The sequence below is a fragment of the Amblyraja radiata genome, chromosome 9, assembly GCF_010909765.2.
Source record: "Amblyraja radiata isolate CabotCenter1 chromosome 9, sAmbRad1.1.pri, whole genome shotgun sequence".
Classification (NCBI taxonomy): Eukaryota; Metazoa; Chordata; class Chondrichthyes; order Rajiformes; family Rajidae; genus Amblyraja; species Amblyraja radiata.
The window spans coordinates 50,682,642-50,754,730 of NC_045964.1; positions in this window are offsets into that span (position 1 = coordinate 50,682,642).

The following is a 72,089-nucleotide window of genomic DNA, read 5'->3' on the forward strand; positions in this document are numbered from 1 at the left end:
CTAGCTTAGGGCAAGACCAAAACATATGACTATGGTTGGCAGGGGATTGATTGCATCTGTTGCAGGTGTCTTTAACAGCGGGGTATATTCTAGATAATCTTGCGTTTGTGTAGTGGACTTTGTGAAGGACTTTGCATTGGATTAGGCCATGACGGGCACATATGGAGGAAGAATGGATCAAATCCAAGGCAGAGTCCCATTGCTGGTCTGTTAGTTTCGTATTCAGCTCGCCCTCCCACGCAGCTTTTAATGAGGTATAAGGTTTCAATATAACCGACCCTAACAAGTTGTACAAAAAAGAGATGCATTTCTTCCGGTTGGGATCTAGAGCTAGGATGGAATCGGTCAGGGTTTCAGGGGGACGATTTGGGAAATGGGGGAATATCTTCTTCACAAAATTCCTAATCTGGAAAAAACAAAAAAGGTGGGAGTTTGGGAGGCTATAGTTGTACGAAAGCTCCGCAAAAGACGAAAAAATGCCATCCTTGTATAGGTTTTTGATACTACTGATGCCATTACTATGCCAGGTTTTGAATGCGGAGTCTGTACTTGAAGGTTTAAAGATGTGATTTTTAAGCAGTGGGGTCAAGATGGAAGGGCCTTGTAAACCGAAGTTTTTCCTAAATTGACTCCATATCTTGAGCGAGAGGGATGCAATTGGGCCTGCACCCACAGATGTTATAGGAAGGGGGAGTTGAGAGCATAGGACAGACCGCAACGGGAGATGTGAACTCGCCTTTTCCATGTGTACCCAGGTCGGTAGGTGGTCGCAATCATCATTCATCCAGTACAGGATTTTTTGCAAGTTAGCAGCCCAGTAGTATCGCCTAAAGTCAGGAAGTGCCAAACCGCCGTCACTCTTAGGAGACTGTAGTAGCGTCTTTCGAATTCTGGCCGGTTTGCTACCCCATAAAAATTTAGATATTCTCCTTTCTAATTTATCAAAAAAAGATTTTGTGATAAATATAGGAACATGCTGGAAAAGGTACAGGAATTTGGGTAGGACGACCATCTTGACCAGATTTATCCGGGCCGCGAGGGATAACGGTAAGACTGACCGGCGGTCAAAGTTTCTTTCAGCTTTCTCAACCAGAGGCAGGAAGTTTGTGTGGAACATATCAAATATAGGTATTGTGATAAAAACGCCGAGGTAGCGAAATCCGTCCTCCGCCCATTTGAATGAGGTTAAAGAGCGAGGGAGCTGCTTAGCCGATGAGTTAATCGGTAATAGTTCACTTTTTTGGTAGTTAAGTTTATAACCAGAGTACACCCCAAACCGTTCTAAAATATTCATAATCAATGGGAGAGAGCTGACTGGATTCGAGATGTACAGGAGCAGGTCATCCGCATACAATGAGACTTTATGAATTGTGTCAAACCGTGTGATACCTTTAAAGCCCTTCTCTGAGCGTAACCAAACCGCCAAGGGTTCTATCGCGACAGCAAACAGAAGTGGTGATAACGGGCAACCCTGCCTGGTACCTCTCCGAAGGGGGAAGTGGGGCGACAGTGTGTCGTTTGTTTGTACTGAGGCCACCGGGGACGAGTATAATAGACTGACCCAATAAATGAAACTATTGCCGAGGCCAAACCTGTCCATCGCCTCGTATAGGTACTTCCACTCGACCCTGTCGAAAGCTTTTTCGGCGTCGAGGGAGACCACTATCTCCGGGGTCTCACTACTTGGTGAATGGATGATGTTAAGGAGACGCCTAGTATTGTGGGAGGACTGTCGGCCTGGCATAAACCCTGTTTGATCTAATGAGATAATAAAGGGCATCACTTGTTGAAGACGGAGCGCAAGAACTTTAGAGAGGATTTTGAGGTCCACATTCAAGAGTGAAATTGGTCTATAGCTACTACAAAGCAGAGGATCTTTCTCCTTTTTAAGAATTAGGGAGATAGTAGCCAACGACAAGGTGGGCGGTAGGCGACGATGTAAAAAAGCCTCATTGTACATATCTCTCAGGACTGGTGCGAGGAGAGCAGAGAAAGCTTTGTAATATTCTACAGTGAAGCCGTCAGGGCCGGGCGACTTTCCGCTTTGCAGCGATGTGATGGCTGCTTGGACCTCAGTGACAGTTATGGGACCACCCAAGACTCTCGTGGCTTCATCGTCAATTCGGGGAAACGTCATACTACGGAACATGTCATCTGCAGTGGGAGGACAATCGGAAGCGTATAGCTCAGCGTAAAATTTAGCAAATGCTTCATTAATTCTAAGAGGATCGGTATGAATCTCCCCTAAGCTGGATCTAATGGCTGGAATTAGCCGTGAAGTCGCCTCGGTTCTGGCCTGATGGGCCAAAAGCTTCCCAGCTTTATCCCCAGATTCAAAAAAGTGTTGCCTAGATTTAAGCAGTCGTAACTTGGCTTTATTGGTAGACATGAGGTCAAAGTCTATTTGTAACCTAAGGCGTTCTTTATAAAAATTAGGGTCTGGGTCAGTTGTGTATTTATCATCAATGTCCTTTATTTTTCGTAACAGGTCTGCCATTTGGGACGTCTCGACTCTTTTCAGGTTGGAGACAAAAGAGATAAGTTGGCCCCTAATATAAGTTTTTGAAGCTTCCCAGAGTATACCTCTTGCGAGTCATTCAGCTCAAAATATAAAATGATTTGAGAGTGCAGGAATTGCTTGTAGTGAGCCTCTGCTAGTAATGAGGAGTTGAACCTCCACTGTTTAAAGGGGTTAGTTCGTTTACGAAAGTGAAGATCGAGGGAAGTCGCAGCGTGATCTGATATCACGATACTATGATACTCGCTGGATTTAATTTTGGAGAGCAGTCTGTTATCTAAGAGGAAGAAGTCTATACGGGTATAGGTATGGTGCACGTGGGAAAAAAATGAAAATAATTTCGTCGTGGGAAATGTATGTCTCCATGGGTCAGTGAGCCCAAGTTGTTTGGTAAAAGCATGCAAAGTCCTACCTGATTTAGTTAAAGTGGAGGCTTTGTTCGAAGATCTGTCCAGTATAGAGTCTTGGACCAGATTAAAATCTCCACCCACAATGATGTGGTAATTTTCAATGTTTGGGAGAGATGTAAAAAATTTGGTTACAAATGAGCTGTCATCCCAGTTGGGACCGTAAATACTGGCCAATATGACAGGTGTGTCTTGCAGTTTGCCAGAGACCATGACAAAGCGGCCAGCAGGGTCTTCCACCGTTTTCTGTGGTTCGAACATAACGTTTTTACGAATCAGGATAGCAGTACCCCTAGCCCTATAATTAAATTTTGAATGAAATAAGTGGCTAATCCAGCCTCTCTTAAGCCGTGTTACCTCTCTGTTGCGAAGGTGTGTCTCTTGAATAAAAAATATATCACCCTTAAGGTATTGCAAGTGGGCCAAGATCTTATCAGTCTTAGTAGGACCCCCCACTCCCCTCACGTTCCACGAGACAAATCTAAGAGTGTCGTTTGTGTTGGCCATATTTAGCTATATCCAAACGAGTGGGCAGAGCGCTGTAATACTGCAGATTGAAATGGAAGAGCGCATCGAAGCCAGCTGCTGAGAGTGGGGGTGTGGGTGGTAAAAGGGGAAAAGAAAAAGAAAAAAACCCAAAAAAACCATACATACGTATACACACAACAAACGGTCGTGACACATATCACTTAACCATCTTTCAAACCTGAGTCCCCGGACCTGAAGTCCCCAATGTCCCAACCGAACCTTGAGTGCCCATTGCACCAAGGTACGTTGTCCTCGCATCCGCATGGAGTAGTCCGATCTTAACTCCCAATATTTCCACATCCCAAAGCAGCAAAGTCGCTCAATATCATTAAAGTAACATAAAATGAAATAACTATAATAATGATAACAATGATAATAATAATTTGAGAAATAGACAATAGAAAATAGAAATAGAAACAGAAATAAAGTGAAGTAAACCTAAATGAATAGATACAAAGTTAAAATAATAGCCTTGGTAGTTGTACTACCAATCACATTGCTAACACTAATGGTAATAATAGTAGTGATGATAGTAATAATACAACAAGACAAATTAACAAAATTAACAAAATAGTGATACTAAATAAGTAAGCCAACGTATAAGTGAAACAGGAATAGCTTCCTTTGGTATAACATAGTATAATTTAAAGTTGGTAAGGTATAAAGAAAGAGTTAGCATTAGAGAGATTAACAAGTGGCAAACTGGATTCTTGGATTAAGGCGCAGGGCAGAAGAACATCAATTAAGTTTTGTTAAACAAAAACGTTGTAAGAGCTAATTGGTGTAACGCAGCCTTGACTATAATGAGTTCTTATCAGCCCCAGACAGTCCGCTATTAAGACTAGTGTAAACAAACCATTCAAATGCTGGCCAGCTGCTAAAAGCAAGAAGGCAGAGATCAAATCACGAACCACAATGTGGGTCCCTTGAGCCCTATTTTATAGCATGTACAGGGGAAGAGCCTTTCAAGTATGATTACACATAAACATTAAAAGGAAAAGTTGGTAAGACATAGTCATGAACGTGGTGATTTCTTACCGGCCTCATACGTTTCAAGACAGGGGTCTGTTATAACAGCAAGGCCGAGCGCTAGCAGTGGCTAATTGCTAAGGGCAGCCAAGCTAAAGTTAGCCCATAATGTAACCCATAATGTAACCGTAGATTAACTGGATCCCTGTGCCATTCGGATGTAAACGTACCGAGCAGAGTCAGTCATCTGTGGGTCCCGGTCTGCTTCGACGATAAGATGAAATGAAATCCTGAGCGTCCTCGGGAGATGTTAACCGTCGCCTCTTTCCCTCCCCGGCCATGATGAACAGCTTGGCTGGATAATGAAGGGAAGGTTTGAGACCCAGGTTGTACAGCTCCTTCATGACGTCTCGATATGCCGAACGTTGTTCAACTATCTCGGGACAGTAATCTTCAAAAATGTGAATCGGGATATCTTTGTACTTCAGCTTACCCCTCTGCCTCCGAGCCTCATGCACCACCAACTCGCGGATCTGGAATCTATGGAAGCAAACCACAACATAGAAACATAGACATAGAAATTAGGTGCAGGAGTAGGCCATTCGGCCCTTCGAGCCTGCACCGCCATTCAATATGATCATGGCTGATCATCCAACTCAGTATCCCGTACCTGCCTTCTCTCCATACCCTCTGATCCCCTTAGCCACAAGGGCCACATCTAACTCCCTCTTAAATATAGCCAATGAACTGGCCTCGACTACCCTCTGTGGCAGAGAGTTCCAGAGATTCACCACTCTCTGTGTGAAAAAAGTTCTTCTCATCTCGGTTTTAAAGGATTTCCCCCCTATCCTTAAGCTGTGACCCCTTGTCCTGGACTTCCCCAACATCGGGAGCAATCTTCCTGCATCTAGCCTGTCCAACCCCTTAAGAATTTTATAAGTTTCTATAAGATCCCCTCTCAATCTCCTAAATTCTAGAGAGTATAAACCAAGTCTATCCAGTCTTTCTTCATAAGACAGTCCTGACATCCCAGGAATCAGTCTGGTGAACCTTCTCTGCACTCCCTCTATGGCAATAATGTCCTTCCTCAGATTTGGAGACCAAAACTGTACGCAATACTCCAGGTGTGGTCTCACCAAGACCCTGTACAACTGCAGTAGAACCTCCCTGCTCCTATACTCAAATCCTTTTGCTATGAAAGCTAACATACCATTCACTTTCTTCACTGCCTGCTGCACCTGCATGCCTACTTTCAATGACTGGTGTACCATGACACCCAGGTCTCGCTGCATCTCCCCTTTTCCTAGTCGGCCACCATTTAGATAATAGTCAGCTTTCCTGTTTTTGCCACCAAAATGGATAACCTCACATTTATCCACATTATACTGCATCTGCCAAACATTTGCCCACTCACCCAGCCTATCCAAGTCACCTTGCAGTCTCCTAGCATCCTCCTCACAGCTAACACTGCCCCCCAGCTTAGTGTCATCCGCAAACTTGGAGATATTGCCTTTAATTCCCTCATCCAGATCATTAATATATATTGTAAATAGCTGGGGTCCCAGCACTGAGCCTTGCGGTACCCCACTAGTCACTGCCTGCCATTGTGAAAAGGACCCGTTTACTCCTATTCTTTGCTTCCTGTTTGCCAGCCAGTTCTCTATCCACATCAATACTGAACCCCCAATGCCGTGTGCTTTAAGTTTGTATACTAACCTCTTATGTGGGACCTTGTCGAAAGCCTTCTGGAAGTCCAGATACACCACATCCACTGGTTCTCCCCTATCCACGCTACTAGTTACATCCTCGAAAAATTCTATAAGATTCGTCAGACATGATTTACCTTTTGTAAATCCATGCTGACTTTGTCCAATGATTTCACCACTTTCCAAATGTGCTGCTATCCCATCTTTAATAACTGACTCTAGCAGTTTCCCCACTACCGATGTTAGACTAACTGGTCTGTAATTCCCCGTTTTCTCTCTCCCTCCCTTCTTAAAAAGTGGGGTGACGTTTGCTACCCGCCAATCCTCAGGAACTACTCCAGAATCTAAAGAGTTTTGAAAGATTATTACTAATGCATCCACTATTTCTGGAGCTACTTCCTTAAGTACTCTGGGATGCAGCCTATCTGGCCCTGGGGATTTATCGGCCTTTAATCCATTCAATTTACCCAACACCACTTCCCGCTAACCTGGATTTCACTCAATTCCTCCAACTCCTTTGACCCGCGGTCCCCTGCTATTTCCGACAGATTATTTATGTCTTCCTTAGTGAAGACGGAACCAAAGTAGTTATTCAATTGGTCCGCCATATCCTTGTTCCCCATGATCAACTCACCTGTTTCTGACTGCAAGGGACCTACATTTGTTTTAACTAATCTCTTTCTTTTCACATATCTATAAAAACGTTTGCAGTCAGTTTTCATGTTCCCTGCCAGTTTCTTTCATAATCTATTTTTCCTTTCCTAATTAAGCCCTTTGTCCTCCTCTGCTGGTCTCTGAATTTCTCCCAGTCCTCCGGTATGCTGGTTTTTCTGGCTAATTTGTACGCATCATCCTTCGCTTTGATACTATCCCTGATTTCCCTTGTTATCCACGGATGCACTACCTTCCCTGATTTATTCTTTTGCCAAACTGGGATGAACAATTTTTGTAGTTCATCCATGCAGTCATTAAATGTCTTCCATTGCATATCCACCGTCAACCCTTTTAGAATTAATTGCCAGTCAATCTTGGCCAATTCACGTCTCATACCCTCAAAGTTACCTTTCTTTAAGTTCAGAACCATTGTTTCTGAATTAACAATGTCACTCTCCATCCTAATGAAGAACTCAACCATATTATGGTCACTCTTGCCCAACGGGGCACGTACAACAAGACTGCTAACTAACCCTTCCTCATTACTCAATACCCAGTCTAAAATAGCCTGCTCTCTCGTTGGTTCCTCTACATGTTGATTTAGATAACTATCCCGCATACATTCCAAGAAATCCTCTTCCTCAGCATCCCTGCCAATTTGATTCACCCAATCTATATGTAGATTGAAGTCACCCATTATAACGGTTTTGCCTTTGTCGCACGCATTTCTAATTTCCTGTTTGATACCATCTCCAACTTCACTACTACTGTTAGGTGGCCTGTACACAACACCCACCAGCGTTTTCTGCCCCTTAGTGTTTTGCAGCTCTACCCATACCGATTCCACATCCTCCAAACTAATGTCCTTCCTTTCCATTGCGTTAATCTCCTCTCTAATCAGCAACGCTACCCCACCTCCTTTTCCTTTCTCTCTATCCCTCCTGAATATTGAATATCCCTGGATGTTCAGCTCCCAGCCTTGGTCACCCTGGAGCCATGTCTCCGTGATCCCAACTATATCATAGTCATTAATAGCTATCTGCACATTCAACTCATCCACCTTATTACGAATGCTCCTTGCAACTGCTCTGGGTTTCCCACCAGGGCTTGGTTTGGCTGCTAGCGTGCGATGGGCTCGGTCTAGCTCCGGGGCTGATTCCAGTATGCGTTCGCCAAGTGTCTTGAGCAGGAGTTGAGAGAAAAAAGCTGTTGTTTGGGGGCCTTCGATGTTCTCGGGGAGGCCGACTATCCTTACGTTATTTCAGCGACTCCTGCCTTCCAGGTCGATAAGCTTAGACTTAAACTTGGCGTTCTCTTCGATGACCGTAGTTAGCATTGTCTCCATAGCTCGCATGTCTTGGCTGGTGGTATCGGCAAATGTCTCTAATGACGAAAGACGCTGTTGTTGATCTAGAATAGTGGTCTGGATATTGTCCAGCTTCGTTTCCAGCTTGGTGAACGCTGCGTTAAATTCTGCCAGTAGCGATGCCTTGTGCTCTGTTAACAAGACTGCTAGCGTAGCCATGATGGTGCTGGTCGTCGAGTCTTCAATATTTTGCTCCTCTTTCTTTCTTCTGCCTGCCATCTTTACGATGTGGAGGAGTGCTGTCGATGGTGTTAAATATTTATGGTAGTTTTAAAACTTAGGCTGAGCTGTAATAACAGTTAAAGGTTAACAGATTGGGAGCTTGGAAAAAGTGCGACTACTCCAGCTTGTTGCTCCGCCTCCTCCCTGCCTAGATTAATGTTTGATGGAATATTATTGAAAAAAAACTTTCATAAAGTACATTTTAAGAAACAAATGTGAATGCAGAAAAACACTGAAAATGGTATTCAGTAGAGCAAAATATGACACATAGTCACAATGCCGTTTTTTATACTTAAGTAAAGAAAATTCATGAATCAAATGTGCCAATTCAGATGGAAGGCTGATACAGAGAAAGTTCATGTGCACTTTTCTCAAATGTTGTGGTACCCACCAAACGGTAGGGCCGGATTTACGTATAAGCTTCATAGGCTTAAGCTTTGGAGCTCGAGATCTAGGGGGGGCCTCGGCAGGGCCGGATTTACCTATAGGCTTCATAGGCTGAGGCCTAGGGCGTCAAATCTAGGGGGCCTCCGGCCAAGGTGTTTTTTTCCCCAGAGTAAAAACAAATCCAGAGGAAAAAAAAATCGGTGCGCTATCAGTGTTTCCACTTTGACGGAAATTACCCGAAATTCTGGTTCCGGCCCGCTGGAAGTTTTGGGGGAAAAAATTGCAACCATCTGCGCCTGCGCAGTTGGGGGACGCCGGTGACAAAATTTAGCGATGCAAAATGATGCTGTCTCTCCGCGCGTGTGCAGTGGGCCCAGGCGGGTTCAGATCTCCATTTGCACTCCACACAATCACCTCAATGCCTCATGTCTACTCTAGGTAAGTAGTGGAATATTGCATTGCGGGAGTGCCCGTGTCTCCGGACCAGGGGGGAGGGGGCTGCGGTGTCTGCGGCGCGGAGTTGGAGCCTCGGTGGGTGGGCGGGAGAGAGAGGGGGAGGGAGGGAGAGAGAGGGGGGGGGAGAGGGAGGGGAGGGGAGAGAGGGGGAGGGGGAGAGAGAGAGGGGAAGGGGGGATGGGGGAGAGAGAGATGGGGAGGGAGAGAGAGGTGGAGGGAGAGGGAGGGGGAAGAAGGAGGGGGAAGAGGGAAAAGGGGATATCTTTAGTGAGATTGCAAAATTAAGGTAGGTTTTAGAGCAATTATATTTTCTCCTCCATATGAATAATATCAAACCATTGGAACTGCTTTCTTTTCCTTGATAACAATACTGAAAAATATGAATTCCATAGTTTGTGACTTTCATTTTGCATCATATTTTTAATGTGCACACACTAACACAGTCGAACAGTAACAGGCAATCAAATCAACACACAAAACATTTTCTAAAAAAAGGTTTTATTTACTGCAAAAACTTACAGTATTATATTTGCAGTGTTTGCATGCTCCTTTATAACATTTTACATAATATTTTACAGTACAACTTGATTATTAAAACAAGGACAGCTTCAATTCTTGATTTAAAAAAATGTATACAACAATGACCGCAATCATCCCATTCCAACCACTCATTACTCTTGACTCAACCAAAATTATTTCTGAAATATTGGTCATAAATTTGGTGCAAAAATGCTCCAAAATAAGGCTCAGAATGCACCAGAGCATCTAAAACCCCAGAGCTTCCAGGGCCCGCTTTAGGGTCTTTGAGCTTCAAGCTTGTGATATGCGCTGCGTGCACTTATTTCACATAAAATTTGTAATCCTGCCATGCCACCTCCCCTTTTGAAAAGCTTCGTACGGGCCTGATGTATAATATTTTTGACACTGTCATAGGCTTTTCTTACATATGCTGTCACAACGCACTGTAGTCTCTAAACAACATTTCAGTAATTTTCCTTGCTCTCCATTTCAGAATAATAGTGTTTTAAGCTGATAAGTCGACATTAGCACTGGCAATAAATAAAAAGCACAGGTTTCCAGCCCTTATCTCGTTGGCCACACTCGGCTGCACATCGGTGTCAATCTGGTGGACTCTTCCATCTTCCTCTAGTCATGGGGGTGGGGGATTGGGAGGGGCCTCACAAGTGGAATAGCCCAGGGCCTCTCTTCGTCTAAATCCGACCCTCCCAAACGGGTTAGTTTTGTTTAATTTTTTAGTGTCTATTGGCTTGTAATGATAACAGCTGAATCATCACTTTTTTTTGGTTGTTATCCTCAAAGTCATTGGTCTTAATTAAATTCATCACTGTTCAAAAACTGGCTGGTGCAGTCTGGTGGCATATTGCTTTTTTCGCCTAAGGGTTTGAATCCAGGCCAGACTGGGTTCCTTTTGTTTTACAGCTTGTCTTGCTTCATTTGACTTAGAGCATGTTTAACTAAAATGTATGACTATGTAGCTACAATTTAAAAATTGATCCATAATTAAAGCCTATTAATTCAAATTATCTTCAACGATTGTATGGTATGAAAGTCATACTGGTGCAGTATGCCTCTATTATATCCATTTCATCTTTTGGAAATTATTTGTGTCCCATTATTTTCTGCAAAGGTTTTCAAATAAATACTTGCATTTATTAAGCATTTTCATAACAAATTACAGCCAAAAAATACATATAAATTTTGTATTGCTGGAAAAAACAGAGGCAAATCTCACAAAACAAACTCCCATTATCAACAATCTGATCATAAAACATTCTGCTTTTTGAAGTTGGTTGCAGAATGACCAATCAGGCTAAACACTAGGGATAACAGCAGAGTTGTCTTTCACATCTGCCCAATGGAGAATAGAGCGTTCACGTTGCGGCCCTGTTTCCACCAATCTTTCCACCACCACACACAAGAAGCACAAGAAGCGACAAGACAGACACCATTGTATGCAGATGCCAAGAAGTGTGTTCAGCTCTGGCTGTACAACCTCTAATCGTGTGTGTGGACTCGATAATAAGAATAGAGAATAAAACATACACAAAGTGCTGAAGTACCTTATCATGTCAGGCAGCATCTCCGAAGAACATGGATAGGTGGCATAGAAAATAGGTGCAGGAGTAGGCCATTTGGCCCTTCGAGCCTGCACCACCATTCAATATGATCATGGCTGATCATCCAAAATCAGGGTCCCGCTCCGGCCTTTTCCCCATATCCCTTGATTCCCTTAGCCCTAAGAGTTAAATCTGAAGAAGGGTCTCTACCCGAAACATCACCCATCCCTTCTCTCCAGAGATGCTGCCTGACCCGCTGAGTTACTCCAGCATTTTGTGTCTACCTTCGATTTAAAGCAGCATTTGCAGTTCTTTCCTACAGCTAAATCTAACTCAGGTCGAGATCATATTTGTGTCTGACCCAAAACGTTATCTATCCATGTTCTCCTGAGATGCTGCTTGACCTGCTGAATTACTGCAGCACTTTTGTCCCTTTAAGTATTAACCAGCATCTGCAGTTCTTTTTTCTACATAGAGAATAAAAAGGAATGTTTTGGATACTAGTTTGGAAGAGAGCACTTTTGACAATGCAATATTCCTTTAGTGCTGTTGCCTCGCAGCTCCAGGGACTCTGGTTTGATCCTGACCTTGGGTGCTGTTTGTGAGGAGTTCCGCATGTTTTCTTGATGACCACATGGTGCTTTGATTTCCTCTAGTGTCCCAAAGACCTGCTAATAGGTATTAATTGGCTACTGTAAAAAAAAAATGCAGATTAAGGTGTGAAATGATTCAAACAGAAAGTAATGGGTTATGTGTGTGAGAGAGCAAATTAATCCAGTACAAGGAAAGTAAGGAGAGGAAGGTTTAGACTAATACAATACTTGCCTGAGAGTAGAAATGGGCCCTTTGGGCTGAATGGCTTACTTCTCTATCAATACAAGTATAAGCTGTGACTTGAATATGGTATCCTCTGCCTCAGAAATAAAATCCAACTGATGGTGTCAAAACTGGCATTGGCAATGATGCCAATAAACAAACAAATCTCCAGCACTGGCAGAAAAAAAAACTGAGAGCTGGTAAATCAGCATTCTTGAAGGCAAAAGGTATAAATTGACTTTTTGATTTGAGACCCTGCATCAGGGTAGAGAAAAAATAGGAAAGATTGCCATTAGATAACAGTACAGGGAGGTGAGGGATGGGATAGAGGCTGGTCGTTGATAAGTCAAATCAGATGGGGAAGGGATGATGGGCAGATGGAACCAGGTGCAGACAGGAGGCTGTGATCAAATGGAGAAGAAAACTAGGGGGGAAAGGTGAGAGTGTGTGGGAGGGGAGCACTGATGTATGGGTTATCTGAAATCTGAAAATTCAGTGTTCATACCATTGGATCAAAAGCGACCGAAGTGGAATATATATTCTTCCAATTTGCATTTGGTCTCTCCGTAGCAATGGAGAAGACTGAGAACAGGCAAGTCAGGGATGGGAATGGAAAGGTTGGGTTCGACATAACAGAGAGCATGCATGTGCTCTGCGAAACGGTCACCGTGCATGGTTTCACCAATGTAGAGGAGGCCACATCATGAGCACCAAATGCAGAAGACAAGGTTGGAAGAGATGAAAATAAACTACTGCCTCACTTGGAAGGACTGTTTAGTAACATTAGCAAATTTGCAGATGACACAAAAGCTAGGTGGCAGTGCGAACTGTGAGGAGGATGCTATGAGGATGCAGGGTGACTTAGACAGGTGAGTGGGCAGACCCATCGCAGATGCAGCTTAATGTGGATAAATGTGAGGTACCCACTTTGGCGGCAAAAACAGCAAAGCAGATTATTATCTAAATCGTGTCAAGTTTGGAAAAGTGGAAGTACAACGGGATCTGGGGATCCTTGTTCATCAGTCACTGAAAGTAAGCATGCAGGTACAGCAGGCAGTGAAGAAAGCGAATGACATGTTGGCCTTCATAACAAGAGGAGTTGAGTATAGGAGCAAAGACGTCCTTCTGCAGTTGTACAGGGCCCTAGTGAGACCACACTTGGAGTATTGTGTGTAGTTTCGGTCTCCAAATTTGAGGAAGGACAATCTTGCTATTGAGGGAATGCAGCGTAAATTCACAAGATTAATTCCCGGGATGGCGGGACTGTCATATGTTGATAGAATGGAGCAGCTGGCCTTGTATACTCTGGAATTTAGAAGGATGAGAGGATATCTTATTGAAACATAAAAGATTATTAAGGGTTTGGACAGAGGCAGGAAACATGCTCTCGATGTTGAGAGAGTCCAGAACCAGGGATATGGGGAGAAGGCAGGAACGGGGTACTGATTGTGGATGAACAGCCATGATCACATTGAATGGCGGTGCTGGCTCGAAGGGCTGAATGGCCTACTCCTGCACCTATTGCCTATCGTCTTTTGTCCCTGGATAGTGATGAGAAGGAGAGGTGAAGGGTCAGGTGTCCTCTATGGTTTCATGGGATAATTCAATGGAACAGAGAGGGTGAATACGAAGGAAAGAGAAGGCCTGGGATTTATGAAGAGAGTGGCCACGTCACTACTCATACAGAGAGAGTACAGCATTGGCAGAACTGATGTGTGGGGAATTCAGACCATTTGAATATCCAACAATCATTTATTGGTTACTCATATATATTTCTGCAATTAAGGTTTCAACTAAAGAAGTAACACCATCAGATATATTTGTTAAACTAACTAATTTTCCCATATATTCTAAACTATCATACAAACAAAAAAAATCAGTTTGGTTTATGGCAGTTTTTAACATTATGTTATATGCTTTGGGAGGGCCAATATTTCATACCAACAAACCTTTGGTTCCCATGCTTATTTTCTTTATCCTTTTCTTACTTATTAACATCCATCAAAACATCTGTGGTGAACTTTGGTGCACTAATTATTCTACATAGTTTAATTGTTACCGATCATTAATATACGAATTCTGCAGTAATATAACCTAGTAATCTTACAAGACATCATAGAAACATAGAAACATAGAAAATAGGTGCAGGAGTAGGCCATTCCTGGGTAGATCATGTCATTAATCTATATTACTAAAAGTCTGTTCTTGACCGGTTTTTCCCATCTGTGCTGCGATTTCCGAGAGAACGCTGCCACCTACGGCCGTCATTTTTGGCCACCTTGCTCAGAGCCCCCCTCCGCCGCATGTGTGCCGAGGATTTTCCCCGTCGATTAAAAATGACAGAGATATTAATGTTTTTACAAAATTCCCCATTCTCTCTGCTGCCCCCGCTGGCGGCTGGGGGGAGGGACAATAAAACCAGGAAGTGGTGTGCCACACAGTCTCTTCAAGATGGAGGAAGGCAGAGGGTCACGTTTCTCTGAGCTGTGAATAACACTGAACACATGTCAACACAAATGTAAGTGCCCTTAGTGGTTCTAAAATGGTTGCAGAATGTGTCTATTGGTTCTAAAGCTTGCAAAAAGTGTCTCTACTGGTTCTAAAGCTTGAAAAAATGTCTATTGGTTCTAAAGCTTGCAAAAAGTGTCTCTATTGGTTCTAAAGCTTGCAAAAAATGTCTATTGGTTCTAAAGCTTGCAAAAAATGTCTATTGGTTCTAAAGCTTGCAAAAAAATGTCTTTTTTTTTTTTCATGATTAGTCATGTACAGCACTTTGTTGCAACAGTGGTTGTTTTTAAAGTGCTCTATAAATAAAGTTATTATTATATTATTATTATTATTATTAAAGCTGGCAAAAATATGTCTATTGGTTCTAAAGCTGGCAAAAATATGTCTATTGGTTCTAAAGCTTGCAAAAAAATGTCTTGGTTCTAAAGCTTGCAAAAAAATGTCTATTGGTTCTAAAGCTTGCAAAAAATGTCTATTGCTTCTAAAGCTTGCAAAAAATGTCTATTGCTTCTAAAGCTTGCAAAAAGTGTCTATTGGTTCTAAAGCTTGCAAAACAATGTCTATTGGTTCTAAAGCTTGCAAAAAGTGTCTCTATTGGTTCTAAAGCTTACAAAAAATGTCTATTGGTTCTAAAGCTAGCAAAAAAATGTCTATTGGTTCTAAAGATGGCAAAAATATGTCTATTGGTTCTAAAGCTGGCAAAAATATGTCTATTGGTTCTAAAGCTTGCAAAAAATCTCTATTGGTTCTAAAGCTTGCAAAAAGTGTCTCTATTGCTTCTAAAGCTTGCAAAAAGTGTCTATTGCTTCTAAAGCTTGCAAAAAGTGTCTCTATTGCTTCTAAAGCTTGCAAAACAATGTCTATTGCTTCTAAAGCTTGCAAAACAATGCCTATTGGTTCTAAAGCTTGCAAAAAAATGTCTATTGGTTCTAAAGCTTGCAAAAACATGTCTATTGGTTCTAAAGCTTGCAAAAAATGACTATTGGTTCTAAAGCTTGCAAAAAAATGTCTATTGGTTCTAAAGCTTGCAAAAAGTGTCTCTATTGGTTCTAAAGCTTGCAAAAAAAATGTCTATTGGTTCTAAAATGGTTCATACTAGCGTTCCAGAAAGCGCCCCCTCCCTCCCCTGGTTGGCTTGGCTTGGGTGTGTCTTGAAATTGAAAGGCACTACTTACTGCAAATGGTGGCATGAAGTTGAAAGGCACTACTTACTGCAAATGGTGGCTTGGGAGCTTTGGCTTGAAGTTGAAAGGCATTACTTACTGCAAATGGTGGCTTGGGAGCTTTGGCTTGAAGTTGAAAGGCACTATTACTGCAAATGGTGGGTTGGTTGCTTTGGCTTGAAGTTGAAAGGCACTACTTACTGCAAATGGCGGTTTGGTTGCTTTGGCTTGAAGTTGAAAGGCACTACTTACTGCAAATGGTGGCTTGGGTGTGGCTTGGGTGTGGCTTGAAGTTGAAAGACACCACTTACTGCAAATGGTGGCATGTAGTTGAAAGGCACTACTTACTGCAAATGGAGGCTTGGGAGCTTTGGCTTGAAGTTGAAAGGCACTATTACTGCGAATGGTGGCTTGGTTGCTTTGGCTTGAAGTTGAAAGGCACTACTTACTGCAAATGGTGGCTTGGGAGCTTTGACTTGAAGTTGAAAGGCACTACTTACTGCAAATGATGGCTTGGGTGTGGCTTGAAGTTGAAAGGCACTACTTACTGCAAATGGTGGCTTGGGTGTGGCTTGAAGTTGAAAGGCACTACTTACTGCAGATGGTGGCTTGGGTGCAATGGCTTGAAGTTAAAATGCATTACTTACTGCAAATGGGGGTGTGGGTGCATTGGCTTGAAGTTGAAAGGCACTACTTACTGCAAATGGTGGCTTGAAGTCGAAAGGCACTACTTACTGCAAATCGTGGCTTGGGTGCTTTGGCATTAAGTTGAAAGGCACTGCAAATGGTGGCATGAAGTTGAAAGGCACTACTTACTGCAAGTAATGGCTTGGGAGCTTTGGTTTGAAGTTGAAAGGCACTATTACTGCAAATGGTGGCTTGGTTGCTTTGGCTTGAAGTTGAAAGGCACTACTTACTGCAAATGGTGGCTTGGGTGTGGCTTGGGTGTGGTTTGAAGTTGAAAGCCACTACTTACTGCAAATGGTGGCTTGGATGCAATGGCTTGAAGTTAAAAGCCATTTAACTTACTGCAAATGGTGGCGTGGGTGCATTGGCTTGAAGTTGAAAGGCACCACTTACTGCAAATGGTGGCATGGGTGCATTGGCTTGAAGATGAAAGGCACCACTTACTGCAAATGGTGGCATGGGTGCATTGGCTTGAAGATGAAAGGCACCACACTGCAAATGGTGGCATGAAGTTGAAATGCACTACTTACTGCAAATGGCGGCTTGGGTGCTTTGGCTTGAAGTTAAAAGGCACTACTGCAAATGCACTTACTTCCTGTTTGCACTGTATATTGATTTTAGATAAAATGCTATCACTTACGGCTGTGATTTTTGGCCATCTTACTCAGTCCCCCTCCGCTGAGCAGGTGCAGATCAATGGAAAAAAAAGTGTTATTAGTTTTTTTTTAAATGTTGAGAATCTCTCTCCTGTCAATCACTCCATGAAAGCCACACCTTTTCCAGTGGGGGGGGGGGGGGGGGGGGGGGGGAGAGGTTATAAAACCCGGAAATGTGGGTGTGGCTCAGACTCTGCAAGATGGAGGAGGGAGATGTCACGACTCGCTGTCTTTAGTGGCTTTGCACCCTACTTCAAATGGTATGAAACTGCACTTGAATTTGGTGGCCTTGCACCCTGCTAGAAGTGGTAAGAAACTGCACTTGAATTTGGTGGCCTTATACCCTGCTTGAAATAGAATTTCAAGGATTAGCCGTGAGTCAACTACCAGCCCACCAGCCGTGAGTGAGTGAGTTGCCAGCACAACAGGCTTGATTGACTGAGACGCCAGCCCAAGAATCCACTTGGCGCACAATTTGCATACTAGCCATCTGGAAACCAATCCCTTCAGCCCACAACACCCATACTAGCGCTCCAGAAAGCCCCCCCCCCCCCCCCCCCCCCCAACTGGCCACCAATATTAGAATTGGTGGAGAGGTGGAATATTGCGTTGGATGACCAGCCCTCCTGTGTGATGCTGGGACCCAACGGGTCCCACTTAGTCTAGTTAAATTATAGAAATGTAACACCATGGATATGCATTATGCTCTTTTACTTATTTTTTATATGGGTAGGTATTTCTTAGCTCAACAAGAGAAACTATGCTAGTATACAGAACAGAATATTTTATACTTCAGTAATCTATGTCTTGCACCCAGTCCTCCTGTGATCAGGCATCATGATTTTAGCTGAGGCCCTATATTTGCTCAAAAGCGTATGACATCCTTACCTCAGATGTCCTAGCTCTTCTATTGGAAGAAGGGTTCTGAACTGAAATGTTGACTATCTATGTTCTCCAGAGATGCTCCATGACTCGCTGAGTTACTCCAGCACTTTGTTTTATATTTGTCCTAGCTCTTCATCCAAATAATTTGAATTGTTCTATTAAGGAACAATATTTGTTTCACAATAAAACATTAAGAAAATCTCTGGTGCAGACAGATGGAAACCTGTAAGGTCCTGAAACTGGGCCAACCTAAAAATTGAGCCAACATAGAGCCGATGGTCCTGTTTCCTTGCTCTTTGACTATGCCTTTATTTTGTAATCATTGCACCCTGTTGTAGAAATAGAACAAAAAGTTTAAACTAAATTGAAGAGGAATTCTAGTGAGGAGATTTTTAGAAAGTTAAGTAGTGAATTAAATCAATAGTGCAAGATAAATGGTGGCCGACTAGGAAAAGGGGAGATGCAGCGAGACCTGGGTGTCATGGTACACCAGTCATTGAAAGTGGGCATGCAGGTGCAGCAGGCAGTGAAGAAAGCGAATGGTATGTTAGCTTTCATAGCAAAAGGATTTGAGTATAGGAGCAGGGAGGTTCTACTGCAGTTGTACAGGGTCTTGGTGAGACCACACCTGGAGTATTGCGTACAGTTTTGGTCTCCAAATCTGAGGAAGGACATTATTGCCATAGAGGGAGTGCAGAGAAGGTTCACCAGACTGATTCCTGGGATGTCAGGACTGTCTTATGAAGAAAGACTGGATAGACTTGGTTTATACTCTCTAGAATTTAGGAGATTGAGAGGGGATCTTATAGAAACTTACAAAATTCTTAAGGGGTTGGACAGGCTAGATGCAGGAAGATTGCTCCCGATGTTGGGGAAGTCCAGGACAAGGGGTCACAGCTTAAGGATAAGGGGGAAATCCTTTAAAACCGAGATGAGAAGAACTTTTTTCACACAGAGAGTGGTGAATCTCTGGAACTCCCTGCCACAGAGGGTAGTCGAGGCCAGTTCATTGGTTATATTTAAGAGGGAGTTAGATGTGGCCCTTGTGGCTAAGGGGATCAGAGGGTATGGAGAGAAGGCAGGTACGGGATACTGAGTTGGATGATCAGCCATGATCATATTGAATGGCGGTGCAGGCTCGAAGGGCCGAATGGCCTACTCCTGCACCTAATTTCTATGTTTCTATGTTTCTATGATAATAAAATGGATAATAATATCCAGAATTTGCAAGAAACATATACTGTAAACATATGAATATAGCTCCAATTAGAGATAGCAAAAGAAAAAGAAGCAAGGAAGCCTTTGCTATTGTATTAAAGGAAAGGATAAAAGCAGTAGATAAGGATAAAAGCATCTTGGCTCAGAAAATCAAGAAGAAGATTTAATTTGTGAATAGTTAAGATAGAACATGAAGTTGAAAGTATTATTGGGAGTCCTCCAAAGGACCCTAAACAATAGTGGTGATGTAGGATACAGCATAAATAAGAAAAATCGAGGCACATGCAATTCAACATTCAGGGGTGGAGACTCTAATTTACCAACAGGCTGGACAAATCAAATTAGTCGTAATAGCGTGGAAGGCAACTTCTTGTATATAAAATTGATTTTCTCGAACAGCATGCCAAGGAGCCAATGAGGGAACAAACTATTTAGATCTAAATTTGTGCAGTGAAGAAGGGTGATGATCTTGTAGTTAAAGGACTTTTAGGGAACAGTGATCATATGTTAGAACTTTAGTTTAGTTTAGTTTAATTTAGTTCAGAGATACAGTGCGGAATCAGGCTCTTCGGATCACCAAAGCCACACTGACCCTGTCCCACGAGCATGTGACCTGCATGCGACAAGCACGACCAAACCGGAAGCGGGGGCCGCGCGGAGGTCGACTGAGTGACGTGAAGTTCGAGCGAAGTTCGCGGGATGTTCGCGCGTGACGTACGGCGTCAAGACGCGCGTGACGTACGGCGTCAAGACGTGCGTACGGCGTCGAGACGCTGCGTATGCCCGTCGAGGCGGTGCGTACGGCGTTGAGGCGGCTGCTTGGGCTGGCAGGCCGTTGCCGCGCGGAAATTTTGATCACGGTCAGTTTTTCGGAGCCCCGCGCGATGTCGGGACCAGCTCCGCACAACTCCATACGGCTCCGGCGATCGAAGTGGGACCGGCCCCGTGAGGCCGTACGGCTCAAGCGACCACGTTAGGTCGCGCTTGCCGCATGGAGTCGCATGCTCGTGGGACAGGCCCTTTATACTACCCAATACACACTATAATAATAATAATAACTTATTATTAGGGACAGTTTACATTTATATCATGCCAATTAACCTACAAACCTGCACGTCTTTGGAGTTTGGGACTGGCATGGTTCCTAATATTTAAATAACTGGCATGCAGTTTACAGGTATCATATGTTCATTTAAGGCAAAGAAATTGATAGGAAACAGGAAAGTGGAATACAAGAGTAGACTGGCAACAAATATAAAAATAGTTTATGAGCTTCTGTAGACATATAAAATGGATAGGATTAGCTAAAGTTAATATAGGTCTTACAAGACAGCAGAAATTATATGTCAGAATGAGGAAGCAGAGACAGAGAGTCTTGAGGAAGTCATGGAGAACTGCAAGTCTAGCGCGAGGAGCTCAAAGAAATCAGCATTAATACAATTCAAGTACTGAAGAGCTTCTGAAGGTGGCTCTGACAATGGTTATAGAATTCCAGAATTTCTAGAACAGATCATTTTGATTGGAAGATAACATTAGTAACACCAGTATTTAAGAAGGGAGAGAGAAAAAGAGGGAACCACTGAACGGTTATTCTGATGTCAGTAATATGGAAAATGTTGGTGATTAAGAGAGTGGTAATGGGACACCTAGAAAACATTAGTCATAGTCAGTCAACAAACTTATGAAAAGGAAATCACGTCTGGATTTCAGACACTTCCCTACCATTCCTTGACCTCACCATCTCCATCGCAGGGGACAGACTCCTGACCGACATACATTATAAACCCACTGACTCACATGGCTATCTGGACTACACGTCTTCCCACCCTGCCCCCTGTAAAGACTCCATCCCCTACTCCCAATTCCTCCGCCTACGCCGCATCTGTTCCCAGGATGAGACATTTCATACCAGGGCATCGGAAATGTCCTCGTTCTTCAGGGAACGGGGATTCCCCTCCGCCACCATAGATGAGGCTCACACCAGGGTCTCATCCATACCCCGTAACACTGCTCTCTCTCCCCATCCCCGCACACGCAACAAGGGCAGAGTCCCTCTGGTCCTCACCTTTCACCCCACCAGCCGGCAAATACAACACATAATCCTCCGCCATTTCCGCCACCTCCAACGTGACCCCACCACTCGCCACATCTTCCCATCTCCCCCCATGTCTGCCTTCCGCAAAGACCGCTCCCTCCGCAACTCCCTCGTCAATTCTTCACTTCCCTCCCGCACCACCCCCTCCCCGGGCACTTTCCGTTGCAACCGCAAGAAATGCAACACCTGTCCCTTCACCTCCCCCCTCGACTCCATTCAAGGTCCCAAGCAGTCGTTCCAGGTGCGACAAAGGTTCACCTGTATCTCCTCCAACCTCATCTACTGCATCCGCTGCTCTAGATGTCAGCTGATTTACATCGGTGAGACCAAGCGTAGGTTGGGCGACCGTTTCGCCGAACACCTCCGCTCAGTCCGCAATAACCTACCTGACCTCCCGGTGGCTCAGCACTTCAACTCCCCCTCCCATTCCCAATCCGACCTCTCTGTCCTGGGTCTCCTCCATTGCCAGAGTGAGCAACAGCGGAAATTGGAGGAACAGCACCTCATATTCCGTCTGGGGTCCTTGCGTCCCTATGGCATCAACATTGAATTCTCCCAATTTGGCTAGCCCGTGCTGTCTCCTCCCCTTCCTTCACCCTCTAGCTGTCTCCTCCCACCCTCCCATCCGCCCGCCCTCGGGCTCCTCCTCCTCCTCCTCCCTTTGTCCTTCTTTCTTTCCCCACCCCCTATCAGTCTGAAGAAGGGTTTCGGCCCGAAACGTCGCCTATTTCCTTCGCTCCATAGATGCTGCTGCACCCGCTGAGTTTCCCCAGCAATTTTGTGTACCTCTGACAAATTATGTTTGTGATTGAAGTTGTAGCTACCTGAATTGGTGAGGGACAACAAGGATATATTGGACAATTAATGTTAACTCATTTTTGTCCTTGACATAGGCAATGAATTGGGCACAGTTTCACAATCAGTGAGAAAGTTTTGTGATGTATACTGTTAATGGCAGCAGTAATTTCTGGATGTGTGTTTTGTCATGAGTGGTGGCTTTCACAGTTCAGCCAAATTATTGCATCCAAAAGATGGCTGATTCTTCTGACAATTGGCAAAATGCTGAGTTTACAATCACCCACCTTTGGACTATGTTGTCACTTCCAATGTGGTATTGGGCTCAGTCTTCCAATAGGAGACTAATTTCTAGTGGATTGGCAAGATCAGGCGAAGTGCAGGGTATTTCTGCTCTTGAATAACCTTGGCAAGCAAAGAGGGCCGACCCATAGGCTCACCATCTGTCAACTATCAAACGGTCAGCAGCATTTGTCAGAGTGAGATCAGGCAACGGAACTGCTGCTGGAAATAAATTTGAGTATATTTAATCCAAGTAAAAAGTTCAAGGTTAAAAATAAACATAAAATACCAGAACATTGTATGAAATTATAACTCTTTATGCACAATAAATCACCACTTCATAACATATTCTGGGTCCATTTTCATCCAAAGAGTAAATATCTGGCTTTTGATTCAGGTGCAATGACTCATTAACTCCACTTCTCCACTTCAAATGACCTGCTGAGTAGTAAAGCATTATAGATATTAACCTTTGTGATTATTTCATCTGGTAACTTAGCAAGTTGTTCAGTTTCCATTTCTGTACCTGATCTCAGCACATGTGCATGCACACACACACACACCACAATTGTCAGCCATTCTGATTTGTAGCCGTGGTGTATGGGCCTTGAACCAAAAGGTCTCCTATCCATTTTCTTCAGAGATGCTCCCTGACCTACTGTACCGAGCCCTTTTCTGATTTAAAGCCTCCTGGACCTGATGGACATGACAGTAGTTCAATACAACAAAAGATACGATTCCCATCTTGCCTCCTGCGAGTACAAGAATAATCATTATACCTATTTACAGAGGCTGTGCTGCAATGAACTACACTGCATGGACCGCACGTAATTTCATTCCCATTGTTCCAGCTCGCAGCTGAATACCAAGGGCAATGATTGACAGCTATCAGGTCACAGCTGCACCTCAGGACTGTGCACTCTATTTTTCACTATGTACTTTATGGAGCTCATTTCAAGAAAAGGAGTCCTCTGCCTGCCTCCAGCATAGAGTCTCATATATCTTGCAAAGTTCTCGCTATCCAGGTGCTCTAACTCAGCATTGATGGGAGACATCATGAATTGGATTGACATGAAACAGGCAAGTCAGTCCTTGAACTTTATATATAGCAAAGTATAATTTATTGTAGAATATTATAACATAGGCTAGAAATAAGGCAACTCCAGTATTAACTTCCATGTTAATACAATTAGTCATAGAAATATTAACCTTCATCATACAAATGTTGAAAGCAAATGCATTATGCTTATGTGAAATAAAATTTAGCAAAATCAATTATTTCTGAATTAGTTTTATTGCCTTAACTCACAGGAGTATCAGCAAGTAATAAATAATTGGTACAGTTAATTAATTCTTAACTTCATTAGCGACACTGGACAGGGAACTGTTCTGTTAGATTTTCAAAGTCTACAGAGAGATTTATGCCAGTTGGAAGAGTGGGCTGAAAGATGGCAGATGGAGTTTAATGCTGATAAGTGTGAGGTGCTACATCTTGGCAGGACAAATCAAAATAGGACGTACATGGTAAATGGTAGGGAATTGAAGAATGCATGTGAACAGAGGGATCTGGGAATAACTGTGCACAGTTCCCTGAAAGTGGAATCTCATGTAGATAGGGTGGTAAAGAAAGCTTTTGGTGTGCTGGCCTTTATAAATCAGAGCATTGAGTATAGAAGTTGGGATGTAATGTTAAAATTGTACAAGGCATTGGTGAGGCCAATTCTGGAGTATGGGGTACAATTTTGGTCGCCTAATTATAGGAAGGATGTCAACAAAATAGAGAGAGTACAGAGGAGATTTACTAGAATGTTGCCTGGGCTTCAGCAACTAAGTTACAGAGAAAGGTTGAACAAGTTAGGGCTTTATTCTTTGGAGCGCAGAAGGTTAAGGGGGGACTTGATAGAGGTCTTTAAAATGATGAGAGGGATAGACAGAGTTGACGTGGATAAGCTTTTCCCACTGAGAGTAGGGAAGATTCAAACAAGGGGACATGACTTGAGAATTAAGGGACAGAAGTTTAGGGGTAACATGAGGGGGAACTTCTTTACTCAGAGAGTGGTGGCTGTGTGGAATGAGCTTCCAGGGAAGGTGGTGGAGGCAGGTTCGTTTTTATCATTTAAAAATAAATTGGATAGTTATATGGACGGGAAAGGAATGGAGGGTTATGGTCTGAGCGCAGGTATATGGGACTAGGGGAGAATACGTGTTCGGCACGGACTAGAAGGGTCGAGATGGCCTGTTTCCGTGCTGTAATTGTTATATGGTTATATGGTTATTGTGTCCTTATCAGTGTGATATAACCCTTCACATATTTACTTCCTGCTGTTTACCTGACATTGTTTCAATTGCTCACATTCGTAGCACCATGTGAGGAAGAGGAAGTTTTGATATCATGCTGATATAAGTGACGTTGCAGTAGCAATTATTGGTATATGTACCTCGCACATATTGAGGCACACAAACAAAATTGCTGCAGCTCGCAGCGGAGTGACACATTCAATAGCAATCTCAGAAAATCATTTAATGAATAAAAACATAGGAAATGAAGCATATTTTTCTAAAAAAAACACACAAAACTCTTTATAATCTGTAATTTTACGTAGCATAGGGCAGGAGAATTGGGGTAAAAGAACGTAACTTGCATCATCTGACCTGCTCATCCCTTGGACTTCCTAGGGCAGCTCAACAGAATGCAAGTCGACTTGCATCTGTGATGGGCTATTGTCCAATTATATATTTGAAATATGTTGTAAGGAGGCATTTCTCGTCTTCCACATCTACACAGGGGAATATAGATCAGCTACAGAAATGGGCGGAGAAATGCCAGATGGAGTTTAATTTGAACGGCAGATGGAGTTTAATTTGAGCAAGTGTGAGGTGTTTGGGAGGTCGAATATAAGGGGGAAATATACAATTAATGGCAAGGCCCTTAACAGCATTGATGTATGTCTGCATCTTGGGGTCTAAGTCCATAACTCATTGAAAGTGGCAACACAAGTAGATAGAGTGGTAAAGAAGGCATATTGTATGCTTCCCTTCATTTGTCGGGGCATTGAGTATAAGAGTCAGGAACTCGTGATGCAGCTTTATGGGACTTTGGTTAGGCCACATTTGGAATATTGCATGTAGTTCTGGTTTCCTTGTTGTAGGAAGTATGTGGAGCATTTGGAGAAGGTGCAGAGGAGGTTTACTTAAATGATGCCTGGATTATGAGATATTACTTATAGGAGGTTGGATAGACTTGGATTTTTTCCCCGAGAAAGCACGAGGTTACGGGGAGACCTGGTAAAATAATATAACATTTTGAGAGGCATTGATAAGGTAGACAATCAGAATCTTTTTCCCACAATGGAACTATCAAATACTAGAGGTCCTAGCTTTAAGGTGAAAGGGGAAAAGCTTGAAGGAGATGTGCAGGGCAAGTTTATTACACAGAGAGTGGTGAGTGCTGGAATGCATCGCCAGGTGTGGTGGTGGGGACAGATACAATAGTGCCATGAAAGAGACTTTTAGATGGGCACATCGGTATGTTGGGGATGGATTATCATGTGCAGGCAGATAAGAGTTGGTCTTGGCACAGACATTGTGGGCCAGAGAGTCTATTCCAATGCTATATTGTTGTATGTTCCATGTGCTCTTGCAAATAACACTGGCAGCAAAGGGACTGATGTTAAAAAATGCAAAATGGTCAGTCACCTGTCCTTTGCCTATTGGAGGCTTATCATCACTCCTCAGTTGTCATATACTGTAGAATCCAAAGATTGATCATTATATCCAGGTCACTACTTTAAGCAAGCAGGAGAAATATCTAGAGGTGAACATTTTTGTTCCCATTTTCTTCGCAGATTTTCCACGTTACATTCATTGGACATGGCTGAAAATAAGACTGATTTACTAATATTCAAGATGAATTTTAACAAGGGAAATAAAGGACATTTATTTTCCAAATTGCACAAGCTGAATATTTGACTACATCTACATTCCATTGTCAGGACCACTCTACCGACAGAACACCAGTTTTCTCTGACTTGCCTCAACACTTCTGCTGCGAAAATCATCATCCATGCTTTTTAATATCGATGGTCAAAAGTAATCCAGTTCTCTCCTGCACAGTTTTCCTTCCACAATAAATGAATTTGAGCTTAACCAAAACGTTGCTTCTGATCCCAGATCATGGAGACCTGTTTACTCATCCCACAATCCTTGAGTGCATATGTTTGCTCCTGATCTGACCACACTTTGATTTAGTTCCCTCCATGTCTTTACTGATCCCTATCTCAATTATTTCCTCAAAACACCTCCCCTCCATTCTGGGCCTGTTGCTATTGCTTTTGCCTCCAGTAGCCCAGGCTGTAAACTATAGAATCCCTTTCCAGAAATAAAAAGGGGACACACGTTAGTGCAGTAATGAAGTTGCTGCTTCACAGATTCAGCAACCTGGGTTCAATCCTGACCTTTGGTGCTGTCTGTGTGGAGTTAGCATGTTGTCTCTGAGACTGCATGGGTATTCCCTGGATGTTTTATTGAATAATAGTCGACACAAAAAACAGGCCCTTTGGCCCATTTTCTCCATTCTATTTGCCTGCATTAGACCTGCTTCCCTTTTCTCCTATGTCTTTTAAAGATTCTAATTATATTTGCCTCTACCACCTCCTCTGACAGCTCTTTCCATAAAACCACCACCTCTGTGTGAAAACATGCCATCTCAGATCTCCTTTAATTTAGACTTTTATAACCTGGAAAAAAGACTATCTTCCCTATCCATGCCCCTCATAACCTCTGTGAGATTACCTCTCTGCCTCTTGCACTGCATTGAGATCAAACTCAGCCTATCCAATCTCCCCTGTAACCTAAGCCCTCCATTCCAGGCAACATCCTGGTGAAAAGGATACAAAGTGCTGGAGTGACTCAGCGGGACAGGCAGCATCTCTAGACAACATTTGAGGAAGGGTGCTGACCAGAAACTTCACTTATCCAGGTTCTCCAGAGATGTTGCCTGACCCAATCAGTTACCCCAGCACTCCGTATCCTTTTGTGTAAACCAGCAAGTGCAGTTCTATATTTTAACATCCCGGTGAATCTCTCATGCACAGTTTCTAATGCTACTACGTCCTTCCTGTAGTTAGCCACCAAGACTGTGCACAATATTCCAAGTGTGGTCTGACAAATGTTTTACATAGATGCAATATGCATCTCAAGTCTAATACTCAAAGCCTCAGCTAAAGAACGCAAGCTTTATCACCCTATATATCCATGTTAGGTGAACAACAAACTTTCACCCCACAGTCTGTCAGTACATCAATACTCCCGAGGTCCATGCCATTTACTGTTTTAGGCTTGCCAGCATTTGATGTCCCAAAATGATTGATGTTCCATCTGCCAAAGTTCCAGCTGATCTATGCATCCGCAGACAGCTATTTCAGTCTGCCAATTTGTATGTCATCAGCAAATATACTAATCAGCTCACCTACATTCTTTTCAAAGTCATTTATAGATATGACAAAAACAACAAAGGTTCCAGCACCAATCCCTGCAGTATACCCTTCGTTATAAACTTCCAATCAGAAAAACAAATTTCAACCATTACCCTCTGCCTCCTATTACCTAGTCAATTTTAGGTTCCAATTTGCCAACAACCTTCAGATACCATGTGACTTAACTTTCTCGGTCGGTTTACTGTGTGCAACTCTGTCAAAAACCTGACTGAAGTCCATGCATACAATTTCTACTGTCCAGCCTTCATCAATTTCCTTAGTCAACTCCTCAGAAATCTATTTGAGGAGTTCCTCAATCTTCAGACAGGATTTCCTCCCACATCCTGAAGATGGTTGGGCTGGTAAGTTAATTGTCCTAATATAGGTGAGTGGTAGAATTGATGGGAATATTGGACAATAGGTGTCAGGAAAATGTAGTGGGATAATGGGATTGCTCTGTGAACTGGCATAGACGCATGGTGTGAATGACATCTTATGTTGTATGGAAACATGAACATTTCTACCTTTCTACCTCAAAGATGATTACTGCTAATATCTTTGTATTTTGTCTCAGTGCTAATTTTTGTTTCTTCACTTGCCTTATTATAAGTGCTTTTAGAGGATTTTACTACATTAAAGGGGCTATATAGATGTACATTGTTGTGACTACGAGATCAAGTGATGGGACATTCGACAATATAAGTTAACAAACAGTTAAATTAAACATTTCCTAAATCCTCCTCATTCTGCTGTCTTTAACAAGCCCTCCTGAAATCTGAAGAAACTGAATCCATCCAACAAGGAAGATACAGATAAAAAACATTTTACCTGATTCATCCGTTGTATTAGCAAACTCACTCAGCTGGATGTGATGCAGCTGGTATTTATTTGTAATGAGAAAAATGTAATATCAGCCGAAAGAGGTTGTCTTTTTCTGAGAAGGGTCTAAAGTACTCAGGAGGATTATTTCCTCTGTACATTGTCTACTGCTGAATTGTAATACATTCTTCATAAATATGCTTATAATCTTACTGTAGGAAGGAACTGCGGATGCTGGTTTACACCAAAAGTAGACACAAAATGCTGGAGTAACTCAGCGGCAAATGCAGCATCTCTGGATAGAAGCAATGGGTGATGTTTTGGGTCGAGACCTTTCCTCAGACTCTGAAGAAGGGGCTCGACCCGAAACGTCACCCATTCCTTCTATCCAGGGGTGCTGCCTGTCCCGCTGAGTTACTCCAGCATTTTGTCTATCTTCTTATAATCTTGCTGTTATAGTGCAAAGTAGGAATTTTCCACTTTGTCGGAGTAAAGTATTTTACAGTGCAACTGGTTGTGTTCTGACTGATCTATCTGTGCAGGATGGTGAAATTCTGTTTTTCATTTCACTTGCTCACTGTAATAAGCATAGAAAAGTAAATCACCATGAAATGTAATTAAAAAAAAGAATTGCCCTCCAGAAAAGAGAGAACAGAAATCCGAAGGCGGCAGATACCATCCTGTGAGAGTGTTGGCCGTGAAATGCAATTTGTGAAACAAATCGTTTTGGATTTTTTCCAAACTTCCTGGTAATTGTTAACAAATGGTTCATAAGTAGGCCCAATTTGGTACCGTTTTGATATTTTCCATAATTTTTCCCTCGTAATGTGTTTTGTAAAACATTCTTAAATGATTTTCTTTTCTTTTTTCGAATTGACTTTTAGAATAAAGAATACATCCATCTCAAATTAGTTTTATCATTGGGTAAAACTAATTGATTTGCAAATATGATCTTCCATCCTGTGGTGAAACAATATTCTTTCATTTTAACCAGTTCTTGTTACTGTTAGAAACATAGAAACATAGAAATTAGGTGCAGGAGTAGGCCATTCGGCCCTTCGAGCCTGCACCGCCATTCAATATGATCATGGCTGATCATCCAACTCAGTATCCCGTACCTGCCTTCTCTCCACACCCTCTGATCCCCTTAGCCACAAGGGCCACATCTAACTCCCTCTTAAATATAGCCAATGAACTGGCCTCGACTACCCTCTGTGGCAGAGAGTTCCAGAGATTCACCACTCTCTGTGTGAAAAAAGTTCTTCCCATCTCGGTTTTAAAGGATTTCCCCCTTATCCTTAAGCTGTGACCCCTTGTCCTGGACTTCCCCAACATCGGGAGCAATCTTCCTGCATCTAGCCTGTCCAACCACTTAAGAATTTTATAAGTTTCTATAAGATCCCCTCTCAATCTCCTAAATTCTAGAGAGTATAAACCAAGTCTATCCAGTCTTTCTTCATAAGACAGTCCTGACATCCCAGGAATCAGTCTGGTGAACCTTCTCTGCACTCCCTCTATGGTAATAATGTCCTTCCTCAGATTTGGAGACCAAAACTGTACGCAATACTCCAGGTGTGGTCTCACCAAGACCCTGTACAACTGCAGTAGAACCTCCCTGCTCCTATACTCAAATCCTTTTGCTATGAAAGCTAACATACCATTTGCTTTCTTCACTGCCTGCTGCACCTGCATGCCTACTTTCAATGACTGGTGTACCATGACACCCAGGTCTCGGTGCATCTCCCCTTTTCCTAGTCGGCCAGCATTTAGATAATAGTCTGCATTCCTGTTTTTGCCACCAAAATGGATAACCTCACATTTATCCACATTATACTGCATCTGCCAAACATTTGCCCACTCACCCAGCCTATCCAAGTCACCTTGCAGTCTCCTAGCATCCTCCTCACAGCTAACACTGCCCCCCAGCTTAGTGTAATCCGCAAACTTGGAGATATTGCCTTCAATTTCCTCATCCAGATCATTAATATATATTGTAAATAGCTGGGGTCCCAGCACTGAGCCTTGCGGTACCCCACTAGTCACTGCCTGCCATTGTGAAAAGGACCCGTTTACTCCTACTCTTTGCTTCCTGTTTGCCAGCCAGTTCTCTATCCACATCAATACTGAACCCCCAATGCCGTGTGCTTTAAGTTTGTATACTAATCTCTTATGTGGGACCTTGTCGAAAGCCTTCTGGAAGTCCAGATACACCACATCCACTGGTTCTCCCCTATCCACGCTACTAGTTACATCCTCGAAAAATTCTATAAGATTCGTCAGACATGATTTACCTTTTGTAAATCCATGCTGACTTTGTCCAATGATTTCACCACTTTCCAAATGTGCTGCTATCCCATCTTTAATAACTGACTCTAGCAGTTTCCCCACTACCGATGTTAGACTAACTGGTCTGTAATTCCCCGTTTTCTCTCTCCCTCCCTTCTTAAAAAGTGGGGTTACGTTTGCTACCCGCCAATCCTCAGGAACTACTCCAGAATCTAAAGAGTTTTGAAAGATTATTACTAATGCATCCACTATTTCTGGAGCTACTTCCTTAAGTACTATGGGATGCAGCCTATCTGGCCCTGGGGATTTATCGGCCTTTAATCCATTCAATTTACCCAACACTTTAGGGAAGGTGGTGGAGACAGGTTCGATTTTATCATTTAAAAATAAATTGGATAGTTATATGGACGGGAAAGGAATGGAGGGTTATGGTCTGAGTGCAGGTATATGGGACTAGGGGAGAATACGTGTTCGGCACGGACTAGAAGGGTCGAGATGGCCTGTTTCCGTGCTGTAATTGTTATATGGTTATTATATGGTTATATGATTATAACACCACTTCCCGGCTAACCTGGATTTCACTCAATTCCTCCAACTCCTTTGACCCGCGGTCCCCTGCTATTTCCGGCAGATTATTTATGTCTTCCTTAGTGAAGACGGAACCAAAGTAGTTATTCAATTGGTCCGCCATATCCTTGTTCCCCATGATCAACTCACCTGTTTCTGACTGTAAGGGACCTAAATTTGTTTTAACTAATCTCTTTCTTTTCACATATCTATAAAAACTTTTGCAGTCAGTTTTTATGTTCCCTGCCAGTTTTCTTTCATAATCTATTTTTCCTTTCCTAATTAAGCCCTTTGTCCTCCTCTGCTGGTCTCTGAATTTCTCCCAGTCCTCCGGTATGCTGCTTTTTCTGGCTAATTTGTACGCATCATCCTTCGCTTTGATACTATCCCTGATTTCCCTTGTTATCCACGGATGTACTACCTTCCCTGATTTATTCTTTTGCCAAACTGGGATGAACAAAATTTTGTAGTTCATCCATGCAGTCTTTAAATGTTACTTGTGTCTTTATTAATAAATTTAGTTACAGCAATGTTACAATTATGACAAAGGTCTTGACTTTAAAAAAACAAGCATATTAATTTTGTTTACATGATTTGATGGCGGAAAGCTATAAATGTAATTAGCTTTCACTTGTAACAATTTAATTGCTAAAAATTATTTTTTTGAGTGCAATGCTTTCTGTGAAGCAAAAAAAACACAAACATTCCAATGGACCCAGCAATTTACAACTAATTCACGATGTGCAGTGGTGGTGCAGAGCACCAGAGACCCGGGTTTGATCCTGACCTCGGGTGCTATCTGTGTGGAGTTTGCACGTTTGTAGCGTGGAGTTCGCTCCACTTTTCTCCCACATTCCAAATACATGCAAGACTGTAGGTTAATTGGCATCTGTAAACTGCCCTTAGTGTGTAGGATGCAAAAGTGAGATAACATAGTGTACAAATGATCGATAGTCGGCGTGGAGTCGGTGGGCTGTTTCCACACTGTATCTCTAAACTAAACATGTAGAGGTTGCAGATTTGTTCAATGCTGTTAAAATGGGCCGAATAACCAGAGCTTATTTGCTGATCGTATGCACTGCAGTCACTATGCACCAGTAATGGAGGGAATTAATGTTTAGGGCGGTGAATGGACTGCCAATTAAATGGACTACTTTGTCCTGGATGGCTGTTTTGTGTATTTTCGGTGTCCATTATACCTTTGAAAACAATTGAAGCAATTAAATTGTCACAAGTGAAATCAAATTAAAGTTTTGGCTTGGCTGCACCAAATTCCGTGAACCAAAATTAATATGGTTGCTTTTTAAAAGTCAAGATCTTAGTCATAATTGTAGCGATACTGTAACTAGATTTAGCCATCTTTGATGGGACATCTTGTTCGGCATGGACGAGTTGGGAAGAAGGGCCTATGTCCGTGCTGAATGACTCTATGAGTTTGAATGGAATCCAAATTTATGAATGTATTGACATGGCTTCAAGAGAAACAAGAGTATTTAATTGTCATGTGTATCAGCAATGAAACAATGAAATAACTGCTTGGTGTAGCTTAAACGGCCATTTACTCAATAACGTACAGATAAACATACAATAATCAACAATGTTATAAATGAATCCTCAGTATTACTAAGTAACCAGACCGTAATAGTGCAAAATCAAAGTCAGTAGTACAACCAAAACAATTTCCATAATAGATTATAGTTGCAGAGGTAGTGGTTAGTGTTGTGCAATGTTCAAGAGCCTGATGATTGCTAGGAAGAAGTTGTTCTTGAACTTGGAGGTAATGGAGAACATTTATTACCTGTTATTCGTCCACAGCGGTGGTATCATTGGAGAATTTAAAGTTGGAATTGGTGCTATGTCTGGCTACGCAGTCAAGGGTATATAGAAAGTAGACCAGGGCACTGAGAAGCAATATCAAGTAATTTCTCTAAGTAATTAAGTAATGCTCTGTTGGCATCTAGTAAGTGACAACAGGTCCAAAGCCACCGCGTGGTCAGTTATACAGCAAGTAGCTGGTAATCCCACCCAGAGTTTTAACATTTGATCAATTTCATGCTAATTTATGCTGCCAAACTGAAAAAAACAAAAACAAATTCCAGTGCATATTCAACATTGCTAAATGTTTTCTTCTGATAGATTATAAATACTAATCATGTTGGAACAAAAAGACAGGTATGGGAATTGTTCTGGTGTCCACCAGATTAGTTCCAAATGCTCAGGTCCCTCAATTACCTTTCCTCCAATACCTTTCTCTCCGATATCTTTTCCGCTCTATGGTCGCCGTTGCCATGCGGTGAGAACGGAGAGGTTGAGTAGGAGTTTCTTCCCAGAGGCCATTCGGTCTGTAAACGCCTGTCTCACCAGGGACTAACTCTACTGAACGTTTTTCCTTCCATTATTTATTATGTAAAAGAATATGTGTGTTTATGATTGTGTTTATAGTTTGTTTGGTTGTTTGGTTGTTTGTCTTTTTGCACAAAAGTCCGCGAGCATTGCCACTTTCATTTCACTGCACATCTCGTATGTGTATGTGACAAATAAACTTGACTTGACTTGACTTGACTTGACTTGGTCACTGCCTCAGCCAAACTGTTTTACATCATGCTATCCCAATTTGTGCAGGAGATTAATTTAAACTGACTATACACCTTCTTTTTTCCAAACTTTCGTCCTCACCAGGCTCCTTTCCAGAAAACTCACGTTTAATTTATCCAATCTCACATCGCTGGGTCATGGATTGATAGGAAATGAGTTAATAGCTTCAAGGCATATGCTAAGATAAGGTAAACTTGCAGTTTATTTTATTATGTAGACAGATAAACTAATCAGATCAATAATTATCTCTACTTCTGCTTCACCCAAATTAAGTCTCCATGCCAATCCATCAGAAAGCAACAATCCTTTCAACATGGGACCACAATTCACTCTTCTACTTTAACTCTCAGCGGAAATCTAATGATGACAATTGTGTGGATGTCAGATTCAAGAGAGACTTGCTTTGCAGAGATTCTTTTCTTGAACTGGGGATTTTCAGTCTTTGAGTTTATTCATTGAAATCCAGTAGAATGGACGACAATTTTAGATTAGATTAGATTAGATAGCCTTTATTGTCATTCAGACAGTCATACATACAATACAATACAATAAAAAACAACAATAAACACATATTAACATCCACCACAGTGAGTCCACCCAGCATCTCCTCACTGTGATGGAGGCAAAAGTCTTAGGTCTGCAGTCTCTTCCCTCCTCTTCTCCCTCTGCGCTGAGGCGATACCCCACCGGGCGATGTTAAAAAACTGTCCCGCGGCTCAATCACCGCGCCCCGGGGTGGTCGAAGCTGCCGCCCACCAGTCCTGCTGACGCAGCCGCTGGCCCGCGGCCGAACCCCGGACTCAGGACAATGGAAATCAGGCAGCAAAAGAAGTAGAAAATCAGCCAAATCTTGTCACAAAACTGTAGAATATGGCTATCCGGCATGCTCCTGCTCCTTTTCCATATGTCCTTGGGTTTCCTTGTGTTTTATTTTGTTTGGTGTCAAGAATATCATGAATCACTAAGAGACAAAGGGAGCTGCGAAAACATGTAGACCTTGTTTTAGTCAATTATCTTTAACAACACATTGTAGATGTATATACTTCAGGCCCGTATGAAGCTTTTCAAAAAGGGGGGTGGCATGACAGGATTTGCGCAGTTTGTGGAACCAGGGTTGGTATATAGAGTAAAGCCAACGAATGCCCTTGCATTAGTAGAAGTAGTGGTAAATAGTAAGATTAAACGAGAACTTACCAGTTTGAAGTTTGATCTGTATTTTATGAGGAGTTACGATGAGGGATTACTTGAAGAAGCCCGCCACGACGCATGCGTGTCATTCTTCAAAGCAGCGGTGTGAAATCACAGATAACTGTAATGACTAAACATAGTAAGATTAGAGAAGAGATACCAGTTAAGTATATGATCAAGGGTGGGAGCGGAGGGCACGTAATCCCTCATCGTAACTCCTCATAAAATACAGATCAAACTTCAAACTCGTAAGTTCTCTTTTAATCTTACTATTTTACTTCGGAGTCACGTGAGTGACTACGTGAAGATTTTAAAGCTCTGTGATTTCATGCCGTGGAAACGAGTCCATGCATCACGTCTGCCTTGATGACTGTAGGAGGAATTGTGTTAACATAATTTGGACATGAATTCGACATTGAAATCATAAAACTTATTAACACAAAATTATAACCCCTTTTTATGGGTTTAAATTAATTTACAGAACTTAAAATTGTTTCTGCAAATGTTCCAGGTTTCATTACTGGTTTGTTGTAAAATAATTGGAATGTTTTTTCCCCAGACCATCCTGCTGCCTTGAGGATTTGGTCCATTGGTACATCCAACTGTATCGCTGCCGATGTAGCTGCAGCCCTGGTGGAATGAGATTTTAAAATATTAGTATCCACCCCAGCCTGTGTTAGCACCTGTTTCAGCCATCTTGAGATGGTCTGGAACGTCACTCTTTTGTGTGGTTGCTTGTGGCTGACCAAAAAGTGCCTTCTCATTGCCTCTTAGGATTTTTGTTTTCTCCATGTATAACGACAGATGTCTTACTATACACAGACGGTCATCTGTTGGGTATGACCTAAATTGTATATTGAGGCCTGCTGATCCCTGTCTGTTCTGCTTTACTAACTCATAGATATGAAACATAATATTTTCTGTTGAGGAAGTCATGTTGTCCAGTCTTAGTTTATGCAGTGACTGTACCCTCTGTGCCGTGACCAATGCCATTAGCATGACTGTTTTTAATGTCAGTCTGTGTAGGGACAGAGCTGTTGCTGGAGACCAATTCCTGAGCATCTTCAGGACAATACTTACATCCCATATTTGGGAGTACCTGGTTCTTGGGGGATTAGTATTAAAAATTCCCCTCATACGTTTTGTTACCAGTGGGTGAGTCCCAACAGAGTAACGCTCTGTCCCCTGCCATAGGTAAGACGATAGGGCACTTCTGGCGCAGTTGATGGCACTGTAACTGAGCCCCTCATCATAGTGGAGGCCTGCCAGATATTCCAGAACAGACGGGATGTTCATGTCTCTGTAGGTGATGTTGTTTTTATGGCAGTACATCTCCCACTTCCTGTTTTTTTTGGTTGACTGTCTTTGGGCCGCCGAGATCATGTTCACTGTTTGGTCCGTCAGTCCCAGTTGTAGTAGAGGTGTTTTTAAACTCTACAAATTAATAAGTTCGAATGTTTATAGCATGGGTGGCTATCCCTTGTTACGGGATGTAGCAATAAATCTGGTCTATGTGGGATGGTGATACATGGTTCTAATACCATGTTTAATACCACTGGGAACCATGGTTGAGTAGGCCAATCGGGTACTGCCAAAATACCAGACGCAGAGTCTTGTTGTATTTTCCTTAATACCCGACTGATGAGGCAGAAAGGAGGGAATGCGTAAATAAACAATTTCCCCCAATGCAGCGAAAATGCATCTGTCGCCGCTGCCCCAGGGTCTGGTTCCCATGAAACACAATTTGCTAACTGGTGGTTAAGTCTGGATGCGAATAGATCGATATCTGGTGTTCCATATTTTGCTGTAATATCAGCAAATACTTTTTTATTCAACATCCATTTATTCAACATCATTTCATTAAATTTGCGTGACCTGGTGTCTGCCACTAAATTTAGTCTTCCTGGTAGGTAAGTGGCTGATATCCAAATATCTCTCTGGATACACCATTGCCAAATTGTATTAGCCAGATTGTCACATGATGTCGATTTGTTTCCACCCATGTGGTTAATGTATGCTACCACGGTGGTATTGTCTATCTGTAGTCTAACGTGCTGGTGATATGACCCAGTACAATATGACTTTAGGCCATGGAATGCACCCAACATTTCCAGGTAGTTTATGCCCAGTGTGAGTAATAATGATGCCTCCTGAGCAGTCCATCTACCTCCACTGCTGGTGATGGTATTGGTGGCTCCCCACCCAAGTGCACTGGCATCAGTTTGTAGTACCATGGAAGGGTTACTGACAATGATTGGATTGGAACAAAGCCAGATGTTATCTATCCACCATTTTAGTTCCATTTTAGCTTTGATTGGTAGTTTCATAGGTCTGTCAAAGTGACCTGCATTAATTTAGAGTGCTTGTATTTTTGCTCTCTGTAAGTTTTGGTAATGTAGAGGTCCAAATTGTGTGGCTGGAAAGGCAGCCACCATTTTGCCAATTACTTTTGCTACCAATCTGATGGATGGTTTGCTGATGTCAATGAGGTTATTGCAAGCCTCTATTAAATCTCTAGCCTTTCCCTTAGGCAGAGTCACCGACATGTGAACTGAGCCAATGGTGAACCCCAAATAGTCCATAGTAGTGGAAGGCGTTAGTTTAGATTTAACTGGATGGATAATAAATCCCAGTTTTTCAATTAACTGTTTTGTGGCTGTTACAGTTTGTTTGGCCAATTCCAAAGTTTTGCCCACAATGAGTATGTCATCTAAATATAACCATATAACCATATAACAATTACAGCACGGAAACAGGCCATCTCGGCCCTACAAGTCCGTGCCGAACAACTTTTTTCCCTTAGTCCCATCTGCCTGCACTCATACCATAACCCTCCATTCCCTTCTCATCCATATGCCTATCCAATTTATTTTTTTAAATGCCATGACCATGTGCTTACGTTTCCGTAGAAACGCTAGGGCTGGTTTCAAAATTTTTGTGAACAGCCTGGGGCTTATGGTAAACCATTTGGCAGTGCTTTATACTGCCAGTGTTGTCCCATCCAGTTGAATTTTAAGTAACATCTGTGGTCACCTCGTATAGGCACTGAATAGTAAGCATCTTTTAAATCGATGCTGGCCATGAAGTAACCTTTGGAAATTAATTGTTTAGCAGTAACAAAGGTTTCCATTTTGAAGTGAATATATTGTACAAATGTATTCAATTTTGTCAGATCTATGATGATGCGACAACCACCATCTTTTTGGTTTTTGGTCAATATATTGGACACGTATTCTAATGGTTCGTGTTGAGTTTTCTCAATTACACCTTTTACGTAAAGCCGCTCCAGTTCAGCTTGCGCTTTTGATTTTTCTTTATCAGAAAGCACGAACATTCGGTTCGGTATATGTTGAACTGGAGGGCTGTACTTGTGTATAAACTCTATTGTATATCCCTGGATACTGCTTAAGATGTAAGTATCGGTTGTTAACATGCTCCATGCATTCAGAAAAGAGTGTAATCTCCCCCCAACCTCCATGCTCCCTGTATTTTGTAGGGAACCAGACCCACCTACCTCCATAGTTACCAGTGGCAGGTTTACTTCTTTTGTAGGTTCTTCGCTGCTGTTGTTGCGCTGGTGTCTGGTTTTTCGATTTGGTTGGCGTTGGAGGTCCCCGCATCTTCCAAGAAGGCCGGCCTGGGCCACGGCCTAAAAAAGACCCATGTTTTGAGTACCGGCCTTCGAGCTTTCACCAGTTCTGCTGGTGGGTGCGTAGGGGTGCTGTCTTTGGCTGTAGTGGGTTTATGTTGAAGTCCCTTTTATTAGTCCAGTAGATTCTCTCGTTCCTGCACCCCTTGCACACTTGTCTTTCCTTCTGCGGACCCCTCTTCCAGGTCAGCCCAGAACTGACCCACAGTGCTCCCCTCTGATGAGGTAGAAGCACTGTGCAGCCCTTCAAGAGGTACTGCTGTGGGTTTATCATAGGGCCCACAGTGACCCGACTCCATCTCCCGGAGTCTGTCACGTTGGAGCAAATGCTCCACACACCGCTCCATCCGGCTCCAGCGCTCTCGGTTGCTGGCCACCCGCGGTTGTTCAAAGTCGGACTCCTCTGAGTCCACGACCTTGTTTGTTTTTGTGTCTAGCCTTACCGCCCGGCCGCGTGGATCTGGCCGGTGCGGAGGCGACATCGGGCACAGCTGATCCCACTATCGGTGATCCGAGTGCCGCTGGCTGCTGCTGGCTGCCCGCTGCTCCGCGGTCCTCCCTCACCAGCTTTGTCGCAGACCTTGTTTTCTTTGTTTCCCGTTGGTTTCTCCACCTGTAATCAGCATTGGAAAACACAAAAAGACCGCAGTTCTTACCTGCAGGTCCTGGTTTAAATTGTTGCTACGGGGGAACGTCGTTCCACCCCGCCTCCTGCCGTTATCGACTTGTCAAAAGTCGACGGCCCCATTCTGAATAGTCTCCCGCCTGGCCGTGGTGTTCTGGCCGGCGCGGGATCAGAAATCGGCACAGCTGATCCCTTACGGGGCTTGTGCCTTCAGCTGCTGCTGGCTCCCGCAACTTCGCGGTCCTCCCCAGCCAGCTTCACTCGCAGCACTTGTGGACACTATTTTGTCCAGCTTCCCCCCCTGTGTAAAAACAGCGCGGGGACAAAAACTACCGCAGAGTATATCACTTACCTGCAGGTCGCGGTTTCAAACTTACCGCTGCGGGGGAACGCTCCACCCCGCCTGTCGTTTCGCAAGCGTGAAAGTGATATGACACGCATGCGTCGTGGCGGGCTTCTTCACGTAGTCACTCACGTGACTCCGAAGTAAAATGGCAATATACATTCAAGAGCACCTGTTCTGTTGTTTTGCACAATCCGCAGGCATTGCCACTTTCATTTTACTGCACATCTTGTATGTGTATGTGACAAATAAACTTGACTTTCCTTGACTTGACGACTTGACTTGACGACTTGACTTGACGACATGACTTGACGACTTGACTTGATTTGGCAGCATCATGCCAATCACATTTTGCAGTTGCATTTTGCTGTCATTGCTCATGGAAGTCCTGGTGTAGTGATGCAGGCGACGACACTCATGTCAGGCCAGCATACATTGCCATTTAGCCATAAATCATGGTTTTCCAGTTCCATTTTCCAAGATTGTAACTGTGCAAACCTAGTCACCACTTTGTCCAAGTTATGGGCAAAGTCATAGTGGCTTCTTCATTGGTTGTGGTAGAATAGTAAGATTAAACGAGAACTTACCAGTTTGAAGCTTGATCTTTATTTTATGAGGAGGAACGTTGAGGGACTACGTGAAGAACCCCGCTAGGACGCATGCGTGTCATTCTTCAAAGCAGCGGTGTGAAATCACAGATAACTGTAATGACTAAACATAGTAAGATTAGACAACAGATACCAGTTCAGACTATGATCAAGGGTGGGAGTGGAGGGCACGTAGTCCCTCAACGTTCCTCCTCATAAAATAAAGATCAAACTTCAAACTGGTAAGTTCTCGTTTAATCTTACTATTTTACTTCGGAGTCACGTGAGTGACTACGTGAAGATTTTAAAGCTCTGTGATTTCATGACGTGGAACGAGTCCATGCATCACATCTGCCTTGATTTTTGGGGAGAATAGAGTTAACATCATTAGACATCAATACGATATTGAAATCCAACAGTAAAAATATTAACACCAATTATTGCCCCTATTTATGGGTATATTATAGTACAGAACTTAAATTTGTTTCTGCAAATGTTCCAGGTTCAATGACTGGTTTGTTATAAAGTCGTTGGAAAATTCCTCCGTTGACCATCCTGCTGTCTTGAGGATTAGGTCCATTGGTACGTCCAACTTCATAGCTGCCAATGTAGCTGCAGCCCTGGTGGAGTGAGATTTGAAATGCTAGTGTCCACTCCAGCCTATTTAGGACTTGTTTTAGCCATCTAGAGATGGTCTGGACTGTCACTGTTTTGAATGGCTGTTAGTAGCTGATTAAAGTGACATTTCTTCCCTCTGATGATCTTAGTATACTTCATGTATGATAGTAAGTGAGTTATAATACAGAGACGACCATCTGTAGGTTAGGCTCTGAATTCTGTTTTTTTTAAGGCGTGTTGACCCCTGTCTGTTCTGTATGACTATTACACTGATGTAAACCTTAAATTCCAGATGAATTAATCATGTTGTTGTCCAACCTTATTTTCTGTGGTGACTGGACCCTTTGTGGCATGACCAGGACCATCAGCATGACTGTTTTCATAGTCAGTTTCCGTAGGAACAGAGATGTAGCTGGAGACCAGTTTCTTAACATGGTCAGTACAATGCTCACATCCCATATTTGGGAGTACCTGGTTCTTGGGGACTAATTTTAAAAATGCCCCTCATGAGTTTGGTTACCAGGGTGTGTCCCAACAGAGTGCCGCTCTGTACCTACGACAGGTATGTTGCCAGAGCACTTCTGGCGCAGTTGATGGCACTATGACTGAGCCTCTCATCGCAATGGAGGCTTGCCAGGAATTCCAGAACAGACGGGATGTCCATAGATCTGTGGGTGATGATTATTGTTGTGACAGTACTTCCCATTATTAGATGATACGAAGTATTGATGTTTGGGTGGACTGTCTGTGACCCGCTGAAATAATTCCGCATTCGGTCCGTCAGTCCCAGGTGTAGCAGAAGTGCTTACAACTCTAAATAAATAGGTTAATATATAATAGTGACATGGATAACTCCCCTTGTTGCGGGAAGACCCAGTAAGTTAGGTCTATGATGGATGGTGATATGGTTCTGACCCAAGTTGATATCACCAGTACCCATGGATGTGTAGGGCAATCAGGTATTATCAAAATTCGAGACGTGGAGTCTATAGTTTCTTCCTAAATACCCGACTGATGAGGCAAAGGGAGGGATGCATAAAGGATCCCCCAATCAGCGAAGATACATCTGAACCACTGCCCCAGGTTCTGGCTCCCAAGAACATAATTTGATAACTGGTAAGAGCATGGATGTGAATAGGTCGTTATCTGGTGTTCCATACCGGCTGTTCCAGGAATACATATTTTATCCAACATCCATACAGTGTTTTTAGACTTAGCGTGACCTGTTGTCTGCCACTAAATTCAGTTTCCCTGGTAGTTGGAAGCTGATATCCAATCTCTATCTGGATACGCTATTAATCCAGATTAATAGAGACAGTAACTCTAAGACTATTGCCTCCATCACAGTGAGGAGGTGTTTGGTGAACTCACTGTGGTGGATGTTAGTTTGTGTTTATTGTGTGTTGTTATTATTACATGTATGGCTGCAGGCAACAACATCTCGTTCAGACCGAAAGGTCTGACTGACAATAAAGGATTCAATTCAATTCAATTCAATTCACAAATAGTGTTGGCCAGATAGTCAAATGGTGTTGATATGTTTCTACCCATATGGTTGACATATGCTACCCCGGTGGTGTTGTCAATTTGTAGACTAACATACTGGTGATATAACCCAAAACAATATGACTTAAAGCCATGACTAGCTCTCACTTCCCCAGGTATATATGCCCAACGTTAGTAGTGATGCCTCCTGAGCATTCCATCTCCCCCTCAGCTGGAGATGGAATTAGTAGCATCCCAATCCAAGGCCCATCAGTATGTGGTTCCATAGACGGGTAACTGAGTTTGGTTAGGAACAATGCCTAATGTATGTTCCACCATTTTTGTACCATAGTGGCCTCTGTTAGTTGCTTCATTCGTCTGTCAGAATGAACCCCACATAATTTCTTGAGTGACGCGTGTTACACTCTGTACTATGATTATGTAAAGGTCCGATATCATGTGGCTGTCAATTAGAAGTAGAATGCCAATTATTCTACTACCAGTCTGATGGATGGTTTAGTTCCCTGCAAGCTTCCATAAAGGCTGTACCCTTTCTTACAGCAAAGTCACTGCCATGTGAACTGTGTTAACGGTGGACCGCAGACGATGTTTCTTTCCTGTGATACGTGTTGGATGTCCTCCATAACTCCTATAATATATGGGCACTGTAGTTCAGTATGCGCTTTAGTTGATTCTTACCCGTTAAGCATGAACATTCAGTTCGGTACATGCTGAACTGGAGGATAATGGAATGAATAATTCTAAGGTATACCCTTATAACTCTGAATTTTAAGTGTCGGTAGAATAATTCTATGCATACAGATGGATCTGTTATCTCCCACCAACCTCCCTGGTTACTATTAGTAGGTGTGTTACTATTTCGGCATCCTCCGTGGTCATTGGGGTGCCGGTGTCTGATGAGGGTAGCACATTTCCCAGGAAGTAGTTTTTAAGACGTTCCTTAATGTGCCCCAGAGTTCCCTCTATGTGAAGTTCTTTCCCTGTTAAGATAAGATGCCTCCAAATTTTAATATTGGAGGTTGGGAGGTTCCAGGTTAGCATATAAGGCTAGTGCACCCTGGTGATCTAGTGTCATGTCTCTGTTTATAGTGCGACCGATCCCGTCCCGCTGTTAGGACTTAGAACTTTCTTTCGTTTCAATTCCCTGCCCTACCATGTTTTGGTTGATACTGGGAACATTCAGGTTTGCAGTTCCCTGATGGTAAGTGTTTTCCCATAGGTTATCTGCACCCTAAGTGTACTAGGGGTATGTTCTGCTCCCCTGTTCAAGTGCAGCCCAAAATTGACCCCCTATACTCCCCTCTGTTGAGGGAGAACACTGTGCAGCCCTAGAAGAGGTACTGCTGTAGGACTTACTAGCTGCCCCTCTGTGACTAGTCTCCATCTCATGGAGCTGCCACTTACCTGCTCCAACAGCCGCTCCAGCTGGTCCCGATGCTCTCGGGCACCCAACCGGCTCCAATGCACATGATCACTGGCCATCGCGGCTACTCCTGAAGTCGTTACTCCTGAGGCTGCTCCCACTCCAGTTCCGGCAGCCAGCCCAGGATTGACTCTCGGTGTTCCCCTCTGATGAGTGAGAAACTCTGTGCCGCCCCACAAGGAGTACTGCTGTGGGCTTGTTAGTTGCCCACTGTGGCTTTGCTTCTTTGGAGTATTTCCACTCTGCAGCCCCACAAGGGGTACTGCTCCTGCAGCCGGTCCAACCGGCCGCTCCCGGCTGCTCTTTATTCTGCATGCTGCAGCCGCTACAACCATCCCCGGTGCTCACGGGCACCGGCCGCTCACGGCTGCTCGTCATGCTGCAGCCGCTCCAGCCGACCCCGGTGCTCACGGGCACTGGTCGCTCGCGGCTGCTTAATTTCTCCTGCAGCCGGTCCAACCGGCTCCAATGCTCTCGGGCACTGGCCGCTCCCGGCTGCTCTTTATCCTGCATGCTGCAGCCGCTCCAACCGACCCCGGTGCTCACGGGCACTGGTCGCTCGCGGCTGCTTAATTTCTCCTGCAGCCGCTCAAACCGACCCCCATGCACACGGGCACTGGTCGCTCGCGGCTGCTCCTCTCCCGACCGGCCGGGCCGGCGCGGGAGCGAAGTCAGGAGCGAAGTCGGGCACAGCTGTTCCCATTACGGGAGATCAGCGTGCCATTTGCTGCTGCTGCCGGCTGCCCGCAATTCTGCGGTTCTCCCCCGCCAGCGTTCCCGCAGCCTTCGTGGATCTGGTCCATGTCTCCATCTAAAAGGTAAGTGGAAGGAACGCAGAGTCTTCTTACCTGCTGTTCCCGGCTTTCTAATTCTGGAACGCAGAGTCTTCTTACCTGCTGTTCCCGTCTTTCAAATTTTGCCGCTAAGGGGAACGTCGTTCCCCCTGCTGTGACTCGTTGCAATGCGTGTAGCGATATGACACGCATGCGTCCTAGCGGGGTTCTTCACGTAGTCACTCACGTGACTCCGAAGTAAAATTAAGGAGAGTACTAATGCTGTTGAACAGAGGCGCAGGAGGTGCTGGCTGGGTACATGTCGATCCAGGCACAGGAGCTGCTGGCTGGCTATCTGTTGATCCAGGCGTAGGTAGCAATGGCTGGCTATCTATTGATCCAGGCACAGGAGATGTGGTAGATATGGATCCGGATGGCATATTGGCTGATGAGGGAGGCATGGCACTTGAAGTGGCTGGAGATGGCAGACAAGTTGGAGAGGATGAAGGAGTCTGCTTTAGAATTTCTTCATCACAGTCAACCTTTTGCAATGGTACCTCCTAGCTTTTCAAGGTGTGTAGGATATCCGTTGGTTCACACATCACCCTGCCTGCAGTCCCAGCCCACCACAGTTCCAGTGAGGCCCTGTGAAGCCGGCTGGTTGGTCTGTCTTGTGTTTGCAAGCCCATTGCACGCAGCACCTGAAATTACTGCCGGGGTCCACTCCACTTGGTTTCCTCAAGTAACCAGTAAATTACTATTAAACCTTGACATGCTTTACATAGTGACATATTCTAACATCCAGGCAAATTGTGAAGATTGCGTAATGAAACAAATAATTAAACTACCACAAGACACATTGACCAAACAGTGCTTCGGCAGTGAAATACAAGAAGGGTTGGTAAACAATCATTTTCAAAGTGATTTCTTCCAAAAGAAGCCATCCAGAAATAATGCGAGGGAACGAAGGGGTGGGAGGATGGGATGGGGGGAGAAGGGGAAGGGTACATGGGTGAGCTGCACACTTTCCCCTCTGTGGCTGACAGCAGCCTCAGAGCCTTACTGAAGGTGGCTGGAGCTGTTGGCACCAGTAACCGTGTGGAAAATTGCCTCATTGTTTTTCCGGCTTCAGCAGCGTGGATGCGGTATGGATCCCGCCGTTGATTTGCCTGGGAACGGTGGCGCAGAAGGTTACACATGGTTTTCTCACAGCTCCAGCGAACAAAAGGTTCGCTCCTGACCTCCGGTGGTGTCCGTGTCAGGGTTACACCTTTTCCCTGTGACCAAGCAGGATTCCCCCGGCCGCTCTGGTTTCCTCCCACATTCCCAAAGAATGTAGGTTAATGTGCCGCTGTAAATTAACCCGAGTGTGTCGGTGAGTAATGGAATCTGGGACAGTTGACGAGCATGTGAGAGAGAATAAATTACAGGGAAATGAATGGGGAATGTGATTGATGGGATTGCTGTCAGAGCTGGCATCACCTTGATGGGCCAAATGGCCTCCTTCCATGTTGAAAGAATGATGCCAGAAAGTCAGCTCTCTGCCGTTGATTTACGGGATATTCATGAAATATCATGCGCCGGCCGATAGCTTTTGGAGAGTTCATGATGTAATGCAATGATGTAACCAGTTGTAATTATGGTACCAATTATGGTATCTACGCCGGATGATAGTCTACCGTACAATATAGGAAAACATTCTCATATTTACAATTAAGGACCAATTGTATTTGAGTTTTTAATACAAATTCAGTTTACCCGAGTTTAAATTAAAACTTGGGCCAGGCGCTGGGAAACTCTGGGACGCCACTGCTGAAGAGATGTTGGTGGAGCGGAAAAGACTGGAAAAAGTTGTAACCACTGTCCAGTCCATCATCGACTCTGACCTCCCTACCATCGAGGGAATCTACCACAGTTGCTGCCTCAAAAAGGCTGGCAGCATCATCAAGGACCCACACCATCCTGGCTACACACTCATCTCTCCGCTGCCTTCAGATAGAAGGTACAGGAGCCTGAAATCTGCAACATCTAGGTTTAGGAACAGCTTTTCCCCACAGCCATCAGACTATTAAGCTCAACTCAAACAAAAATCTGAACTTTAATAGCGTATTGCACTTTATATGCTTATTTATGTGTGTATATATATATTCAATGGTATATGGATACACTGATCTGTTCCGTATTTATTTATGCCTACAATATTCTATTGTGCTGAAGCAAAGCAAGAATTTCATTGTCCTATCTGGGACACATGACAATAAACTCTCTTGAATCTTCATTATATTATAGTTATTGACAGTTCCATAACCCAATCACAAAATACACAATTACATTGTTTATACAGAAAATTCTAGCAGGAAGACAAAAGAATAGAAACATTTCTCCATGTAGTATAAACAATTTGATCAAGCTTCACACTTCACAAGATAACAGCACAAACACTCTGGAACATAATTAACAGTACTTTACAACACCCCTTATCTGACCAATCCTAATCATGCTTATGCAACACCTCTTAGCTCTTCTGCAAAACCCTCATACATATAAACAAAAGAAAATACTTCTGGACCTCGCCTTATCCTCAATTTCCATCTATGGTCCAGACTCCTTGGAGCGTGACTCACAGCTTGCAACCTTTCACAGAAAGTGGACAAGCAGGCTTTGCAAATAGAGATTCTCCATTTTGTGACATATTTTATTTGGCCTATATTATCATTAACAGGACTTAAGACATTACATGTATTCAAAAAATATTTTACTTATAGGCTACTTCTTTAACCCATTGACACCAAAATCTGCATATATGTGGAGTTTTCACAATTCTTGTAAGAACTCATGATGTAGAATCATAAAATTTTAGATTAACAGACAAAATTCTTCACAAATTGAGCCCACATGTCAAAGTTCAATATAAAGTATGCTCACAGGATCTTGTTTAATGCAAAATGATCCGTAATTTATAAAATTGGCAACAATTTTGATAATTGAAGTAATTGAAAATTGAAAATGCAAAATGATCAGTAATTTATAAAAATCGGCAACAATTTTGATAATTGAAGTAATTGATAATGGAAAATTGGCAATGCTCTATCGAGAATTTAAATGGAAATGCTCGTATTTTCATTTGTAATACTTTGTAATGTATCAATATAAGGAAAAATAAAAATATGCTACCAATGTGAATGATGAAAGAAGGACTATTTGGCTCCTCAAAAAAAATGTCTACGGCATCAACGGGTTAAAACAAATACAAATGTGATGTAATTTACCTTTTGAGAAATACGATGTAATTTGTTTGGGGATCACCGCGGCCCTTCAGTGCGAAGTTTTCTTTCTTTTGGATCTTCCATTGCAGGATGCCGCTGTATGCTTCAGACTATCTGCTGTAATGAAATTATACAGGATAATGCTATGGATTTATTTCATGTTATGATTAACATGTATTATGCAATACAGTGTCCATTAATCCTTTAACGATTAGGCTATCTGCTTTGAAATGACCTCGAAATGGAAATGTTACATCTATATATAATGATCCCATTAAAATGTATATTTTATAAATTTCCAATATTTTATACTAAGTTTATTAAAATTGGTTAAGAAAATTTGTTATAAGATGGAAGGAGTAGAATCACAATTAGCTCTGAATAAAATTGGTTATAATGTTTTCCATCTCCTAACCTTTGGTTTTTACTGCACCAAGGAGATCTTCTAACTCCATCTTCTGCCTAGCTTCCACAGCAGCAACATCTTCAACGGACTGCTGCATTACTGCGGACAGATCCATGATGACCCTGAAAACATGCAGATATTTGTAATATACAAATTATGTTAAAAATATGATGCAAAAAGAGTCACAAACTATGGAATTCATGTTTTTCAGTGTTATCAAGGAATAGAAAGCAGTTCCAATTGTTTGATATTATTTGATATTATTCATGAGGAGAAAATATAATAGCGCTAAAACCTTAATTTTGCAAACTCATTAAAGATTATCCCCCTTTCCCTCTACCCTCCACCTCTCTCCCTCCCCCCTCTCTCTCTCTCTCTCCTCCCTCCCCCATCTCTCTCTCTCTCTTCTCCCTTCCCCTCTCTCTCTCCCCCTCCCCCCTCTCACATCCCCCCCTCTTTCTCCCACGCATCGTTGGAGGGCCCGCGGCGGGGGGGGGGGGGGGGGAGTGAAGGTGGTGTGGGCCCAGCAGGGGGGGGGAGATGAAGGTGTTGTGGGTCCAGCAGGGGGGGGAGATGAAGGTGTTGTGGGCCCAGCAGGGGGGAGGGGGGGGAGGGGAGATGAAGGTGGCGTGGGCCCAGCGGGGGGGGGGAGATGAAGGTGGCGGGGGCCCAGCGGGGGAGGGGGAGAGGCTTGGGCGGAAGATTGCTTGGGCCCCGGTGGCGGGGGAGGTGAGGGGAGCGGGCCCCGTCGCAGCGGCGTCTGTTGTCGGGGTTACAGCCGCTGTATTGAATGTGTGGAGTGCAAATGGTCTTCTGATCCCGCCCGGGCCCACTGCGCATGCGCGGAGAGACGGCGACATTTTGCGCCCCTATGCGTCACTGGCTTTCTCCAACTGCGCATGTGCAGATGGTCGCATTTTTTTCTCCCAAATCATCCAGAGGACCAGAATTTCGGGCGATTTCCGTCAAAGTGGAAATGCTGATTGCGCTCCAATTCTTTTTTATATTTTTCTCTGGATTTTTTCTTACTCTGGGGGAAAAAAAGGGGGGTGCGAGCGCACCTAACGCCCCCCCCCCCCCCCTTCAGACGGCCATGCACTTCACAAAAAAAGCTGGTCCTTCCCAACAAGAAACGAGCATATAGGTGCCAAGCCTGGTTTTGAAATTGACAGTTCTGCACGGAAACTCTGGTCTGCAACCAGATTGTGAGAATATGATTAGCAAAAATCATGTTGCAGTTGTATAAGACATTGGTGAGGCCGCATATAAAGTATTGTGTTCAGTTCTGAGCACCATGTTATAGGAACGATGTCAAGCAGGAAAGGGTACAGAGAAGATTACAAGGATGTTGCCAGGGCTATAGGATCTGAGCTATAGCAATAGGTGGAGTAGTCTGGGACTCTATTCCTTGGAGTGCAGGAGGATATGGGGTGATCTTATTGATGTGTATAAAATGATGAGAGGAATAGATCGGGTAGATGCACAGAGTCTCTTGCTCGGAGTAGGTGAATCGAGGACCAGAGGACATAAGTTTAAGGCGAAGGGGAAAAGATTTAATAGTAATCTAAGGGGTAACCTTTTCACACAAAGGGTGGTGGGTGTAAGGTACAAGCTACCAGAGGAGGTGGTTGAAGCAGGGACTATCCCAACATTTAAGAAACAGTTAGACAGGTACATGGATAGGACAGTTTGGAGGGATATGGATCAAAGGTGGGACTCGTGTAGCTGGGACATGTTGGCTGGTATGGGCAAGTTGGGTCGAAGGGTCTGTTTCCACACTGTATCACTCTATGACTCTAATATACTGTACTTGGGAGAGCATGGCTGAAAGGCTAGGTGTACAAGGGTAATGGAAGAGAACAGAGCAAGGAAAGGCTAAAGACCTAAAAATAGACCAAAGCTATTTCCGAATCATTACCAGCTTCTGGTCGATCATTTATTGAGCTTTCTATGCATGTAAAAGATATGGGAAAACAGACTGTATGAATTTGTGCTTACTTATTAAGCATCAAGTTCCATTATAAAACTACTTCAAAGATGTTAAGGGGAAATAATGCAACAAAGCTAAACATCTATAAAACACCTGCAGTGCAATACCACCCTCCAACAATGAATACCCATGCTAAGACCCTAGAAAACATGCACTATTTCATATTCTTCAGGGACACCTGAAGTGAAGGCAAACATCAAAGATGAAATTAACCATGCCTACCAGGCAGTAGTGAACCCTGACTTCTTATATTCATCAGAGACAGGGACAACCTGCAGCAAGTTTCTAAAAGCACCACAGGTGTGCCAACAACACTGTCCCTGCAAAATCCTCCAGATCCATTGGCAAATTGAACAAACCAATCTCAGTATACTCTCCTGGTATCCACATCCCAGCAATGAGCTCAGTTACCCTCTTCTACCTCTATTGAGGAGGCCAATTAATTTGCAAACCTGCCATCAAAATCCAGAAATAGACCATCTGTTCGAAGCTCTGTCATGTATATAAATTGCCAGGCAGACAAAGGAAAAGATTCAACAAAGTTCTCAAATACTTTTCCCCCCATTATTCCACTGGAATTCCTGGCTCATGAGCACTCGAAATGGAAAAGGAGCCTTTGGGCTGAGTCTCCAGTCCAAGTATCAGGAGCACACAGAGGGACAGTGGAAACGAGGAAAGGAATGTACCACCTCACCACCTGCACACTGCAGCTGTGACTGAGTCTTTGGGTGCCGCATAGATCTCATCATCCAGCCCAGAACCCACAGAACTAAAGTGGGAGTCACCCTCAACTCTAAGGAACTGTCTACGAAGAAGAAGGTGCATGGATCAATCTTGATTTCCCCAACCCAGCATTCCATGAATATGATACCCAATGATCCCTGCACAATACTCAGCAAGCTGGAGATCCCGCACTGGTCATCACAATCCTAGCTGGAGCCCTGGGGTGGACAGTTAAGGGCCTGTCCCACTTTCACGACTTAATTCAAAACCTCTGCCGAGTTCAAAGGACCTAAACAAAAAATCAAGATTGTGGTAATCTACGAACTCCTACGACCTTCCACGACTATGCTCATGAACTCCTATGAACTCCTACGCGTATGTCTATGAATTCCCACGACTATTTTGATGCCCTCCAAACGAGTAAACAGTTGAAATTTCTTTCATCCCAACCATTTTTTTAATCGTGGACATTTTTTATCGGGCTGGAAAAAACGTCCCGACTTACCTGATTCCACGAGTACATATGGCTAGCATAACGAGCCGCCACGATATATCTATGACCTCCTACAGATTCGTTACGAACATTCTGCGAGTTTGAATCAAGAGGAAAACTCGGGAGAATTTGTGAATAACTAGTGAAAGTGGGACAGGCCCTTAACTCTGTCTGCAAGAGCCCCAGTACTCTCTGATGGAAATTTGAAATATTGATTCTCCTACTCTCTTCACAAATGCTTTCAGTCCTGCTGGGTATCTCTGGCATATTCTGTCAGTGTTATACAGATTCCCACTGCCTCCTGGTGTTGACTTTGGATTGAGCTGCTTTTATGTCCTGCTCCAGGGAAGTTGAAGTCAGGCATTGGTTGCCGAAACCAGTCTAGTGCAAAGATCCTATAGCGGAGCTATAAGATCTTTGGTCTAGAGGGCAACACTTGATTAACACATTGTGTGACATTAAAATTTATAATACCCGGTATGGTATTGGTATAGTATTATCAAATTTGTTTGGTCATTCATTTATAGTTCACAAAATTTTGAGCTTAAAAACAAATGGTTGTTCTCTCTCTTTCTCTATATTTTTCTTTCTTTTTCTCTGCATTGCATTATTTTTCATGAATATTTTCTTTTGTGTCATTACATATGAAAATATCTTCAAAATATCAAAATAGGCTAATTAAGCCACAGGTGTTCATTTATATGCAATTTCCTTTGTAAACCTAATTAATTCAATATTATTATTAAATATTTTATTACAATATTGTTAATTTTATAATAAACTATGTTTGAAATTTAAAAAAAAATTCAGACCAGAAACTAGATTGGCAGCATTAGAATATTAATGTGGATTGCCTGATGGCTCAGAATAACCCCAGATAGGTTGGTACTCTGAATAGGTCCTCAATGCTCCCAACCCTAGCCTCCCATTATTTGATGCCAATCCTGCATTTGTCACCAGCAGAATACTCGTCCCTGCTTTACTTGAACTCTCCTCATCAGCTGAACGCTCCTCAGTGCACACATACTACAGTGTGATGGATCACCATTCTAGTGCCGCTGTAGTTTGGAACTGTTCTTCCTCCGCTTGAAAAAACAATATCACATAACCAAGATCATCCGAGCCTCCAATCCAACCCATCAACATCTCTTGACTGCTAGAAATGCTGGAAATACTCAGTATTGTGGAGAGAGGTGACATTTCAGAATTTGTCAATGAAAGTAAGCATGCAGGTACAGCAGGCAGTGAAGAAAGCAAATGGCATGTTGGCCTTTATAACAAGAGGAGTTGAGAGGTCCTTCTACATTTGTATATGGCCCTAGTGAGACTACACCTGGAGTATTGTGTGCAGTTTTGATCTCCTAATTTGAGGAAGGACATTCTTGCTATTGAGGGAGTGCAGCGTAGGTTTACAAGGTTAATTCCCGGGATGGCGGGACTGTCATATGCTGAGAAAATGGAGCGGCTGGGCTTGTATACTCTGGAGTTTAGAAGGACACTGAGAGGGGATCTTATTGAAACATATAAGATTATTAAGGGTTTAGGCATGATAGAGGCAGGAAACATGTTCCCGATGTTGGGGGAGTCCAGAACTAGGGGCCACAGTTTAAGAATAAGGGGTAAGCCATTTAGAACGGAGACGAGGAAACACTTTTTCTCACAGAGAGTTGTGAGTCTGTGGAATTCTCCGCTTCAGAGGGCGGTGGAGGCCGGTTCTCTGGATATTTTCATGAGAGAGCTAGATAGGGCTCTTAAAGATAGCGGAGTCAGGGGATATGAGGAGGAGGAAGGAACGGGGTACTAATTGGGAATGATCAGCCATGGCCTTCTCCTGCACCTATTGTCTATTGTCTATTGTCTATTATCAGACCCAAAACTCGATCCACAATGATACAGGATTTCAAAGCCAGAAACCTGCAGAACTAATGTACTCTGGACTTAGACATATAATCAATTATCAAGATCACCAGCTGTCTGACCCCAGAACCTCTGGATCATCCTAAAATCTGCTGTCAGTCCTCCACATAAAGGCACCCTCTGCCCCCCTCCATCTCTGCCAGATTGCGAGAGTTCCAACAGAAAGCTTTGTATCTTTTCTGACTACAGGCAAAATGTCAAATGGTTGAAGGACAGCGATTACAGAACTAGGGTCAAGAAAGGCAGCAGGGTTAATCCAGGAAATTGCAGGCTGGAGAGTCTAACATCAGTGGTAGGGAAATTATTGGGGGAAATATGAACAAATAACTTATTTTGCACCTGATAGAGAGGGATTATTTAAGATCAGCCCTGTTTGACTAATTTTATTTTTTGGGGCAGGTGACTAAGTCCATTGATGAGGATAATGTGGTTGATGTGGTCTATATGGACTTTGTTAAGGCATTTGAAAGGAAAAGGAACAGGGTTGTGAATGGGGAAGGATTGCAAAGGAAAGCAAAGGGAGGACACTGAGTGGGGTGGTTAGTGCAAGGGACCAGAAGGAAGAAACCGAGGGAAAGAGGTCCATAGAATGGAGGGTAAAAGGATGCGGGTGCATTGTTGGGGAGGAGCACTGAAGAAAAGGCGAAGACACGTTCATGTGCCATTGTTCTTATGAAAGTGGTTAGAATATGTTTGTGTGTACTTAAGGTGTGTCTTTACTATAAATTGTTCATTGTGTGCATTTTGAATAGAAAGACAATGAGAGATCTGATTCCCAATAACAGTAAAGGGAAGCTTTTTGCTAATAATGAATTACACACATATTTGGGAGATTTATTTTCTTACAATGCATTGTAATGAATTCCTTGTATTATCAGTAAATGCAACTCAACGATTTCCTCAGGACTTGTTATGAACACAAATCTAGCAGTGGACACTCAGCCATCAAGCATCCATGGTTGCATGAATGTACCAGCTGCATGAAAATTGATCAATAAACATTACTGTACATCACACTATTATTCTGTGTATCACATTCAAATGAATTGCCAAAATATTTTATCGCTCTCTTAGTTCAAGAAATATTTAAGCTTTTCACTTTGTAATTTAATGAAGAACTAATGTTGATTTCTTACATCAGACATTATGATTTTCATCTTAGTCTAAGTTTTTACATATTTTCATTTCTCTTTTAATATTGGAAAAACATATTTGCACATTGTACCATTGCAGAAACTATTCTTATCTGACACATTAGATAAACGCAGTGCAGTTTATGAAACACAATTGGAAGCACCGAGGGTATAAAATCGTGAGGGGAATAGATAGGGTGAATGCACAAGAGTCTTTTACCCAGAGTAGGGGAATCAAGATCCAGAGGACATAGGTTTAAGGTCAGAGAGGAAAGATTTAATAGGAACCTGAGGGGCAACCTTTCCACACAGAGGTTGGTGGGTATATGGATCGAGCTGCCAGAGGTGGTAGTTGGGACAGGTACTAGAACAACATTTTAAAGACATTTGGACAGGTGCAAGGAGAGAAAAGGTTTAGAGGGATATGGACCAAATGTGGACAGGTGAGGTTTGTGTAGATGGGACCTTGGTCGGCATGGGCAAATTGGGCCGAAGGGCCTGTTTCCGTGCTATATGACTATGACACCTGCCACACAACTGGAACCATCCACAGCGGCCTTCCTACAGCCACACACATAAGTGACTAAAGGGAGGCTGCTGTGCTTTAGAGTGATGTGAGACAGCATTGGAACCCAGCATGCCAAATTCAACGTAACTTTTTTTTAATTGTCAAATTTCTTAGAAATATCCAGTGGGAATATGGTGGACAGACTGTCTCCCTAATAGTTTGACTTTTTGACCAGCCCACACAAAATTATAGGTATCAGGTCCTTAGAACAACAGGAACAGGGCAGTCACAAGATCCTGCAGCAAGGCAATAAGGATGCCTGTCCCCAAGACAACACCTTGCCAGTCCAGGAAGAAGTCTTGTGCATGCTTTAATTTAAAAAAAAATCTGACTGAACCTCCTGTGGATGTCTTCAGACAACTCCCAAAGTGCTGCAACAGGGAAGGAACTTTCACTTATAATTACACTGAAAGAAGCATGGCCTGGCAAGGTACAAGGGTAGAGTCAAATATTTTTAACTTAAAAGTAGGCAGAAAATTTGGTGGTTCCAATCGGGTTTCATAAACTGTACTGCATTTATCCCAGTTATTCTCTATGTCAGATCAGAATAGTCCCCGTAATAGTACAATGTGGAAATATGTTGTTCTAACAGTGAAAAAGAAAATGGAAACATGGAAAAACCTGGACAAAGGTAGATGCTGGTTTCCAGAAAAAGAGACAGAAAGTGCTGGAGTAATTCAGCGAGTCAGGCAGCATCTCTGGTGAACATGGATATATGATATTTCAATTCGAGGCCCTTCTTCAGACCTAACTAGTCTGACATGTGAACCATACCACCACCCTAATGGTACAGGCACCAATCCATCTGATGCCAAGAATTATATGTGGTATATTTAAATATAATTGCAGCAAATTCTGCAATTTGGCAAAATGAACAATCCCATAGAGAAGTTGGAACAATATTAAACAATCTTCCCCATTACACATATGGAAACGACAGGAATTTAATAAAAGCATTTGTTTGTGAAAATATCAGGCAGATGTTTAATGGAAGCATTATTCTTTTCAAAATCAATTGTCATAAAGCAACTTTAATTTTGCACAGAGACTTAAACAAAGATGTCAATACCAGACATGACACTATTTCCACACATGCTTGATTCTCTAATGCTTTTTTCTTTTTTTTTCTTATGTTGACATTTGAGCAAAATACTCTTAAGCTACTGGCAGACAAATACCTGTCCCTACTCTGCCTGCTCATGTGAGCTGAAGGAAAAGTAGAAGAAGTCTCCTGTCCTTCAGCCTGAGTTTTAGTAGCCTACTGTATTGGACAGAAATCTGCAAATTATGACAGATCAACAGCAGCACCATGCAACAACTCTGAGTCCAGCTGGGGTGATTGTGCATAGCCTCTAGGGGCAAAGCAGTCAGGGCATCTTGAAGGTCATATTTGTGTTAGAGGAAGTCACTGTAATGAGAAAGAATACAGTTTGAAAGTTGGTCTTTGGAAAGCATGGTTTCAGGGGAGAAAGATTAAAGAACCTGGTTGTTCATTGAGTAAATGAGAGCTGTACATTTTTGTCCAGTATGACTGAAATTCACTACAGATAAATTCTGTCCATTTCATTATCATTGCCTGGGGAAGTTTTAATGCTGCAAAAAAAAAAAATCCTGTCAAAATGCAAGGTGACGTATTTCCGAATGAGCACTTCCGCTGCTGGGAATGTGTGTAGAATTGCTTTTGTCCAAGTTAAACTTATTTTTAACAGCATAGGGGTGTTTATTCAGTTTTGTGAACAAATTTATAGTAGCTAGCATGATAAATCACCTAAATATGTGGAAAGAGATGAATAAAACATGGAAGGGCCCCCTTTACCCCACCAATGAACAGGAAGCACTTCCTGTCCTTCTTCAAAAAGTACCATGTGTCTTCTGTAAACTAAAAAAGGTGGTCGTTTAAATAAATGAAGTAAAAATTCATTTTCTTTTAAATGTTAATTAATGGCAAACTCACAATAATTTTACTTCGGAGTCACGTGAGTGACTACGTGAAGAACCCGCTTCCAACGCATGCGTGTCTTATCGCTACAGCGCATTGCACGAGTCAACAGAAGGGTGGAGGACGTCCCCCAGTAACGGGAGAAGGAAAAAAGGACCAGCAAAACGCAGGTAAGGACTCTGCATTTTTATTCACAGAAAAATGGACAGAGTGAAAAGGAAGCGGTCTGCAAAAAAGCTGCCCGAGAAACGCGTTGTAAACGTGGATGAACGGCAGAGACAGCAGCCGTGGGCTCTAGATGCCTCGGTAGAGGAATCAGCTGTGCCAGAAATCATTCTGGCACCGACGAAACTTACTCACCGGCCGGGAGGCAAAGTTCAAACAAAAACGCACCATCTAGCAGAGCCCGACTTGGAGCAGCAGCGGGCGACCAGCCCATATCAATATCGGACCAGGGCTGAACGGGTGCGGCAGACGGAACAAACCCGCTATGAGTGGCTGCATACGGAGCAGCCAGGAGAAACAACTGACCGGGAACAGACGTGGACCGACAGTCAGGACCGGTGTGGCCAGCGGCGGGACGAGGAAAGCCCGCAAACCAGCACCCGTGAGTACCGGGGACGGGAACAGCTGGGATACAGAGAAGAGCAGCACACTGCTGAAAGGCTGCAAAAATGGGAGCAGCCAAAAATAGCAAGTGCAGCTCACCGTCTAAAGGAGCTGCTGGAGGAGCTCCTTCACAGTGGCAGTCCCATGAATGTGGAGACTAGCCACAGTGGGCAGACAAGCCCCATATGGGTACCCCGTGAGGGACCCCTGAAATCTCGACCTCTTCGGAGGAGAGTGGGCAGGACCCTGATGGGCCAGACCCTGATCACACAGCTTCCCATGATCCTGAATCTGCAGAAAAACATACACTGCTGGACATGGTGGCTGATTACTTCAAACCAAGTCAAACAGGGGCAGACTTGGATTCCAGGATGGCAGCCAGTATTAACTACATGTCTGGCCATCAACTCCAACAACAAATATTCACAGAGACACTGGCCAGACATCTGCCACCTGGTAACTGTGATGTATTACAAATCCCCAGTGTCAACCAATGCATTTGGAAGCATATGGGGAAGGACATCAGGAACCATGATCTCAAAATCCAGAAAGCCTTAAAGGGGCTTACGGCAGGGATCACAGCTTACATCCGCACCCTGGACAAAACAGAGCAAACTAAAGGCCACCAAGACGCACTAGCCCTGTTCTGTAATGTACAATATGAGCTGAATAGCATGCGGAGGGCGGCTATTCAGCCAGCATTGGATCCTAAATATGCAACAATTTGCAAACAAAGAGCCGTTAAAACCCCAACCCTTTTGTTTGGGGAAGCCAAGACACTGGGGCTCATCAAAACCAGCGCAAAGGCTTATTTTGGATCACGGTACCAGCCACATGGAAGACCGAAAAGTGTGGCTTATATCAGTGGCAGTGCCAGAACCCAATATAACCCGCAGCCGCCTTCTTTTAGGGTATGGCCAGGGACGGCCACCCTGGAAGATGCAGAAGCCTAAACCTCCAGTACAACCACGAACACGAATAAAAACAAAACCCCCTTTTTTCAAAAAACAAAGAAAATAATACAACCACCAGTAACCATGGAGGTAGGTGGGTGTGGTTCTTTTGTAAAAAAGGGACCCACGACGGTGGGAGGGAGGTTGCAATACTACAGTGACGAATGGTGTAAAATCACTACAGACTCGTATGTTCTAAGCAGTATTCAGGGTTATCTGATAGAATTTACTCATCCCAATAACCCCCCAGTACAACATACACCAGAAAGGCATTTCGTCCTTACAAAAACCGAACAATCTAAAGCCCACATGGAGCTACAACGATTGTATACAAAAGGTGTGATTGAGCATACTACTCATGAACAATTAAAATTTGTATCAAACATATTTATTAAAAATAAAAAAGATGGGGGTTGCAGGATTATCATTGACCTTTCAACCCTAAACACATTCGTTCAATATGTTCATTTTAAGATGGATACCTTTATCACTGCTAAAGAATTAGTATCAGCTGGTTTCTATATGACAAGCATTGACTTAAAAGATGCATACTATACAGTACCCATCAAAGGGGAACACAGACGGTAGTTAAGTGTAAATTGATACCAGAAACGAATATGGATTATCTAGGATTCACCATTAACACGGTCAATATGTTAGTAACTTTACCAATAAATAAAGCCGCAGCCCTACAGGAGGATTGCAGCGAGCTTCTTAACACCAACAGACCCTCCATTAGACGGGTAGGCCGGATAATTGGGAAGATTGTGGCTACATTCCCGGCCACACATTTTGGGCCATTACATTATCAAAATTTGCAAAGAGCAAAAATTAGAGCACTCAAATTTAACAAAGGTCATTTTGATAGACCTATGGAGCTGCCTACGGAAGCTATAATTGAACTACAGTGGTGGGAACATAGCATTAGGTATTGCTCCAACCCCATCATTATTGACAACTCGTCTATGGTATTACAAAATGGTGTATCCAAAGAAACATTTGGATATCGGCAACATAAAGGTAAGCTAAATTCAGTGGCAGACACCAGGTCACGCAAATTTAATGAAAACACGGAATGGATGTTAAATAAAATGTATTTGCTGAAATTACAGCAAAATATGGTAGACCAGATATTGATATTTTTGCGTCCAGGTTGAATCACCAATTGCCAAGGTATGTGTCCTGGGAACCAGACCCTGGGGCAGAAGCTACAGATGCTTTCTCACTGCATTGGGGGAAATGGCGTTTTTTATGCTTTTCCCCCATTCTGCATCATCAATCGGGTACAAAGGAAAATTCAACAATATTCGGCATCTGGGATTCTCATAGTACCCGATTGGCCTACTCAACCGTGGTATTCGGTCATACAGGGGATGGTGTTAGAACCATGTTCCATTATTGGACATAGCCCGAATTTATTAATTCATCCAGTAACTGGAGGGGGGCAGTCACCCATGCCATAAGACTATGGATTTGTTGATTTGTAGAGTCTGAAAGACCCACTACACGGCATGGGGCTGTCAGACAGGACGATGAATCTCATCACATCCGCACAAAGACTGTCAACACGGAAGCAGTACCTCGGACACATCAAGAAATGGGGCATATATACTGCTTTGACAACAACCTAGACCAAAGGGCCAAGAACATTCCGGCCGTATTGGAATTCTTAACAAACCTCCATTATGATAAACGATTGGGCTACAGTGCCATCAATAGTGCCAGAAGTGCACTCTCCAATTACCTATCACAAGGAACGGAGCGGCACACGGTGGGAACGCACCCCCTGGTAACAAAACTTATGAGGGGCATATTCAATGCAAATCCCCCTAAAACCAGGTACTCCAAAATCTGGGATGTGGGTGTCGTTTTAAACATGCTGAGGAGCTGGTCGCCCATAAACAGCATTATCACTGCAGAAACTGACCATGAAGATGGTTATGCTCATGGCGTTAGTTACTGCACAACGAGTCCAGTCATTAAGCAAACTGAGCCTGGACTCCTTGATCATCTCACGAGAGAAACTGGTGTTTGTCATACATGAGTTAATAAAACAAACAGACCAGGTTCATCGGGTCAAGTGATTGAATTTATGGCATATCCATATGACGAACGTCTGTGTATAGCAAGACATATCCAATTATACATGGAATATACTAAGAGCATTCGAGGTCAGGAAATGGCTTTGTTAATTTCTTACAAGAAACCGCACAAAAGGGTCACGACCCAAACTATCTCAAGGTGGCTCAAATGTGTCCTAAAGATGGCAGGAATAAACACTAATGGTTTTAAATCTCATTCCACCAGGGCTGCAGCAAAATCCGCAGCAAAAATTCTGAGGTACCCACGGACCAAATCCTCAGAATAGCAGGATGGTCATCCGAAAGGACTTTCCAAAGGTTTTATAATAAACCAGTTTTTGGAGCCATCATCATTTTCGGAAAGCATTTTACGTTCAATATTATAATTTGCCCGAAGGGTTACAGGGCTATGATTTCAATTAATAAATGTATTTTCTCGTTATATCACACAAGTCTTTGTATAAGTGTGTCTAAAATTGCTAATGATACTCTCTCCCGATACCCAAGGCAGTTGTGAAGCATGGACTCGTTCCACGGCATGAGGTCACAGAGCTTTGAAATCTTCACGTAGTCACTCACGTGACTCCGAAGTAAAATAGTGAGATTAAACGAGAACTTACCAGTTTGAAGTTTGATCTGTATTTTATGAGGAGGAACGTTGAGGGAATACGTGCCCTCCGCTCCCACCCTCCTATGATCATATCAAAACTGGTATCTCTTTGATAATCTTACTATGTTAGGTCATTATAGTTTCTGTGACCTCACACCGCTGCTTTGAAGAATGACACGCATGCGTTGGAAGCGGGTTCTTCACGTATTCCCTCAACGTTCCTCCTCATAAAATACAGATCAAACTTCAAACTGGTAAGTTCTCGTTTAATCTTACTATTTAAAACCTCTTTGGTTCCTTGGAAAATAAATTTGTCTTACTTATCTGGTCTGGCCAATGTATAACCAAAGATAGATACAAAATGCTGGAGAAACTCAGCGGGTGAGGCAGCATCTGTGGAGAGAAGGAATTGGCGATGTTTCGGGTCGAGACCCTTCTTCAGACTCTTTTTCGGGTCTGGGTTAAGTCGTGGTCGTAGAGTCTGAGGCAAGGAGGAATCACAGAGGGGGAGCAGTGAGAGAGGATGTTGCTAAAGTCTCTGCGGAGAGAGGAGAACTTCTTCAAAGTAGACATATCTTGAGGAGATTTCGCAGTGGAGTGGACAAAATGTTTAAGAAAGAACTGCAGATGCTGGGAAAATCGAAGGTAGACACAAAGTGCTGGAGAAACTGAGCGGGTGAGGCAACATCTATGGAGAGAAGGAATTGGCGACGTTTCAGGTCAAGACCCTTCTTCAGTGTAACCAATGTGGTTGACTTAACTCTTAAATGCTTTCTTACAAGACCTGCAATTAGCAATGGACAATTAATGCAGGTGTTACTATGGCAGCCACATCACTTCAATGAATATAAAATAGCCGTTTTTTTTTTCTAAAGCCGTTTTTCGCCCTTCTTGGAGTTTAAAGTGGTGATTGTAAAGGATACGGCAAAGTTCAAAGAATGATCTCTGCTTATGATTAATTGATCTAAATTGGGATGGTGCCTTATGTGGTTTCCTGGGTTTATTCATAAATGGAGATAGAAACTAGGGCTGCCAACTTTTGGAAAATACTAAAGGTTGCAAAGGAATAGATTAACAATTTTGCCAATGATAGATTACTATCACAAACTTGAGAGTACATTGAATTAAGAAACCCTTGAATGAACTTATGGAAAAATAATAAAACACCCTGCTCTTCTAAAGCATGACATTTGGTTACTTTGAGCATATGATACATTGAGAATTGAAAAGTAAAACTTTCTCCTGATGGGAATCTAAGACAAATTTGACCTGATACAAAATATCACAAAAATATCAATTTTAGATTGATCGATCTGACTTCTACTGACTTAATATACCACTTTATTTATCATAGCTTGAAATAAATGTATTTTTTCTTTACAAAGTATTGGCCCAGACCTTGCGGATTGCAGCTTGCAATAATCATTTGCTGCTTCTAATACCTACATATTGCCAATGAAACAATGGTTATTACAAATCGATTTCCATATGAACAACATATTGACATGTTGCCTTCACCTGAACATTATTTCTGGTTAACAGAGGTCTGAATCATTAGCTTCCAAAAACAAGGCTGCTGAGGGTTGAAACTAAATTCAAAATATCTGAAAAGCCCACAACCCTGCCATCTCAAGCCTATTCATTGATATTTTTAACTTTGCAGAAGAAGGGTTGGTGAAAAACCTCCATGCTGGGTGTGGGTATGTCATTTAAATATTGTATTTAAGTTGTTTGTCTTTATTTTAGACATTTTAATTCATATCAGTATGTTTTGGTTTTCCCAAGAATGGATATAAATATCCATGCCTTGGGGAAACCAAAAGGCGAAAGATGGAGAGAATGGCATGATCCATGAGCGAAGAGCACTATTTGTTCACACCTAGCCACATTCCCCAAAACTCAAACAGATAATGCCATTCCCACTATTGTTCTGATCCTCCTATCCCATCATCAGACCCTCAATGACCTCCATCAATGGCCAATAATGTTTTATGTGTTCCTGTGATTCTATGACCACAGTGGCCACTATGGTCAGAAATCCACAAATAACATCACACTCATGATCAGGATAATATTCCTTCCCCCCCAACTAATCCCCATTTGATCATGACCTTTCCCAGGATAATCTCTACCAACCCCTAACATGCAGGGTATTTGTCAATTTGATCAAGTTCAGAACTTAGAGTCTAGTGAGGATTTGTTGAAAAGGAAGAATGGGGTGGAGTGTGCAGATGAATGAACATGGAAAAGGGACTTGGAATGTTTGCGGATCAATGTATTCATTATGAGGCTCAGGGAATAATTGGTGGGGTCATAGGCCCAAGTGATTCAGGAAGGTGGAGAGGAAAGTTGTGAAGGGACAAAGATGAATAGGTTGGGAAGTTCAGGTCATAGATGGTCTAGATTTTTCAGTGCCATGTGTGGAGAAGAGGCAAGGAGAGGGCCAAAAGGATAGAAGGTAAATATGGGGCTTTGCTGGGAGTGGTCAACAATGCTGTCTCTCATGGCAGTTCAGTATAATTTTTCATCCATGGTCCACTATTATTGTTCAACTGATAAATCAAAAATGCGATGCACTTCTGACATTGGGAAGTTCTTGTTCAGATTAGTGGTGTAAACCGAAATGGCTCAGAAACTGTGATTTTCATACTTGGAAGGATCTACTGGCTCTGGAGAGGGTCCAGAGGAGTTTTACAGGAATGATCCCAGGAATGAGTGGGTTAACACATAATGAGCATTTGACAGCACTGAGCCTGTACTCGCTGGAGTTTTGAAGGATGTGTGGAGACCTCATTGAAATGTACAGAATAGTGAAAGCCTAGTGGATGTGGAGAGGATGTTTACACTAGTGGGAGAGTCCAGGACTAGAGGTCATAGCCACAGAATTAAGGGTCGTTCTTTTAGGAAGGAGGTGAGAAGGAATTTATTTAGTCCGAGGGTGGTGACGCTGTGGAATTCTTTGCCACAGAAGGCTGTGGAGGCCAAGTCAGTGGATATATTTAAGGCAGAGATAGATAGATTCTTGATTAGTATGGGTGTCAGAGGTTATGGGAAGAAGGCAGAAGAATGGGGTTCGGGGGAGAGAAAGATCAGCCATGAATGGCAGAGTAGACTTGATGGGTCGATCAGACTAATTCTGCTCCTATTATGACTTTATGATTCTGGACTGAGCACATTTTCAATCATGTGGCACTGAAATAAATATCATTATGAAATGTACTTTCTGGGCAAAATATTACAAATCCATATTGTTCCATGTGTTGTTTTCAACCAGAGATATTAACTCTGTTTTTCTTTTCACACTTGCTGCCTGACCTGTTAATAATAATAATAATAATACATTTTATTTATGGGCGCCTTTCAAGAGTCTCAAGGACACCTTACAAATATTTGGCAGGTAGAGGAAAAACATGTAAGGGGAATGAAATAAATAGTAGAGACATGACTAGTACACAAAGTAAAGACAGAATTCAATACAAAACACAATAATAAGGCAATTAATGCACAGATGAAAAGGGAGGGGGACGTGGGGCTAAGGATAGGCAGAGGTGAAGAGATGGGCCTTGAGGCGGGACTGGAAGATGGTGAGGGACACGGAATTGCGGATCAGTTGGGGGAGGGAGTTCCAGAGCCTGGGAGCTGCCCTGGAGAAGGCTCTGTCCCCTAAACTGCGGAGGTTGGACTTGTGGTTGGAGAGGAGACCGGCTGATGTGGATCTGAGGGACCGTGAGGGTTGGTAGGGGGAGAGGAGGTCAGTGAGATATGGGGGGGCCAGATGGTGGAGGGCTTTGTAGGTGAGGATCAGGATTTTGTAGGTGATCCGGTGGGAGATGGGAAGCCAGTGAATTTGTTTGAGGACTGGAGTGATGTGTTGCCGGGATTTGGTGTGGGTGATGAGTCGGGCGGCTGCGTTCTGGACCAGTTGGAGTCAGTTGATGTAGGTGGAGCTGATGCCAAGGAGAAGTGAGTTGCAATAGTCCAGTCGGGAGGAGATGAAGGTATGGATGAGTCTTTCAGCAGCGGGCGGTGTGAGAGAGGGTCTGAGTTTGGCGATGTTGCGGAGATGAAAGAAGGAGGTTTTAATGACATGGCGGATGTGAGGCACAAGGGAGAGGGTGGAATCAAAGATCACGCCAAGGTTGCGGGCCTGGGGAGATGGGGAGACAGTGGTGCCGTCGATGGTGAGAGTGGGGTTATTGATTTTGCTGAGTGTGGCTTTGGAGCCTATGAGGAGGAATTCTGTCTTATCGCTGTTGAGTTTGAGGAAATTATGTTGCATCCAGGTTTTTATAGCTGACAAACAGGAGTTGATATGGGAGAGGGGGGGGGGGGGGGGTTGTGGGGGGATTTGGTGCCAAGGTAGATCTGGGTGTCATCAGCGTAACAGTGGAAGTCCAGGTTGAAGTGGCGGAGTATCTGACCAAGGGGGAGGATGTAGATGATGAAGAGGAGGGGGCCGAGTACGGAGCCTTGGGGAACGCCTTGAGTGACTGTGGCTGTAGCAGAGGTGTGGTTGTGGAGAGAGATGAAGTGGGATCTGTTGGAAATGTAGGAACGGAGCCAGCTGAGTGCAGCCTTCCAGAGTGCAGACCTGTTGAGGGTTTCCAGCATGTTTCTGTTTTTATTTCAGATTTCCAACAGTTTTATAATTTGTTCACCATTTAAGTTTCTCTGTTCAAGCCTTAAACTTATGCCCTCTAGCTTTAGACTTCTCTACCTTGGAAAAGGGACTTTGACTATCCCTCCTAAGTATGCCACTCATAATCTTCTAAATTATAATGTCACCTTTCTGCCTCCCATCTCCCTTTGGGAACAAACCAACAATATCCAATTTTCTCCCTGCAATTAGAGCTTTCCATTCCAGGCAACATACTAGTGAATCTCTTTTGCACAAATTTAACTGGCCATATTCAGATAGTAGCTGATTTATCTTTGACATACTAGGAGCAATTTTCAGTGGTCAATTAACCTACTAAACAGCACATCAGTGGAACCAGGGAGGAAACTGAACCCAGAGAGAACATACAATCTCAACCTAAGATTAGGATGAAATCAGGATTGCTGGTGCTACAGCATGAGACAGCAGGTCTATTAATTGTACCACTGATCTGCTCCTGGTCCTTCTTTAACAATGATGATTGTTTTTAGTCTCACGGCTTATTCTTAGACATCATCTTATTTCCACTTGCTTGCTAAGCATTTTATTGTGCAGTAATAGCGGCCGTGAGCCAGTATACGCTCCTGGAGTATCTTCAGATATTTCTCAGTTGTCATGGTAATGCAATTCACCAAGTACAATTGACCATCACCGGGAAACCTCAATGCTCAATGTTGAATATAAACGACGGAGAACCTGAATTTTTTATCATGTTGCTGTCTGCATGAAAAGGTCACGAGGCCAATCAAAATCATGAAAATAAAGGACAACATTTGAAAGAGAACGGAGATTTACGGCTGAAGTACTAACCGTCTCAACAGTGACGAATCAGCCAAGATATTAAATGCAACCAAGAACATCTGTTCAGAAGGGATCTACATACTTCAGAACATTTCATTGTTTTAAATAAAAACAGAAAATGCTGAAAACACTTAGTAAGTAGGTCAGGCAACATCTGTGTAAGGAAAATAAAACAGAGTAAATGATTCAGATTGTTTAGTAGAATTATTCTTCTCAGAATTCTGAGGAAGGATGTGCTGGCTCTGGAGAAGGTCCAGAGGAGGTTTACAAGAATGATCCCAGGAATGAGTAGGTTAACATATGATGAGCGTTTGGCGGCACCGGGCCAGTACTCGCTGGAGTTTAGAAGAATGAGGGGGACCTCATTGAAATGTACAGAATATTGAAAGCCTTGGATAGAGTGGATATGGAGAGGATGTTTCCGCCAGTGCGAGAGTCTAGGACTAGAGGTCATAGCCTCAGAATTAAAGGACGTTCTTTCAGGAAGGAGATGAGGAGGCATTTCTTTAGTTAGAGGGTGGTGAATCTGTGGAAGTCTATGCCACAGAAGGCTGTGGAAGCCAAGACAGTGGATATATTAAAGGCATAGATAGATAGATAGATAGATAGATAGATAGATAGATAGATAGATAGATAGATAGATAGATTCTTGATTAGTACAGGTCTCAGAGGTTATGGAAAGAAGACAGGAAAATGGGGTTAAGAGGGTGAGAAAGATCAGCCATGATTGAATGGCGTTGTATTGATGGGCCGAATACTACTCATATCACATGATATGATCTTCTTAGATTATTTTGACTATTCATTTAACAAGGGTAGCCAGCTTCATGATGTAAACCATTAATCACTTTTCTTTTTGTTCTGCTAATTAATCTGCTAATTAATATTGCTGCTATGTCAATGTAAAATAAGTACTTGCATTTATGTAGCACTTCATGATCCCAGGATATATCTTATGAGCAATGAGGTGTTATAAAGAACAGTCACAGAAGCTTGGTAGGCAATTTGTGCAATGCAAGTTCCCACAATCAATGATATTGATATTAACCATATTTTTTTATGATGATTATTGAGAAGTAAACATAAGCGAGAACACCAGGAATAACATCCTAGGTATTTGATGTCAGTCATCTTAACATCTGCAACGATAGCTCTCCAACAGTGCACCACTCCTTCAGTATTGCAAGAGACAGTTTCCACCCCTAATTTTGCACTCTAGTCTCTGGTGCAAGCCTAAAGATGACACCGTGACACTGAACACCTGCCCTAAAAAAAATACAAACATAATGTGGCAGTCAGTGATATTAGACTCATATCTGTGGGGCCCATCAGAGAATAGCCTTCTCTGATAAAACATGAGGAATGGGATGTTAATATGCCATGTGGTTTATTGAACATACTCTTTCATACAACACCGTATGTTTTGTACCGTAGCTAGATCTTTGGGAGCAACATCACCTCATTTACTGCAAAACACTCAAAGGTTGGACAGCTGTAAGATAAGTGCAACATTACCTACTGGCTAACTCCAATCCTATTAAAATTCTCCTCTTAGTTTTCAGGATGCCTTGCCTAAGGTCATTACTGTCTTTGCTGTCTTTTTGGTGCATTTCCATCTCCTTTCCAGATTTTTCATTCTTTGGCCATGTATCATGTACTGTATTTGTTCCTACATTTGTTTGGAGTTTAAAGGTAATTTAGATCTTCAGTTAAAAACCTAACCTAGTATTATTTTGAACCAGTATCTATCAGATAAACCCAATTCTACCCAAAGTCAATTGATACATATCAGTGTGGGTAGAATATGCATTTACACTGAAATGTAATTTAACAAATTTAAAGGAAATATATTTTGTTTATAAGCATATTAGAGGTTGCCAAGGTGTACTGGCAGGCCTGTTTGAATCAAACACTGGAACAATGGTAGGGACCAGTTGGACCAAGTGGCCTGTGTTATGGTGTGCATCATGCGTAATAAGATCATGGCCGATGCCTCACTTAATTTATTATGTAGAACCAAAGAACAGCAGATGCTGGTTAATGCAGAAAAGGACACAATGTGCTGGAGTGACTCAGCAGGTCAGGCAGCATCCTGAAGAACGTGGAAAGGTTTGACAAAGGGTCTTGAGATGAAATGTCCAGTATCAATGTTCTTCAGAGATAATCTGTTTTCACACCTTACACTTGTCTATACACTGCCTTATATATGTACCTCCCTCTCCCCTGACATCAGTCTGAAGAAGGGTCTCGACCCGAAACGTCACCCATTCCTTCTCTCCAGAGATGCTGCCTGTCCCACTGAGTTACTCCAACATTTTGTGTCTTTCTTCAGAGATGATGCCGGATCTGCCGAGTTACTCCAGCACTTTGTGTCCTTTAGGGTTTTTTTTACTCATTCATTGTTCTGCCCTATTCCTGTCTCTCTTCATTCACTCAATACCCAAAATTCAATTGATCTCATTCTTGAATACAGTCACCGTCCAAGTACCCAAATACCCTAAGATAAATAATTCAAAAGCTTCGTAAGTCTCATCAGTTCGAAATTTCTCTTCATGGTCATGAGTACTAGCTCCTCATGCTGAGACCATGACTACTTGTTCTGGACTCTCTTGACTGGGCAATCAACATGTAACCTGCAAAGGGGAGCCCACTAAAATATTATACCTTTCATAGAGCACCCCTCTTCCAAATGTCAGAAAGTCCAGGTCTATCCAAGCCAAACTTCCCTGTATAGGACAATAGCCTCTTTCCTTGCAACCATCTGAACAATCTTTGTCATTATTATTGGCTGGTGATCTCTCAACTCCAGGGATCTGTGCCCCAGACTTATTTTTGGGTCATGAGGTGATTCACTGGAACCATAAATCTGACATTTTCTAAGTGGACAGCTACCTGGTTGCAGGGGGCACTTTACCTTTCCTACGTTCTCATTCTCTTTTCATTTCAAGCATTTAACATTTCCCTTCAGTGGGCCACTGCCTGAATAATGTGGTGCCAATGAGGCTTTCTCCCTCTAACGTGATTTCTGCACTTGTTTTCTTGAGATACGCTTTTATCATGTTCTTTCATTTGACACCACATGATCTCTGACCACAAGTAAGCTAGGAATAGAAGACATTTTGGGGAAATTCAGGCACCACAACTTATTTTGTCACTTGGTCTCTCTTGATCTCCACCCGTTGTTGGACGAATTACAGATGGTGATGAGTCAGTGTGTATAGAAGTGAGATCGACTGATTGACCAAATTGTGCCAGCACAACAACCTGGCTCTCAATATCAGTAAAACCAATGAATTGATTATAGACTTTGGAAGAGGAAGGATGAGGACCCACAATCTTGTTTATAGCAACGCGATGGTGGAGAGAGTCAAAAACTTCAAAATCTTGAGCGTGCATATTTCCGAAGATCTTTTCTGGACCCAGCACATTGATGCAATTATAAATAAAGAACATCACCGCCTCTACTTCCTGAGAAGGTTACAGAGAATCGGTATGTCAATGAGGATTCTCGAACTTCTACAGGTGTACAGTAGAGAACTGGTTGCATCATGGCCTGGTTCGGCAACTTGAACATTCAGGAGCGGAAAAGACTGCAAAAAGTGGTGAACACTGCCCAGTCGATCACCGGCTCTGACCTCCCCACCATCGAACGGATTTAAAGGCAGGCAGCATCATCAGATACCCACACCATCCTGGCCACACATTCATTTCACCCCTGTCATCGGGAAGAAAGTGCAGGAGCTTGAAAACTGTAACGTCCAGGTCCAGGTTCCACTGAGTGAAATCCAGGTTAGCCGGGAAGTGGTGTTAGGTAAATTGAATGGATTAAAGGCCGATAAATCCCCAGGGTCAGATAAGTTGCATCCCAGAGTACTTAAGGAAGTAGCCCCAGAAATAGTGGATGCATTAGTGATAATTTTTCAAAACTCTTTAGATTCTGGAGTAGTTCCTGAGGGTTGGAGGGTAGCTAATGTAACCCCACTTTTTAAAAAGGGCGGGAGAGAGAAAAAGGGGAATTACAGTCCAGTTAGTCTAACATCGGTAGTGGGGAAAATGCTAGAGTCAGTTATTAAAGATGGGATAGCAGCACATTTGGAAAGTGGGTGAAATAATTGGACAAAGTCAGCATGGATTTATGAAAGGTAAATCATGTCTGACGAATCTTATAGAATTTTTCGAGGATGTAACTAGTAGAGTGGATAAGGGAGAACCAGTGGATGTGTTATATCAGGACCTTCAGAAGGCTTTTACAATGGTCCCACATAAGAGATTAGTATGCAAACTTAAAGTACACGGTATTGGGAGTTCAGTATTGATGTGGATAGAGAACTGGCTGGCAGACAGGAAGCAAAGAGTAGGAGTAAACAGGTCCTTTACAGAATGGCAGGCAGTGACTAGTGGGGTACCAGCAAGGCTCAGTGCTGGGACCCCAGCTATTTACAATATATATTAATGATCTGGATGAGGGAATCGAATGCAACATCTCCAAGTTTGCGGATGACACGAAGCTGGGGGGCAGTGCTATCTGTGGGGAGGATGCTAGGAGGCTGCAAGGTGACTTGGATAGGTTGGGTGAGTGGGCAAATGCATGGCAGAAGCAGTATAATGTGGATAAATGTGAGGCTATCCACTTTGGTGGTTAAAACAGGAAAGTAGACTATTATCTGAATGGTGGCCGATTAGGAAAAGGGGAGATGCAACGAGACCTGGGTGTCATGGTACACCAGTCATTGAAAGTAGGAATGCAGGTGCAGCAGGCAGTGAAGACACTGAACACCTGCCCTAAAAAAAATACAAACATAATGTGGCAGTCAGTGATATTAGACTCATATCTGTGGGGCCCATCAGAGAATAGCCTTCTCTGATAAAACATGAGGAATGGGATGTTAATATGCCATGTGGTTTATTGAACATACTCTTTCATACAACACCGTATGTTTTGTACCGTAGCTAGATCTTTGGGAGCAACAGCACCTCATTTACTGCAAAACACTCAAAGGTTGGACAGCTGTAAGATAAGTGCAACATTACCTACTGGCTAACTCCAATCCTATTAAAATTCTCCTCTTAGTTTTCAGGATGCCTTGCCTAAGG